General features: G+C 39.2%; 2 pseudogenes; both read left to right on the top strand.

The window, feature by feature from the left end:
* The first annotated feature begins 28,153 nt into the window (after window positions 1–28,153).
* On the top strand, window positions 28,154–31,780 carry LOC122097705 (annotated as a pseudogene).
* Window positions 31,781–34,902: 3,122 nt separating this feature from the next.
* Window positions 34,903–69,668, top strand: LOC122097704 (annotated as a pseudogene).
* Window positions 69,669–72,089: the final 2,421 nt, after the last annotated feature.

Genomic DNA, 72,089 nt, shown 5'->3' with positions numbered 1-72,089 from the left:
AGTTCTAAAAGCATCTTGTACCTGAATAGGCCTATTTTTTGCATTTTTGGGAAGTTCTCTGCTAAGATCCTGTTAAAAAGTTTCCTAGACCATTAACTTCCGTCTCTAAGTGCTCCTCTACACACATTATTCTCAGATTAGTCTTTCTGATGGTGTCTTCCAAGTGTTGGATAGATCTATCATATTTTATGGATTTGTCTTGTACGGTTGTATGTTCTTTCTCTGTAATATCTAGGCTGTCTTCAATCCCCGAGATTCGATCTTCTGCATGGTCTAGCCTAATATCAAGACTTTCAACTTTGTTTTTATATTTCTTTTCCTTCTTGTTGGTCGGCTTTGATGGCTTCAAATTCTTTGTTGGGGCTTTGTTTTACATCTTGTATGAACTTTACTTCCTTAATTTGGTGTTCAGTGTTTATTCTCAAATCACTTAGATGATTGGATATGGTTTCTTTGACTCCCATTCCTTCTGTTGTTTTCCATTCAGCATTCCCTTTGTGGGCTCCCTGACTTCTTTCAGCTATCCATTCGTGGATTCCATGAATGCCTTTAGTGATCTTTGTGTATTCTCATCCTGCTTTCTCTATTCCTTTATTACTCTTTGATTAGCTTCCTCAGTTCATGCAATTCCTGTAGTTCTCTTTCAGTGTTCTGAGCATGCTCACAGCATTCCTGACTTTCTCTTTGTCTGTCCTCAGCCAGCTGATGCAATTCCTGTCTCTTTGACTGATCTCAGCCTGCTCACACCATTCCTTTATTTCTCTTTGAGTGTTCTCAAGCTGCTCATTCAATTCCTGTATCAATCTTTGAGTAGCTTCCTCAAGCTCATGATATTCCAGTATTTACCTTTGGTTTGCCTCCTCTCTCCTTATCATGCTCACACTTAGTCTTTTGCAGGTTTTAATCTTTTCATTTACCATGTTTACCAGTAGTGTATGTAGAGCTTTATGGGAGCTCTCCTCTGGATTATTCATTGTCTGTTCTGTCCCCTGATTTTCATGAGTGGGAATTGAGATACCCAGACTTGCCATTTTTCTTTTGTTTTTTTCCGGCTTGTTCTGCCCATTTGGGATGAAAGTAACACCAGTTTTGTGCTAGAATACTATCTTAATGCAAGCATCAACCAAAGTCTGTAGTTGAACAGTCAAAAGTCTGCAGATACAATCTAGTTCAACAGATATATTTATTCAACATCAAACAACTGTGTATTAATGGACTACGAACAGCAAAGAAGAATTTGGCAAACCAGAAATTATTAGGTTTAGGGTAAGATGTGGGTAAAAATAGGAATAGTGGGCTGTGGAAAGATAAAGGGAGTGTTGAATTAACTAAGTCCTACTCTGAAAGAGGGAAATAGATTGGGTAGAATGATAGTAGAGAGAGAGAAAAAAAGAAGAAAAAGAAAAAAGAGAGAAGAAAAAATAGAAAAACAAGAATTATAATTAAAAAGTGAAACACTTTAAAATTATGCAAAATTAGAAATGTAATATACTGAGAAGAACGGGGATAGGATGAGAAAGGGGGAGGGATAGGAAGAAGACCTGAAAACCTAAAAAATAAAAATACTTAAAATATTATATAGGTATAAAGAGGTAATACTGCTATTAAGGAATTTAAGTCTAATCGACCACGGGTATATTTGGGGGTGAGCAGAACAGCAATTAAGTCATGCAAAAAAGAACAAAAGAGAAGAGAATGTGAAAAGAATGAGAAAGAAAGAAAATAAAGGATCAAAACGTCAGTAAACCTTTATGAACAAAAACACACACCCACACATATACCCCTAAAATAAAAATTATGATGAAGAAAAAAAAAGTTTAATAGAAAACAATTTTTTTAAGTTAAAAATTAATAAAAGTTAAAAAAAGGTTTTTTAAAAAAAGGTACAAAAAAAGAGTTCTTTGATATTTTTGAGGGGCATGGGAAGATCCTGTATGTCCCTTTTGTCCATAAACAGTATCTTGTTGGAGTCTCTGGTCTGATTATGGTGTTTGATTTTCCTGTGGGTTGATTGGTTTCTTATGTCAGTTTTTTTGGGCAAGCAGAAAATTGCTCTGCTTTATCCAGGATTTTGTGATCCTCCTCCTAGGGTAGTTCTCTGGGAGGAGATCTGCTTTGAGTATCACAAAAGAGGGAGATGGCTGTTTCCTCTATTTTGGAGATGCTTTGATGAGGCTAGGTTCTGGGGAGAGTTGAGGCCTTTCAGCAAACAGTAGCTTTTCCCTGAGGGGCTAGCTTCTGAGACACTCACAGAGCCCAGCCTGGAGCCATTCTCATGCTTTATGTTTACTGAATTTCCATTGATTGTCAAGGCTGCTATAGGAAGGGGCTGCCTCTGGTTCTGTTTACCCAGTGAACAAAACCACTCCTGTATGGGTGGAGCTTTTTCTGCCTGGGCTGGGTGACTTTTCCCTGGGTGTTGCTGAGCCTGCCAAGTCAGGTTAGGTTCCTGTGACCTGCTAAATCAATCTTTTGTTTTCTTCCAAGTCCTGAGTTGGAGCTAGCTGCTCAGCCAGCCCTTTGTCTGTATCAAAGATGGAGATCTCTGGTAGTGGGGATGGGGAGGCATGGCCTTCCCTCCTCTGCTACCTGAGAAGGAGTGAGGACATCATGTTTCTACTCACGCAAGAGTCTTGGTTCCTGGGTTGTCTCTCTTCTGCGATCTGCAGGATGAAGATGTCTGCTCCTTGTCAGTTCTTGCTGGTGTTGAGTAAATCTGCATGCCCACTGCGTCTGGCACCTGTGTCCCACACTCGCTGTGTTGCAAGTATGGTGGCTATGGACGCTGCCACCTCTGCCGTCACTGCAGCTGCGGATTCTGGCATTTGCTCAGATCTGTTTCCTTCCTTGGATTTTCCCTCTCTGGCCAAAGTCTCTGTACTGTAGTGGCACACTTGGTGTGATTCCCTGGCTTAAGACTGTTCACTGGAACACTAAACCTGCTTTATATGTGAGAGCTTGTTTAGCCTCCAGCTTCTCCTCTGCCATCTGCCCGGAACCACTGAAGACAATGATCTCTTTCTGAACAGACATCTCTTGGTTGACATATTATTGGGAAAAATAAATGAAATCTTCGAATTCAATTTGTAGAATACCTGAAATGTCTAATGCACAGAACTTCAGACTGCAGTTATATAACAGAATTCTTTCAAAAAAAAAGTGACTAGCTATGTAAAAATAATTTTTAAATTAAAATTAATTAATTAAAATATGCACATTTAGTCCTGTAATCATTGTCTTTATTGTCTCAGGAGATACATTGCCCATTAGCATATCTCAGTGACGTCTGTCTTAAGTAGTGTCCTGATCAGATTTATTCACCAAGAGGTATGTATTGCAAATACAATTATTTCATTACGAAAATGATTATGTGAATGAAGAGTACACAAACACACAACCTCCTCTATTTTAAACAGCAAATAACCAAATCAACTTATATCAGTCATGACAAATGTGAAGTGTCATGATTCCTTTTCAATATGCAAATGAAAGATACTAGAATTCTAAAAAGTTCATAAAATCCTGAACAAAGAAAGCATCTTAAAATAAACATAGTGTGTTTCAATTTTCATAGGATGAATTTTTTTCTCCTTTAGTAAAAAAAATAACAAGAAGCTTTAAATTTCTGAATACTAATTTTGACAGGATTTTTAAATGCGAAGTATGTGCTAAATAATTCAAAAATTCACTAAGGTCCCTTTGTGCATCTAATGAAAATCTTATGAATCTTTTGAAAGTTTGGAAACAAATATTTTTCTGAGCATCTAACCATTGATTACAGATTTGAGTATTTCTTTCTTCCTTTCTTTAATTTTTTCATTTTTATTTTTGTCGGTCATGGGGCTTGAATTCTGGGCTTGGGATGCTGTCCCTCAGCTCTTCAGTTCAAGGAGAGTGCTCTACCACTTGAGCCACAGCGCCACTTCCAGTTTTCTAGTGGTTAATTGGAGATGAGTCTCATAGACTTTCCTGCCCGGGCTGGCTTTGAACCGTGATCCTCAGATCTCAGCCAGCTCATTTGCTAGGATTACAGGAGTGAGCCACTGGCGCCCAGCATATTTGAGTATTTCTATACAACATTGCAATTATAATTTAACATAACTGATTCTTTTAATACATCAAATCTTTGCACAGCAAAGGTCCCACAGATTCAATGACTTACAAAATGTGTTACTAAGTATACAATTAAATTTATTAAAAAATATCAGCACCATGTGCTAACATTTTATGATTTTACACCAGACTAAGACCAGAGCTACTACTATAAGACTTACTCTCTTCATCATGTTTGGACTTATTTTGTCATCTTCCAAAGCTTGTGATAGTCTCACCACATCAGTAAAGGATACCAGTTTGTGGCAGATTGTTTATTGTTTAAACCAAATGACTTAATTTCTTCCTTAAACTTGGATTCAACTCTAAACTTTAGCAATCTATATTTTAAAATGTTTTTCTTCTATGTAACGTGATGGAGCAACTTACCAAAAAGTGAAACTTTTAAGAATTATTATAACATTTTCCAGACAAAAGTGTAGCGAAGTATAACATTTCTAACACCCATTCACTACCTCAAACCTCCATCAACATTTTTCCAAAATTATTTTATTTCTTCCTACTCTCTTTCTCCTTGAATATTTTAAAGCAATAGCAAAATCATGTTATTCCATGTTTTAACATTTCAAGATGTCTCTGACAATTAAAGGAGTATTATCACAGCTACCCAAATTAGTGAGTCTTTGTTATATTTCAATTAGGAGCCCATTTCCAAATTATCATTACCATTGTTTCATTTCATTTTGTTTTGGGAAATAAGCATAAAAATCAATCTGCTGATATTTATTGGTCTTACTTTTTTGTTTGTTTGCTTATACTGGGATTTGAGTCCAGGGTTTTATAGTTGCTCGGCAGGTGATCTCCTACTTGAGACATGTCCCAAGCCCTTCTTTTGCCTTCGTTATTTTTTGGAGAGAGTCACCCATTTCCATTTTCTCTCAGGGCCTGCCTTGGACCATCATTTTCCTATCTATGCTTCTTGTATATCTGAGTTTATCTTGTATTGCTCCTATTTGTTGGTCTATTAAGTTGTTTAAAATCTCATGCTCTTTCACTCTCTCCCTTTATGTTTTTAGCTTATTATAGAAATTAGTCAATTATTTTCTTGAATATCTGCAAATGTACGTGGTTATTTCTTCCTATGGCAATTGACTGGTACTAAAGTATTTCCCATTGATTGGAAATGAGCACTAAATACTGAAGTGAAACAGATTCATTATTTGAAGGAGAAAGTGCTCTTAAGGATAAATAATAGGAGGTGCTATTGCTTTAGTAATATATTATGCCAGAAGTTACTGGTGCTGAGACCATCAGTGAATTCAAGGATTTGCCAACTTGATTCCTTTCATTGTAAAGCTCTACATCAAGATTTTAGCTAAAAGTTCTGGCATATATTGATCATCATTACTTAGTGTTTAAACATGACTTTTTTTCCCCTTCACAATTAACTAACTGGAATCTTTCTGTATTCCTTTATAATTTATTTCTTTATAGTTATCTGAAATAACATTTGTAAGTAAATATAGGATAATTGCTTAACTTTTTTTAAAGTTACTAATAGTTAAAAGAATGAGTTGATGTTTTAACAATGACATACATATTTCAATGAGTTTGGTATGTGATTTTCATTTTTGTTCCTCTGCCTCCTTTTAAGTACCAACAGAAGCAACTTATGTTACATTGCAATTTTATTCTTGTTAGTTTTACTTTATTTTCCTTTTGTGCACTTTTATTATTATTATAAAGTGATATATGGAGATGTTACAGTTACATAAGTCAGCTAAACATGTTTTGAACAATATCATTACCTTCTGGTTTTCTGGTGGTTGGCCAGAGATCAGAGTCCTGCCCTGGCAGACTTCAAACCTGAGATCTCAACCTCCTGAATAGCTAGGATTATAGGCATGAGCCACTGGCACCTAGATTTTTGCATCCTATTTTTGACATAACCCCATTAGTTTTTGTTTCTTGCTTTCTGATACAAAAATACATCAGATGTTCATACTGAAAGAATACTTCCTGTCCTACACAAAGAACCAACCATTTTCCCAAGGAGCTCTGGGTCCATTTAGGAGCACATTTTTATATGACAATTTGGAATTCTTCATGTTCATTGCATCTGATTTGTCATACTCCCATGCCTTAAAAACACCTGCATTTTTCCTTAGAGGGGAAAATAGCAATCATGAATTCTGCCTAATATTTCTAACTTAAGTTTAAAGACACAAGGTTTTTACTTCAACATCTTTGAATTTCTCTCCTCAGCTTTCTCCTCTTCTTTCATCTCTTTCTCTGAAAATATTTATTACTAATAATATTAAACCATTCATTTGCCTTTTATGTATCCAGAATAACATCACAAATATTACAAACATGACTACAAAAGTGACCACAATTCAAAATATCTTCGTGGTTCAGGGTCTACAACTAAAATGATGCATTCTACAGTCAGTTACACTAATCATTTTATCTGCATAGTTATGTTGTAAGTTTTACTTTTAAATTATGACAAGGTTAACCATAATCCATTGTGGATCTTAAGTTATCGACCTGTATTGTTAATATTGTTACACTTCTATATGTTTATTATTATTTTTTAATATTATTAAGATCTTCTAGAGTTGTCTCCAAGGTGGTAGAGAAAAACTGAGTTATCATCATTAATCCCTTCTTGGGTCATTTGACTCTTTTTTCATCCTGAACACAACCTGTCATCCTTCGTTGTGATGTGCAATTGCTGATGCTCAATTCTCCTGAACTGTTGTGACCACCTGGTGTAAACACTAGGCTTTGGTGTAATTTTGGTTTAAGTGCTATTTTTACTGAGACCATCTTAGTATTTTCATATGTTTGGATAAAAATAAGTACCCATATATACTTCCTAAATGGGCAGCATTATACTGAAATCTATTAATATTTTACAATAATTTTTTCCTTCTTTCTACTCTATCTTATTCTTCTATCCCCCTCCTTGGACATGAACTCCTTCTCAGTCCTAGTTCTGAAAGAGCAGAGATAAAGGATAGAAGATAAAGGATAGAAGATAAAGGATAGAGGTCAAAACAAGCAGAAATCCAGTTGCTACTATAGTGACAGAGATGAAAATATAATGTTTTTCACTGATTAATACTGATTTCATTTCCCAGGTTAAAATTTTTCATGGCAAGCCTTGCCTTTGTTATAAAACATCGTTACTTTGACAAGATTTTCTCCTACATTGACAAGAGTTGTTAATGAATACCTTATGGTGACAAGGTAACAATACTGACAGAGGCTATATCTTTGATCAAAAGGACTGAATTTTTCTAAGAATACCTTTCCTCTCATCTAACAATTATTAGACACTTACATGTCAAGCACTGGGCTTAGAGCTAAGAGTACGAAAGTAAGAAAGCTGACGGTAAATAATTTAGATATTTTCCTGTCAGAAATTTGGACAATTAAAAAGGGCATGTTCTGATATTTATAATTCTATAAAGGTCATATTTTCATAAAAGAAGGGATCTTGGGTATTGAAAATTGATTCTTATTCAGGACAGGGAAATGAATGTATCTTTGCAATGGTTAGGAACATTCTTACTTTTCCTCATCTTTTTATAAACCTTATTAACTCTAGAAGAAATATAATGCTACCTGACAAACTAAATTCCCAATCAAAAAAGCAATATATGACTCCAATTAGCATTTTAAATATAAAATTCTTTCAAAAGTTTTCTCTCTACTTGAGAATTTTGTGAGTGGTCTTCAGAAATTGATGAGAAATATGTTTGAGAGTGTGTGATTTGCAGGACCACTGTACGCTCAACAGTTGGACGTTTTAGAATATATTTGTGTGGATTAATTTCACCTATTTCTCCTCACTTGTTTGTAATCAGTATGGAAATTTCCAGGAACTTAGAACTTCAAAAGCCATAAACATTCACTTTCCCACTCTAGATTTCTACTCGACATTGCTGATTTAATGTCTAGTAGAAATGATTACCACTGTCACCTGCTAAATGCAGACAAAGCTTTTGGGCTTTTTAGGTCATGTTGGCTTACCAATAGCATGATCCTTTGGAGATAATATAAACAGATTACAGAATAATTTGCTCCTTTTTCCCTCCTGGTAATAGACATATCCAACCCAAAATTTCTTCATATTCCCTTGTTTTTCTTTTGTAGCAAAATCTCTTGCTATGAAATATAGACATCTTAAATTTTGGCATATGCAATATTGAATTGTTAACTACAAGCACCATATTGTAAACCAATCTCCAGAACATACTTATCCAACATAAAGTTTTTTTCTTACTGGGCACCAGTGTCTTATGCCTGTAATATTTGCTACTCAGGAGGCTGAGATCTACAGATCCTGGTACGAAGTGAGCCCTGGTAAGAAAGCCCATAAAACTCATCTCTAATTAAGTACTAAGAAATTTGTAATTGGAGATGTGGCTCAAATGGTAGAGCATTAGACTTGAGCAAAATAGCATCCAGGCCTTGAGTTAAAGTCCCAGGATAGTCACAAGAAAAAATAATCCCAATCATTATTCTCATCAAGCAACTTTCCACTTTCCCCTTCCCCTCAGTTGTTGGAAACCACCACTATGTTCCCTGTCTCTGTAGGTTTGATCATTATAGCTACCTCATAGAAGCCAACTCTGGTAGGCATTCTTCTGTGACTGGCCTATTTCACTTAACATAAAGTCCTCCAGTTCACACCTTTTGGGGAATGTAGCAGAACTTATTTTTTTTATTGTAAAGATACTCTACAGAGGGGCTATGGTTACATGAATAAGGTAATGAATACATTTCCTATCGAGCATTGTTACTTATTCCTTTGTTTTTCCCCTACTATTCCTTCCTTCCCCATCTCCCGAACTCCTCCCTCTCCCCGACACCGAAGTTGTACAGAGTTGTAAAGTTCATTTTCAACAAAGTGTCTTGTACATCTTATTGTTACAATGGGTGAAACTGTATCTTTGTTTCAGCACTTTGTTATTTCCCTTCCGCTCCTCACATTAGAAGATGCAGAGCACTGAAATCAAATAGAGTGACAACAGGGGTTATACCATGATGGAAAGAACATACAAAAAATTCACCTAGTAAATTAAAAACAACAGCGAGAAAGAAAAAACCTCTTTTGTCTCCATCTTGGGGTTAATTTCGCTTAGGGTCATCTTCTATGGCCACATGTGCACAGCTTTTGACCTTTTCTGTAGCAGAATTTTTTAAGGCTCACTTATATCCCTTTGTATGTACATGCTGTATTTTCTGCATTCATCTATTGGGGAATGCTTGGTTTGGCCCATTATATTGGCTATTGTGAATAATTTTTCAAAGAACATGAAATATTGATGTGTATTTGGGATCTAGATTTTGTTTTATTTATTTATTTATTTTTTATTTTTTATTGTGAAAATACTGTACAGAGGGTTACAATTACATGGGAAAGATAATGAGTACATTTCTTTTCTTTTCTTTTTTTGGGGGGGAGTCCGGTTATGGAGCCTGAACTCTGGGCCTGGACACTGTCCCTCAGCTCTTCAGCTCAAGGCTAGCACCCTACCACTTGAACCACAGCACCACTTCCGGTTTTATCTTTTTGCTTTTGTGGTGTTGAGGAATCGAACCCAGGGCCTCATGCTTGGAAGGTAAGCGCTCTACCACTGAGCCACCTTCCCAGCCCATGAGTACATTTCTTATCAAGCATTGTAGCCTCTTCTAGCCTACTCCTTTGTTTCCCCTTCCCATCCCTTCCCATCCTATCCCCTCCCTCCCACCCAATCCTCCCCCTCACTCCCCCCCCCCCGCACCAAGTTGTAAAGTTTGTTTTAGACATAACGATTTGTACATCTCATTGTTGTAATGGGTCCACCTGTATCCCTATTTAAACAATTTGTTTTCCCCTTCCCCTACACAAATTATACAGACGTCAAGTACAGTGAAAGCAGGGGTTATACTGTAGCAGAGGGACATACATAGCAACAAAGAAATAATCTTATAAATGTGTTAGAAACAATCTCATGAAAGAAAAAGAAACATTTGAATACATATCTTAGGGTTCATTTCCCTAACATCACCTTATCTGAAGTTTTCTGCTTGACTCAGACATATACTAGATATTGCAAATAAGGGAAACCATGGGACCTATGTTTCTTTGGGCCTGCCTTAATTCTCTTAATATAATTTGTTCCAATCTTTCCATTTCCTAACAAATGGGGCAATGTCATTCTTTCTGATGGAGGCAGAGAATTCCATTGTGTATATATACCACATTTTCTTGAACCATTCATCCACTGAGGGGCATCTGGGTTGGTTCCATATCTTAGCTATAGTAAATAATGCTGCAGTAAACATTGTCGTACTGGTAGCTTTAGTGTGGTGTTGTTCATAAACATTTGGGTAAATGCCCAAAAGTGGGATTGCTGGGTCATAGGGGAGTTCTATGTGGAGTCTTTTGAGGAATCTCCATACTGCTTTCCAAAGTGGTTGAACAAATTTACACTCCCACCAACAATGAATTAAGGTTCCCTTCTGTCTACATCCCCTCCAGCATCTGTTATTATTAGACTTCTTGATTTTAGCCATTCTAACTCTAGTGTGGTGGTATCTCAATGTTGTTTTGATTTGCATTTCTTTTTGGGGGGGGTGGTCTGGTCGTGGGGCCTGAACTCTGGGCCTGGGCACTGTCCCTCAGCTCTTCAGCTCAAGGCTTGCGTTCTACCACTTGAGCCACAGCACCACCTCCGGCTTTTTTTTTCTTTTTGCTTATGTGGTGATGAGGAATCGAACTCAGGGCCTCATACATGCAAGGCAAGCGCTCTACCACTGAGCAACCTTCCCAGCTCCTGCATTTCTTTATGGCTAGGGAGGTTAAGCATTTCTTCATATGTCTATTGGCCATCCTTCTTTCCTCTTCAGAGAAGTTTCTCTTTAAGTCTTTAGCCCACTTGTTTCTTTGAAGATTTGTTGTTGGGGGATTTAATTTTTTTGAGTTCAAGGTATGTTTTAAATATGAGACCCTTGTCCGATGTATGGCTAGTGAAGATTTCTCCCAATCCGTCGGTATTCTATTGATCTTGCTAGCTATGTCCTTTGCCATGGAGAAGCTCTGCAATTTCATGCAATCCCATTTGTCCAACCTTTCTTTGATTTGTTGTGTTTCTGGGTCTCTATTAAAAAAATTTCGGCCTGTGTCACTGAGACCTAGGGTTTATTTCTACTCCATCCTGTAATGTTTTCAGAGTGTCTGCTTTGACTCCAATGTCTTTGATGGGATCTTGATTTTAATCTATTAGATATATATCCAAATGTAGAATTACTAATCATATAGAAGTTTTATGAGGCATCTTCATACTGGTTTCCATAGTTATTGCACCATTTTGAATTACCATCCAGAGAGCACAAAGGTTCTGAGATCTAGGTTCTGAATTCTCTATCTGATTGACAATAGTTGTTTTTACTCCTCTTATCTGTTTTCTTATCTTTTTTATAATAGCCATCTTAACAGCAATAATATCTTAAGATAATTTTAGTTGCCTTTCCCTGATAATGATGGCGAACATACTCTCAAAGACTAATGATGATGATTTGTATGACTTCTTTGGATAAACATCTGTTTAAACTGACATTAAAAACAGTTCACACATATAGATTGCTTCTTTTTATTTTTCATACAGGGAATATTTAAAGCAGAATAATTTGAGACTCAGGAGAGTCATAAAAGTTTACATTGCCATCCTGGACTCTGAAATTGGGGAAATACTACCATTTTGCGTAAAAATCCCTTGAGTTTTTCTTTGTCCCCAAAATAGTAAGTGAAAAGAATTTCAGCAGCATGTTGGTAAGAGCTATGAGTCAATTATGAATGGTATACATAATGGATAATAGCTTTTCCTGAAAACCCATGTAATGGTCATGGACAATATTAGAACAAAGCAAGTGAAAACCTTTGGATACTGTAAATCATTCGGAGCAAAGCCTCAGTGATGTTCTCATTTATTTATTTTATTTTTCTTAGGTTTCTATGGGAAACTTTACCAAAAGAGAATATTTTGTTTCATTTTAAAATAGAATGTTAACCATTCGTTTATCTATGCAAACCAAAAATGTTTGATAGATTTCTGAACCCTGAATAAAATATAATTTTATCATTATTCATCTCCTTAAAAAGTCAAAATCACTAGAGACAACATTCCAAAAGCTTTTGCAAATGTGCATTTGAGAAGAAAATTATTTCTCATTTCTCAAATAAAAAGGCTTAAATTATTTATTTTAGAAGGGAAATCCTAGGCAATACCCATCTTAAGGCATTTAATATTTCAGAAAGTCTGGCTAAAATTTTAATTCAACTAAGTTTTATTTTCATATGTTTCATGGTTTTTCTTAAAACAGAATATTTAAAAACATACAAAACACAAAAACATGCATAGACTTATCAGGTAGCCACTGACTCATGTCTCATGCCTGTGATTGTAACTATTCAAGAGGCTGAGATCTGAGCATCACAATTTGAAGACAGCCAGGACAGAGAAGACTTTATCTCCAGCTAACTAGGAGAAGTTATATTTGGAACTTCTAGAGCACCAGCCTTGAGCAATAAGCTTATGGGGTAGAACCCTGGGCTTGAGTTCAAGTCCCAGTGCCCAGTGACAACAGCGCGTGCACACACACACACACACACACACACACACACACACACACAGATCATCTATGAATCAGCCACCTATAAAAAAATTAATTTTCCAGAAAACAGCTTTTATTTCTATTTCATTTATGCAAATCTTTGTTGCCCATTCCAATTCCTATGATAATTTGTTTTCCATATATCCCATATTCCTCTTCAGAGAACTACAATGAACTACAGTTACTCTTTATGGCTATATACACTTGTTTATTTCAACTTATTAAATATATATGCAACAATAGTGGCTGCCTTTAGTTAAATATTTTATCCTCACTGTTAACCCTACCATCTTGCTCCATGAGGCCCATCTGTCTTTCTTTCATCATTTTCTTTGATAAGAATTGGCTTTATGGAAACAGCCACTTTTTCACTCATTTGTTTTTATCATATCATGTCATTTTAGTTTGCTTTCTTGGCAGGCGCGTCTTGTCTGGACCAATTCTGTAGTCAGACTTCCAGCTACCATGGCAGTGCTTCATGAGCTGTACCTCTGAATAATGTAAATTGTCACCATCCTTTGTAACCTCACAGCATATAATAATAAAGAATCAAAATACAATATAACCTCCTCCTCTGTTCTGCAATATATAGCCTCGAAATTGTTTCTAATTCTTTCTTTTCATAAAATTTAAAGAGAACATGTCATCAGGCAGAGCTAACTATTGTTCCCATAGCTAAAAATATGTTCTTCAAATTAGATTGAAAATTGAGAAAATGGATTTCCTTTTTCACTTGGATAGTTGACTTTTCTAAGACATAACTAGTTCTAAAAGTTGTAGGCTTAAAACCTAAAATGGGAGATTGAAATTCTTTATACAATCATTTTATTATGAGTACCCAACAGCCCAATAGCTTACCTTGGAGTATATGAAAAAGCTGAACCTTCAAAATAAATTATTGTTTTGTAATACCACACTTTCATCATTTGAAATTCTTTACTTCAAAAAGGTTCTAGAAAACCAGTTGCCTGTAAATTTAAGATATTCCTGTATACACATCCACCACTCTAACAAGGATGATAAAGGATAACAAATTTTAAGCTTATTTTATTTGGAAGCATTGTTAATTGAAGGCACTGAGAAACAATGACAATTACCAAGCAACAAATTAGCATAACTCTTTTAGATCTAGACGTTATTTTATAAAGCAAAGGTCAGACATTTGTTCAAGAGCTGAAAAGAACCAATCATTTTTTCTCTTTTCTTCCTTTTCCTTTGCTTGAGACATTTAAAACTACAGGGCTATCAAATGAAAATCTAGCTTCTGGCTTCTCCTCAGGAAAACAAAACCAAACGAAACAAAAGAACAAAACGCAGAAGATCTAGCAAGTCATATTTCCATGGGCAACAAGCAGCTTGGGATTGAGTAGCTGAGTCTTTCGGGTAAATTATGATTTGTGCCGTACTGCACAACAACCCAAACAAATCCAATCCCTGAAATTACTTTATCATTTGGTTTAGGGTCTGCTCTAAATTCACATGTTGTCTCACTAAGATCCTTTATTGACTACATTTCCAAAGAGCCTATGTTTAAATGAGATCATACTCCCAGGTACGCAAAGATAATAGAAGGGTCAGACTTTGTACCTATTTTTGAAGGTCACAATTTAAACCATTAAATATTTATTTATCTTTTTTACAGATGTAAGTAAATCTGTGTCCTATTTTTGTTTTAACTATTTAAGCTTATTTTCTAATTTAAAAGCAAGTACTGAATAAACTCGGGCTGTAACTGTGAAGTTTTACTTTGATTCTGAATCTAGGATCAGTGCTTGATTATCAACAGTTGAAGCCAATAAGCCACCTGTTAACCATAGAGTAAACTGCACTGAAGGAACTCTTACCATCTAAGATACATATTTTAGTTCTGAAATGACAGAGTAACTGTTATTTTTCTATCTTGGCCAATGTTTTTGAAGAGGAGTTTCATAGTATAATAGTCGGCTGGAAGGCTAATGCATCTTTGACTTTACAAAAATCCGTGACAAAGTACTTAGAAATTTAAAATGGCTTAACTTTTGAATAGCTTAAAATAGCCCATTATGGGAGTACTTACAGCACAAAATTTGGCAAATGCTGCAAATCAAGGTCCTTCCTCCCCAGAGTCACTACTAACTTCAGGTTATCAAATAATCTGTTGGTAGTTTGGAAATTTCAGAGAAAAGGTAATTAAAAACTTAATTTTTCTCAGGTACATTTCATTAATGTAAAATGCAAGAGCAGTTATTTTAGTCCCCAAACTAGTACTTCCTATTATTATTCCTTAAGTGATGCTTAAGATCACTGAAGATAGGTATAAACTTAAAAAGATGAATTGATCTCAGAGAATAAATTTTTAAATCATTTGCTGGAGACTGGACTTGTTACCACACTGTTATTGACTACAGAAATAATGACCCAATTTCAGAAATTATTCATACTTTTCTGATGAACATGGCAATAGAAATATCACTATTCATCAGACATATAAACAATATTCCAGTGTAAAGTTTGAAATTCAATGTGCATAGGTTTATTTGCAAGCAAAAATAAAACAAACAGAATTAGATTTCCAATGCCTGTAATTCTAGCTACTCAGGAGGATGAGATCTGAGGATCATGGTTTGAAGCCAGCCTGAACAAGAAAGTTGTGTGATTGTTATTTCCAATTAGTCACCAAAACCTTGGAGTGGAGCTATCAAGTGATATGGCAGTAGCCTTGAGCACAAAAGTTCAGGGATAGTTCAGTCCCTGAGTTCAAGCCCAGAACCAATACACACACACACACACACACACAAACACACACACACACACACAACCCATAGGCTGGGAATGTGGCTTAGTGGTAGAATGCTTGCATGAAGTTCTGGGTTCAATTCCTCATTGAAGGCCAGAAGTGTTGCTGTAGCTCAAGTGGTAGAGTGCTATCCTTGAGCAATAGAAGCTCAGGGACATTGCACAGGACTTGAGTTCAAGAGTTAGGACATGCAAAAAATAATCCACAATTAGAAATATTTACAAAATAGATTGTTGAGCAAGAAATATAGAAAAATCTATCCCTGAGAGTTCTGGGAAGATGGCGGAGGAGAAGCTGGAATTTGAACAAGCTCTCGCATAGAAAGCAATTTTAGAGTTCCAGTGAACAGTCCTAAGCCAGAGAATCACACCAAGTGTGCCATCACAGGACAGAGAGTTAGGCAAGAAAGGGAAAGCCAAGGCAAGGAGACACATCTGAGCGCTTGCCAGCAGCAGGGTCACAGCGGCGACCACAGGGCACCCATACCTGAGCCACAGAGAGTCCGGGACAGAGGAGCCAGACCCAGTGGGTGAGCGGATTCTACTCAACACTAGCAAGAACCGACAAAGAGTGGACATCTTCATCCTGCAGTATGCAGACCAGAGACGACCCAGGAACCAAGACTTGGCGTGAGTAGAAGCCTGACGTCCTCACTCCTTCTCAGGGAGCAGAGGAGGGAAGGCCACACCTCCCCCCCAGCACCGGTGATCTCCATCTTGGATACCGACAAAGCTCGGAAGAGCTGCTAGCTCCAGCTCAGGCCTTGGAATAAAACGAGTCATTTAGCAGGTCACAAGAACTTAACAGTGAAGTGACCTGCCAGACTCAGCTCCATCCAGGGAAGTCACCAGCTCAGGCGCCAGCCATAGGAGAGGCTTTCTTCACTGGGTAACCAGAGCCAGAGGCTGCCCCTCCCTCTAGCAGCCTCCACAATCAATTGAAAAACAGAAACACTGAGAATGGCTCCAGGCTAGGCTCTGTGAGTTTTTCACAAAATAGCCCCAGGGAAAAGCTACTGTTTGTTGAAAGGCCTCAACTCTACCCAGAAACTAGCCTCATCACTGCATCCCCCTCTTTTGTGATTCTCAAAGCAGATCACCGTCCCGGTAAACTAACCTGGGAGGAGGAATCTCAAAATCTTAGGTAAAGCAGAGCATTTTTCTGCCTGTTCGAACAAACTGACTTAAGAAACCAATCAAGCCACAGGACCTCAAGCAGACCAGAGACTCCAACAAGAGGTTGGTTACAGACACAAGGGAGATACAGGATTCTTCCCACCCCTCCCGAAAAAATTAAAAAAAAATCAAAGAACTTTTTTTTTCTTCTTCCTCTATTTTTTTTGATATCTTATATATATATATATATATATATATATATATATTTCTTTTCTAAAACATTTCAATTTTTAATTTTCGCCTTTTTTGAAAAAAAAAATTGTTTTCCAGTAACTTGTTTTTCCTCTTATAATTTCCACTTCATTCCCACCTAATATTAGAATGCCTAGCTACAGCAATAAGACAAGATGCAGACATAAAGGGGATCCAAATAGGGAAATGAGAAATAAAACTCTCCCTCTTTGCAGAGGACATGATATTTTATTTAAAGAATCCCATAGACTCCACTCCCAAATTACTCAAGCTGATTCAAAACTTTGGCAAAGTATCAGGTTATAAAATTAACACCAAAAATCAATGGCTTTTCTGTATGCCAACAATGAGAAAAGTGTGGCTGACATTAGCAAAGCAATTCCTTTTTTAATAGCCCCACAAAAAATAAAATACGTAGGAATTAACTTAAGCAAAGAAGTGAAGGACCTCTATGATGAAAACTTTAAAATCTTGAAAAAGGAAATCAACACAGAACTTAAAAAATGACAAAACCTCCCATGCTCCTGGATTGGAAAGATTAACATCGTGAAAATGGCAATACTTCCCAAGGCTATCTACAAATTCAACGCAATTCCTATCAAAATTCCACCCTCATTCTTCAAGGAAATAGAAGAGGCAATCCAAAAATTCATATGGAACAATAAAAGACCCCGAATAGCAAAAACCCTCCTCAACGGAAAGAACACTGCTGGAGGAATATCAATACCAAATTTCAAACTCTACTATAAAACCATAGTAATCAAAAGAGCTTGGTTTTGGCATATGAACAGACCTCAGGACCAATGGAATAGAATTGAAAACCCAGAAATGAACCAACAGACCTATAGCCATCTAATCTTCGATAAGGGAGCTAAAACAGTAGAATGGAAGAAAGACAGCCTCTACAGTAAATGGTGCTGGCAAAATTGGTTAACTACATGTCAAAAACTAAAGCTAGATCCTTATATATCACCCTGCACCAGAATCAACTCCAAATTGATCAAAGACCTTGAAGTCAAAGTAGAAACTCTGAAAACATTACAGGATGGAATAGGAGAAACCTTAGGTCTCCTTGGCTCAGGCAGAAATTTTCTGAATAGAGACCTGGAAACACAACAAATCAAAGAAAGGTTGGACAAATGGGATTGCATGAAGTTGCAGAGCTTCTGCATGGAAAATGACATAGCTAGAAAGATCAATAGAAAGCCCACGGATTGGGATAAGATCTTTATTAGCCATACAATGGACAAGGGTCTCATATCTAAAATATACTTGCAACTCAAACAATTAAACCCCCCAGCAACAAATCCTCAAAGAAACTACTGCTCAATAAATAAGTGGGTGAAAGACTTAAAGAGAAACTTCTCTGAAGAAGAAAGAAGGATGGCCAATAGGCACATGAAAAAATGTTCAACATCCCTAGCCATAAAAGAAATGCAAATCAAAACAACATTGAGATATCACCTCACTCCAGTTAGAACGGCAAAAATCGAGAACTCTAACAACAACAGATGCTGGAGGGGATGTGTACAGAAAGGAACCTTACTTCATTGTTGGTGGGAATGAAAACTTGTTCAACCACTTTGGAAAGCAGTATGGAGGTTCCTCAAAAGACTTCACATAGAACTCCCCTATGACCCAGCAATCCCACTTTTGGGCATTTACCCTAATGTTTACAAACAAGACCACACTAAAGCTACCAGCACAACTATGTTTATTGCAGCATTATTTACCATAGCTAAGATATGGAACCAACCCAGATGCCCCTCAGTAGAGGAATGGATCAAGAAAATGTGGTATATATACACAATGGAATTCTCTGCCTCCATCAAAAAGAATGACATTGCCCCATTTTTTAGGAATTGGAAAAAATTATATTAAGTGATGTAATCCAGGCCCAAAGAAACATAGGTCCCATGGTTTCCCTTATTTGCAATATCTAGTATATATATGAGTCAAGCGGAAAAGGCCAGATAATGTGATGTCAGGAAAATGAACCCTTAGATATGTATTTTAATGCTTTTTTCTTTCATGCACGTGTTTCTAACGCATTTATAAGATTATCTCTTTGTTGCTTTGTATGTCCCTCCCCCACAGTATAAACCCTGCTTTCACTATATTGGATGTCAGTATAACTTGTGGAGGAGATGGGGAAAAACCAGTTGTTTAAGGATAAAGGTGGACCTGTTGCAACAATGAGAAGTACAAGTTGTCATGTCCAAAACGAGCTTTACAACGTCGGTGCGGGGGGAGAGGGGAAGGGGTGGGGAAAGGAGAAGAATTGGGATTGTGGGGGGGGGGAGGAGGGAGGCTGGGAAGGGATGTGAAGGGTAAACAAAGGAGGAGGCTGCAATGCTTGGTAAGAAATGTACGCATTATTCTGCCCATGTAATTGTAAGCCCTCTGTACAGCATGTTCACAAATAAAATTAAATTAAATTATAAGAAAGAAAAAGAAAAATCTATCCCTTTGTGTGGGTTTGCTCCTGAGAGGACCTAGCACCACAAAGCTCTTCCATTTTCAAAAAAAACATAGCCACATTTCTGGCAAACCAACTACAGTTTAGCAGAATAAGTTCAAAATAATGATTCCATCATAAAATTGATTAAGTCAATCAATATAAGGATACAGGCCTGCCTGGTATCATTCCCCATTGCACCTTTCACAGGAAAAAAAATGTAGAGGTTTGGTTGTCACTGAGATGCTTGTTAAATTTGCTACAAAGTTAACAAGTACCATGCTCACAGGGAAACACAAAAATATCAATTATGTAATGATACTATTAAATGGACTTTATATTACAATCCCATGACAGAGCAATGGCTGTGGCATGCTCACAATGTGTGCTGGCATCAGGGTTGATGTGTGTGTGTATAGAAAGGTGTATCATTAGACATGTAGAGAAATCACACCCAAAGGCCTTCTCTGTGGAAGTGCTGTAAATTATCATCCTGATTTTTTTATCTTAACTCAGTATTGAAGGAAATGATTGAGATAGAAAAGATGATTTATATTTTATTATATCTGCCAGGTACTGGATTTAGTGAAGTAGGGATAGGTGACTGATGAAGCAGATAAAATGTCTTGTTCTAATGTTGGACCATGTGGAAGTAAACATAGAAACCAAACAAGAGCTTCTATCCTAAGGGAATCACAATTTCCTATAGTTAAGCTTGTTATTTTAGAAGACAGTAAGTAGTGTGGAAAAAATGAAGACTGTGAGCAGAGAGACAGAAATAGGGGTTATAGAAGGGTCTAGGGACAAGGTAGTAAGAGGTAAGGGAAGATTTCTCTGGGACGATTGCTTAGGTGCTGTGGAGGAAAATTGGTATATAACAGAGTACTGCTACCTGTTCCAAGGGCAGGTGATCACAGAGGTTTTGAAAAGTTAAAAATATTTGTTATAGGAGGGTGCCAGCGGCTCAGTCCTGTATTCTAAGCGGCTCAGGAAGCTGCGATCTGAGGATCACAGTTCAAAGTGAGCCTAGGTAGGCAAATCCAAGAGACTCTTATCTCCAATTAACCCACAAGAAGTCAGAAGTGGAGCTGTGGTTCAAGTGGGAGATCACCAGCCTTGAGAGAAGAATCCAAGCAAGAGTGCAAGGCTCTGAGTTCAAGTCTCAAAGCTAGCAAAAAAAGTTGTCATAAATTCAAAATGCCAAAATACATGGCTTATGAATATAAGCATCAAAGATACGTCCATTAACTTTGATAGATGAAACCCATTGTTACAGGGTCCAGGAATATACTCCTGGTTCCATAGGTCCAGTCGGAGCATATATTTTCTTCTTTTTTATGTTTTTTATTGTAAAAATAGAATACAGCGGGACAGTTACATGAGTAAGGTAATGAATACATTTCCTTTCGAACATTGTTTCCTCCTCCTTTGTTTTTCCTCTACCATACCTTCCCTCCTCACCTCCCCAGCTCCTTCCTTCCCCCTCCCAAGTTGAGTACACATTTTCTTTAGCTTTATAGAGGAGGAAAAAGCAGTGGCAGGAGAGAAATGCATATTTTTTGTTTTTGTTGTTTTGTTTTTTGTTCTACTCTTAGGGCTTGAACTCAGGGCCTGGATGCTCTCCTTTAGCTTTTTTAGTCAAGCTAGCACTCTACCACTTGTGCCACAGCTCCACTTTGGGCTTTTCAGGGGTACCTAATTGGAGATAAATATCACTGACTTTCCTGCCTTGGCTGGCTTTGAATCAGGATCTTCAGATCTCAGCCTGCTGAGTAGCTAGGATTACAGGTGTGAGACACCAGCATCCAATAACAAATGTATAATTTTAAAGTCCCAGTCACACACGTGTTCATGTGGTGAGAGGTGGAAGGCAGTACTCATAGAGAGCCAGGCAGTTCATCATCTCAGGTTTTCTCAGCTGGAACCTGGATACAGTAAGTCATTGGTCTGGTAGGTGGATATAAAGTGGAATCTGAGATGCCAAGCTTTTATACTGCTTTTGGTTAATCTCTGAGCCCAAATGATAGTGCCCCTCAGACAAAGGGCCTTCAGACCTGTTACATTATTATGCTCAAAATGGCACAAAATATTAAGATTGGGGAACTCCAGGTTTCTTTTTGGTAGACGAAGAAGTGAGACAAGTATTTGACTTGCTAAGGTTTTGGATAATCGACAATGGTTATTAGAGAATCTCAGAAATTGGACTTTATTTTAAGCAAAATGCAAATCCTACAAACAGAATATGGGTTATGCTTTCAAAATTGATTATTACATAAAAATAGATTGGAAAGTAATTGGACATATCTCCCAATTGAAGCTTTCAGAGTTTGCAGTGTGTGCTAAATTATCTAGACCAGTGGAAAATTGCTTCATAATGCTGGGTCCATATATAGTCTAAAAGTCTGAAACAATAGGACAGAGTAAAAAAATAATCACTGCCCTTTCTAAGACCTAAAATTACAGCAGAGGAAATAAAAACAAAGCTATGGAACCCATAGTAAATGCTATAGAATTCAAAGTGAAATAGAAATCCAGGTAGGGAATTATAAATGCATCCTATCTCACAGTAGTGGCACAGAGAGGAGTACACTGCACTAAGGCACAAGCACCAAATTCTGGTTTGAACCCCCGGTCTGCCATTTAACCCGCCTCATAGAATTGAACAATTTACTTTGCATCCATTTCTTTCTGGAAAATTTGTAGTTATACCGACCTCAAAGCATAATGTAACTATCACACAGGTTAATAATACATGGAAAAATAACTAGAATAGCACCTAGTATAAAAAGGGATAAATAAGTAATAAGATTTCACAGTCTTTGTGATAACTTGATAGACTTGAAGTCATTAAAAATACATTAAGATGGACAGGTTCTTGTTCTCACACCTGTAATCCTAGCTATTCACTTTTTTTCAATTGATTCAGACTTATCCTGCTTGATTTTCTTCTTGTGTAAGTTTTGACAGATATTTTGGAAGAAATTGGTCTATTACATTTAGATTATCAAATTTGTGGCATAGGATTGTTCACAATATTCCTATATTCCTTTGTTATCTTTATTATCCTTTAACATCATTGAAATCATCAGAGATCTCTTTTATTTCTCATATTGTTAATTTATCTTATCCTCATCTTAAGTAGTATCTTACTGATTTTCTTGATCTTTTCAAAGAATTACTTTTGAATTTATCGTTGCAGGTTTCGGTGTATGGATTTTCTACAAGTTTCATTTATTTTTTCTGGGTGGTGGTAGTGGTATTAGAGATTGAACTCAGGAATTTTTCTAGTTAACTAAAATAGAAACTTGGTTTAATAACTTGAGATCTACCTCCTACTGTATGCATTCAGTGCTAGAAGTTTCTTTCAAAGCACTGCTTCTGATGCATTTCACAGTTTGAGATATATTTGTTCGTTTCTTTGTTTAGGTGACACTGGAGTTTGACTCAGGCCCTCACATTTGCTAGTCAGGTGTCATACTGCTGATCCATATCTCCAGTCTTTTCAGCATTGGTTATATACTTCTTAGATGTGTCTCACCTCCTTCCCATATGGATTTTCATCATAGATGAGATGACTGGTGCATACCATCTTCATTCCATTAAATGAAGTTTTGAAGACTTTTGTTTTCCACCCCGGCTAGCCTGGAACATCAATCTGCCTAGTCTCAGCCTTTCACATAGCTAAGACAACAGATATGTACCCTGGACACCTAGCTGTGTTTAATCTTTAAGTATCTTTCTATTGTTAATTTATAGTATGGATTTCAAATTTAATTCTATTTGGTCCAAGAACAGGTATTATATTATTTCTATTGTTTTCATTTATCTTCTGACCTGGAATTTTCTCTGTCTCAATGAAAGCTCATGTGTGACCTTTTTTTTTTCATGTGTGAACTTGAATACAATCCCTTCTAATGTAGATGTCAATTATATTTATCTGACTAATGAAGAATAATTTCATGGGCTCAGAATTCCAGGTTAGTGATTTTTGTTTTTAGTAGAGTTTAAGTATTTCACTTCATATTCTTACTTGTTTGGCTTCTAAAAAAGAAATTCTTGTCTTTGTTCGTCCATAGAAAAATATATTATAATCCTTCTGTACAGTATTTTCACAATAAAAAAAGTAAAAAAAAGGAAAAGCATATTAGATAATCTATATCATGATTGGACTCTCTTACATGTATAAATTGATTATATATTTTAAATTATAGCTGCACATATTATATATGTATATAATATAAAATTATAAATCTTGAGCCCCTTCTAATAGTCAAAAACTTTCCTTTAGCAGTATTCTTTTTTATTTTTTATATTTTTATGCTCCCCTCCCCCCCCCATAGCAGTATTCTTTTAGTTTGTTTTTCTGTGTGCCGGAATTGAGACTTGAACTCGGGGCCTTGGATTCTCTCTCTATTTATTTGAGATTTGAGGCTAGTATGCTACCACTTGAGACATACCTCTGGCTATTTGCTGGTTAATTGGAGATAAGATTTTCTGGTATTTTTCTGCCCAGTCTGACTTCTTTGACCTGCCATCCTAGGATCTCAGCCTCTTGAGTAGCTATAATTACAGGTATGAACCACTCGCAGTGTTACAATGTAGAAAATAGAAGCAGGTCCAGGGCATGTATATGGTCAGTAGTCAGCTGACTAACTTTGATCTATGAAGGATGAGTATGTAGATGATTGTGATCCGAGGCTGACCCCTGGCAACAACAGAAATGGATACCTAAACCTAACATGCTCAACGTTATCTTTTGCAAAATGTGGAAGAGAAGCCCTTTAAGGCATGTGTGTGTGTGTGTGTGTGTGTGTGGTCTATCTGAATGCCAAGGGTTGAAGTGTTGAAGTAGCATGGAAAACAAAAACATGGACCTCTTCTTGTAGAACTGAGCAGCATAACGTAACTTCTTCTATGAACTCAGGAATGCAGCTCAGCTGAATCCCAGCTTTGAGATATTGTAATAACAGACTTTCATCAATTTGTCCTGCTACTGGAAAAAAGATACTAAAGAAATATTAGTGCTTAAGTCCCAAACACCTCTCTTTCTCATCCACTTCAGACTTTACATGATGGAGAATGATCAAGTTTTCCTAGGGGGACAATGCTCACCAATATGGGGCAGGATTTATCAGGCAAGTGCTGACTAATATCTGAGAAAGCAAGATTGGAATAAAGGGGATATTTGGGGGTTTTCTCTTGGCTGGTATTTTTTGTTTGGTTTCGTTGTGTTTTTGCTAATCCTGGGGCATGAACTCAGGGCTAGGGTCCTGTACTTGAACATTTCTGCTCAAGGCTAGTACTTTACCACGTAAGCCACAGCCCTATTTCTGGCTTTCTTTGGTGGTTAATTGGAGATAAATTTCTCAGGAAGTTTTCTTCCTGGCCTTTCAACTGCAATCCTCAGATCTCATCCTCAGCTGAGATAACATGTGTGAGCCACCAGCAACCAGCTGGAATACTTGGATTTTCTTGCTCTTTTTTATCCTGTGGGGCAAGCCAGACAAAATGTAACATTTTCTTTTACCAAATAAGAAAGAGAAACTTTTAAATCCAACTGTATGTGATCTGTTAGAATGAAGAGTTTTAAATTTTATAAAAACTTCATATATTCATTGTGCTAATGCACAGAATCTTCAAAATCCAGAAAATATTGGTTCTGATTATTATTATTATTTTATGGTCTCAAAAAGAAATTGAAGCATTCCTAAATGGTCATGTTATTCTTTCCCATACTCTCTTTTAAAAGGTCTTTGATGTGCCTCTAAATGTTACTGGTTTCTGCAAGATAAAAGAAATTCCCTAGTACCACTTGAAATGTAATGCTCTCCGTTAGAGTTTATGAGAAATTTCTAACTTCCACATAAATTATCACTTCAGTTAACTCTATTAGTGTAAATTGTGTCTCTCTTAGGAGCCACAGATTTGCTAAACATTAGTCAAAGAAATAATAGAAGCCATTCTTATAGGAAATGATCAGTTAAAACAATACTTTTGTTTCTGAGTATGTGTGTTGTGATTTGGAGTTTTTTCATAGAAGTAGTGGGGATGGAGCACAGGGTCTTGTGCACACTTCACAAGATCACTACCACTGAGCTGCATCCCTATCCCCTCGTGTGCTGTTTTGAAATCATGATGTCACAAGCCTGTAATAGGAATCAGTATAGCAATTCTGGGATTTGCCATGCATTTATGGAAACGCTGAGGAAAGATGAATTTATAAATGTTCCTGGATGTGGTTTTCATATCCTAACATTAGGGAAACATTGATAAAGAACAAAAAATTAGTAGGTTTCTTGAGTGCTGAGAACAACCATTATCATTTGGGTTTTTTTTTTTTGTTGTTCTTTTGTGCTAGTAATGGGGCTTGAGCTCAAGTCCCTTAGCCCTTTTCACACAAGGCTGGCTCTCTACCATGTGAGTCACAGCTACAATTCTAGTTTTTTTTTGTATATAATTGGAGATAAAAGTCCTGACTGGATTAGCTGCAAATTGTAATCCTCAGGTCACAGCCTCCTGAGTAGCAAGGATTACAAGCATGAGCCACTCATGTTGAGCTGTCATTTTGGTTTTTATCAGCCCATGAAACACATCTTTAATACTAATTTTCATGTTTTGACATTTTAAATTGTGGTGAATTATAAATAACCAAATTTCCAATATATAAGTGTTTAAGTTACATTGCTCATATTCATAGTGTTGTGCAACCACAACCAGTATTTAATTTTTTTATTGCTTCAAACAGAAACTGTAGAGCACATGGGCAGCAAAGATGGTGCTGGGAGAGAGTAGAGTGGGCAGAGCCCAATTGACCTTCTGATCAGTGCCTAACCAGTCCGTGAAGGCCTATTTGCATGATAGGGTATGATCTTGACAGTGATTGGTTCTTCTTCCTCCCTTGCCATGCTACCCGCCCTTTTTGTCTTTAAAAAGTGCTGCTCTCTGTTAATAAATGAGTTTTCTACCTGCTGGATTTGGCTCCCCCCTGTGTCTGATTGTTTCCAGGGCTGAGGGAGGCTGGGGAACGGGTGAGCGCCGCACTTACCTTTCCTCAGACCCCGTCCGTCTTTCGTGGGACGGACGAAGACCCAACAGAAACTGTATTATCATTAATCAATAAATTGTCACTCATCTCTTCCTCCCTCTAACTATGGACAATCTCTAATCTGCTATCAGTTTCTGTTGTATATTCTAGATATTTCTTATAAGTACAATCCTACATGAGCTATGCTTTTGTGTCTGGTTTGAAATACTTAGTTTTATAATGTTTTTCAAGGTTGGTGCAGTCCATGTTACAGCATGTACAGAGTGTCATTTATTTCTTGTGGCACATTAATTTCCACACTATGAGATGCCATATTTTGTTTATTCATTCACCTATAAATGAACATTAGGAAGGTTTCTATCCAGTATTTATAAATAAGGCTATAATGAAAACTGGCATCCATGTAAGTTCTATTGTCCATTGTTTGTTTGTATCTTTACAAATAGAATTGTTGAGTCATATTGTAATTCTATGTTAGACTCTTTGAAGATTCACCAACCTGTTTTCTATGTGGTTGTAACATTCTACATTCTCATTAGCTTAGCTGTGCCAAAAGAGTTCAACTCCTCCTCTTTTCTCCTAGTCCTGGGGCTTGAACTCAGGGTCTGGACACTCTTCCTGAGCTTCTTTTGCTCTACCACTTGAGCAACAGCATCAGTTCCAGCTCTTTCATTTTATGTGGTACTGAGGAATTGAACCCAGGGCTTCATGCATGCTAGGCAGCACTCTACAACTAAGCCACATTCCCAGCCCATTTCTGTATTTTTTTAAAAGTCACAATCATTGTAGAAGGCATGAAGCAGTATCTTCCTGTGATTTTGATGGCATTTTCCTAGCAACATTGGGGTTGCTTAGTGGTGATTTATCTCTCTGCTTTGAAGAAATGTTTGTTCAAGTTCCACAACTATTTTAAAGTGAATTTCCTTTTGTGTTACTTGATTGAGTTCTTCATATTTTCTCTGAGGTTAAAATCTATAATATATAGTTATTTTCTCACATTATTTAGGTTTTCTTTTAGCTTTCTTGGTAATGAAACTTGGTCTGTTTAAGAATAGTATCTAATTTTTTTCTTTGGATAAAAAGGGATACAAAAGTTCTTAAAATAATAATAACAGCCATAATTAAAAATGCCATGATTTTTTCTCTCAGAGGATCATTGTTCTTAGTGTATAATAGATTAATTAACCTCTTTTCTCGTGTGTGTAAATGAAAGCTGCTTTTAGTTAGGATCTCTAGAGTTTTTCAGAGGTTAAAAAATGATAAAATTTGAGAAAACTAAGTATTTATTTCACTTATAGAACAACTTTCTCTCCTCAACCTGAGTAATTATTTATACTATACTATTGGAGTTAGCTAATATTAATTAGAGGAAGGACTTTTGTACCAAAGGAAGGGATTGCATAAGTTGTGGGAATACAAGTTGTATTGAGGAATACTTACAAGCTTCTGATATATTTTAGAAAAAAAATTAAATTTAAGAGTATCTTCATCAGGCTGGGAAGTTGGCTCAGGGGTAGAGTGCTTGCCTGGCATGCCTGAGGCCCTGGGTTCAATTCCTCAGCATCACATAAGCAAAAAGAAAAAAGCCAGAATTGGCGCTGTGGCTCAAGTGGTAGAATGCTAGCCTTGAGCTGAAGAGCTGAGGGACAGTGCCCAGGCCGAGTTCAGGCCCTACAACCAGATCCGCCCCCCCTCAAAAAAGGAGTATCTTCATCATAGGATCTACAGAAGTTAAATGAGTCGTGAACAAAGTTGAAATTTGTCCAAACGCACAGAGTACAGAGATGAGACCAAAGTGGGTAAGTACTATCTGGATCTCCTCTCTGTGAAATATCCTCCACATATTAATGGGATAAATGGAACTTTTCCCAAGCACACACAATTCATACACTCAGGATAGAAGCGATTCCATTCAAGTATAGGCTTTGGAGGAATTTAACATTCAAAAATAATTTCAAGAGATTCTTGATTATAGTTGACAAAAGGATTATATTGACCTTTCAGTCGCAAAGCTTTATCCCTATTAGAAAATCTTCAAAAAATGATTTTGTGACTTTGGAGAAATAATTAACTATAAAGCTTCATAAATTATATTAGGAAAATAAGTTCATAAAATGAAGAGTTGATGCAGAGTTATGAAAGACTTCATACTATTATTCAAAGTCTCTTGGAATCAAAATCTCTTCTCAGTAAGTTTTGAGAAAGTAGAAATGTATCTAGTGTTAGAATCATGGATACCTAAAACATTGAGTCATCCCAAAATTCATTGTATCCCTGAAAAGTACATAGAGTTCTAGTATCTTAATGGCACTCTCATGTGGAACCCAACTATTTGTCTTGGCATTTAAAACTGGGGAAGTGTTTTCTAGGGAATGAACCTTTAAAATATTCTTTTCTAAATAAAACAAAGGAAAAAATCCTTCTTAAATAATTCTTTAAAAGGATTCATCAGCTGCAGAGATCTGACCTTATGGGTATCCGGGATGTGCAGGTACAGCAGTGCTCTTGTGGAAGGGCTCTGGGAAAGTGGGGCCACACTGAGCTCCTGGCTAGAATATGCTGCCAACTACAGGCAGAGCCCTGTGCAGTCAGGTGACCTATTGAAGTCCTCATTTATTTATTTGTTATTGAAGGCAACTTTGAGATAGTGGTGCAGGCCCTGAAATCAGCAGGTATGGCTGCTCTGCAGATGCACTGCCCCTCATTCAGGGACGACAGCTTGAGCCCTGGGTAGCTCCTGCAGGTGTTAAGCCTAGCCAGGACAGGTTAGCTGTGCAAGCTGGAAGTGGCCCACAATGTGCGGCTACATGCTGGCATGTGCAGCAGTTGTTAGCCCAGGTGGGATTCCCTCATCTGACTTCACTCATCCTCCCCATCAAGGCCTTTGACACACCCTTCACTTCTGTCCCAACTTCTAAGGGTGAAGACTGCCTCCTTGGCTCCATCTCCTGAGAGCTCAGTCACATGACTTACCTGATAGAGCTGAGTGTGGCCCTCTCCATGCTGACAGTGAAGATCCAGATTCTCCTAGGGTGAGTCTCAGAGACTGAAAGGAAGAGGGATGGGTCAAGCACTCTGGTCCTTGGCTTCACAGGCTGTAGGGGCACTGAGTGATATGTAGAAGAACAGCTTATTCACAAAGCCCCAAGCTCAGTGCTCTCTGGAGCTGCACATAAGAGAGCACAAAAGAGAAATAAAGAAGTTAGAGGACCAGGAGTGATCCAGAATAGTGAGGGACCTCAGGGGACTGCTTCTAGTTAGAAAGAGACAATGTGTAAGGTAGACATCAAAACCAGGCTTGCAATCCCAACACTCAGAAGCCTGAGGAAGAAGGAAAGTGAGTTCAAGTCCAGCCTGGATAACATAGGGAGACTGCCTCAAAAAACAAGGTCTGGGGTTGAAGGTGTAGCTCAAATATTAGAGTACCAGCCAGTGAGCAAAAGCATCAGATACTGAGTTTGAATGGGGTCTTGGTCTTCAAAATAAGTAAAGAAAGAGAGAAAGAGACAGACAAAGAGAGAGAGAGAGAGAGAGAGAGAGAGAGAGAGAGAGAGAGAGAGAGGAAGAAAGAAAGAAAGAAAGAAAGAAAGAAAGAAAGAAAGAAAGAAAGAAAGAAAGAAAGAAAGAAAGAAAGAAAGAAAGAAAGAAAGAAAGAAAAATAAGGGCTAAAATGTGCCTTGATGCTACAGTGTTTGACTAGCACATGAAAAACCCTGGCTGTAATTCCTAGCATAGATAGGAGGAAGAGTGGGGGAAAGCAAGAAGAGCAGGACAGAGAGGGAAAGCGGGAGGGGGAAGGGAGAGGGAGAGGTCTCTGTGAAAAGAACATGCTAACTAATGGGTCTAGAATGTTGCTTTATAAGGCAGAGCTAACTATAGTGACTCCTGTAGTTGTCTATTGTGGTGCAAAAAAAGTTCCCAACACTGTGTGACTGGCATTATCTCAGGTCAGGTATAGAAATCTGGCTCAGCTGGTTGACATGAGGTTGTTGTCAGCTGACTGTGGGACTGCAGTATCACCCTGGCCTTTCTGAGCAGATATTAACCCAAGATCATTAATGGGAATTGGGGGAATGCCTGGCCTCCTCCACAAGCAGGATTCTCATAAGGACTTAGCTAATAGTTTCACCCATTTGCAGCTATGATATCAAGAGGGGTATGCACAAACAGACAGTGAGGGACTCAGTCAGAGACAGGGTCCAGCTGCCCCTTTGCTGATGCTTGCTGCCAACACTGTCTAAATCAGAATTATTGGATTGTGGATATGGTGCCTCAGTTGGGGATATCTGGCTTTCCCTTCGGGGCTCTACAGTAATGGATTCTTCTATTGTTAGAATAATGGCTCTTTTTTCTTACTAATGCCTCATTTCCCCTGTAGCAAGCTCTCAGAGTGGATGTTCTCTCCAAGATCATGTACATAATTCCTTTCATATGAAAATGGTTGTTGATAAAATCTGCCATTTAGGTGAGATGAAGACAAAGGTTTCATTGGTTCAGGATAATTCTGAACCACACAGCAAGCCCAGCAGCTGTAGACTGTGTGAAAGCAAGGGAGCCAGGCTGCATCCCAGTGAATCATATTTATGGACACAGACATTTGCATTTCATGTAGCACCATGTGTCGAAACTATTTTCACAGACTCCATGCAGTCAGGTAAGAACAAGACTTGCCCTGCAAGTCTTTGTTCTCTGTGACAGACAAGCAGATGGATTGCTCACATCCATTGTTGCTCACATGGAACTCCTCTGATTTGTGCTGATTACTCCATGTTCTACAGCCCCTTCAGGACATGATTGAGAATGCTGGACCTGGCCAATTGTGCTCTGAACCATGTGGACATGAACTTCTTGGAAGACTGTATCCATGCTGCCCAGCTGGATGTGTTGCACCTCAGTAGACACAATCTGCTTCATTTATATCCCTCTACTTTCCTCAAGCTTCGGCAACAGGTTGCCCAGATAGTGAGGGTGTGGACCCCAGTGGAGTGTGCTATTACCCATAGCTATGTGGTCATGATGATCCTGAGCCTGTGTTCCTGCCACTATCTCTAGGAGCTCAAGTTCCTTGCTAACCTGCTGTCAGTCTGCACCCTCAAGTGCCTCTTCTCTGCACTGTGTAAACTCCCTGAACTTCATTACATGGAATTCCTGGTGCCTAAGGAATGCTACCTGGAGAGTACCAGGATGAGCTGGCATGTCCACATATGATCAGTAGAAATATGCTTGATTGCAGAAGAGCTGCATGCCGTGCTACTATGGGCCAAGCAGGAAGACATCCCCACCTCCCACCACTCTTCAGGAGTTTTCACCCAATAGTTAATGAGACCAGCAATGACCTTTGTGCTTTCTTTCTTCAAGCTTTGAAAACTGCTTTAGAAAACTTTCCCAGAACACTAAAACAAGTAGAGTAGGCCCTTGAATTGTGCTAAGGAAATGTCTTGCATTTCAACCAGCCCTGTTGCCAGAGATCAATCCCTATATCAGATCCTAAGCCTGAGATGTAAGCAACTGTAGTTTGAATGTAAAACCCTTGTTAGAGAAAGCAGTAGATACACATGACAGACAATGTAGGAAGAAAACATGCCTTCTAAATGTGACATCGGAGGCCCTGGGGTTCAAGTCTTTTTCCTTTTTTGTGCCAGTCCTGGGGCTTGAACTCAGGGCCTTTGCACCGCCCCTGAACTTATTTTACTCAAGGCTAGCACTGTACCACTTGAGCCACAGCACCACTTCTGGTGTTTTCTGCTTATGTGTTGCTGAGGAATCGAACCCATGAATTCATGCATGCTAGGGAAGCATTCTATCACTGAGACATATTCCCAGCCTCCTGGGATTCAATTATAGGACTAGGTGAAGCTGTTACAGCAGAGGTCCAGGCATTGTGGTAGAGTGTTCAATTGGACCTAGGGCAGCATGTGTTGGAAGCAGTAACATGGAAAAATCAGATCACTTGTCACAGAATACAAATAAAAGGTAATGGGTACATTTCTTATCAAGCATTGTTGCCTCCCACTTTGTTTCCTCTTACCATCCCTAATAAGAAATGTACTCATTATCTTGCTCATGTACTCATGTAATTGTAACTTCTCTGTAAGGTATTTTCACAAATGTGTGTGTGTGTGTGTGTGTGTGTGTGTGTGTGTGTGTGAATACAAATAAAAGAGATCTCATAGAAAAACAAACAAGAGAAAAAGACTGAAAATGAAAAGTAAAATGGAAAGGGAACCCGACTTTTGGGCCTAGCAGAAACTCAGCAGATCTGGTAGGAATTGTTCTGCATGGTGTGGCAATATTTCCTGGAGAATGTTTGCAGGGAATAGAAGCAGGGCTGGTTTTTGGTTGTTACCAGTGGCTTTGTGCTTGTTTTGCTCTGCATCCAGCTTAGTGTAAGCCTGAATTGAGGGTGAGTGAAAGATTGACTCCTGCCTAATTCCTCCAGCTCAAGCAAGACACCAGGTATAAGTAAACAGGCGTGGCCACATGCCTGTCAGCAGGCAGGTTCCAATCAGTGCCTGGCCAAGGATATAACACTTGGTCCCCAGGGGACAATAGCCCTTCATCCAGAGTAGAACATTCAGCTTGTGGGCCTGGTCAAGGACGTCTCCTTGTGGCCTAAGAGAGCATAAGCCACTTTTTATTTTCTGCTTCCTTGTGAAAACAAGCCCTATATAAGTCCAGCCAAAATATAGTCCCTCGAACAACCTCCAAACCTGAAAGGTCTGTGCACCTTGCTGGCAATAAACAGTCCTCACCTGTTGATCATCGAGTCTGGCCTATTCCTTTTCTGTTTTCCTCCATTTTCCTAACAGTGAGAATGCTGAAATAGGTATGTGGGTTCAGGAGACAATCATTCCCAGGTTGCCAATGGATGTTCATGGCTACTTCTAGATTTTAGGTCTGCTCCTACTCTATTCTTACTTTGAGGTTACCTGAGATATCCTTAAAACAAATTCCCCTCATTAGTGTCTAAGACAACTTAATCACTGTTATTTCAATTCTTACAGGTTCTGAGAATGAGTCCATCAAAGCGGGCTTAGAGATTAAAGAAGTTTGTTAGGTGCTACAGAAGTTGTCCTGCCAGGGACACAGTGTAGACTTGGGAGCTAGCACTATGACCCTAAACATGGACACAGCCTAGGATAATGAAGGCAAAAAACACAAGCTGGTACAAGCTGCAAAGTTCTATTAATATGATAACATCAACTTTTTTTTTTTCAAACAAGGGACTTTAACAATAGCAGTTTCCTGTTATTTCATTCCTCAGTTTCAAGCAAGAGATTATTGCATTCCTCAGTTCCCCATAAGAGGTTAATATCCTGACTCAGTGTCCTTGCTTGGTCTTGGAGTCTTTTATCCTAAGGGATCCTTACATTCCCCCTTCTTTTTGTAACTGAGTCAAATTCTTGACTCTTCTTCCTGACTCAGGAGGCTGTACTGGGCCCGAAGGGCCATCAGCTTGACAGTCCCAATTATTTTTTCTATAAGTGATATCAAAGAGTTAACCACACAGGATCCAGTAATAACAAGTAGAAGAAATAGTATAATTGCTGGTGGCTAGGGATACTAGCCACCAGGCCAAAAGGCTTTGAACTTATACTAGAGCTAGTTTAGCGGATGGGTGCTGGTGGAGTCCTTCACACAGTTTATCTAGAACCTTTATGTTTTCTTCTCCAGCCGTGATTCATTTACACAGTATCAGCACTCTTCCCTTAGAAAAACGTAGGTTCCCTCTTTGGAAGCTGTGAGAAGGTCTAGTGCCCTATAATTCTGCAAGGCCACCCCCACTAGAGAGTTCAGTTTTCTTTGTATGCATGCCAGAGACACTGAAGAGGCATGAGTATCCTCATCGACCCTCTCCTCAAATTCCTGAGCTAGTTTTAAACTATGTCTTACAGCACCTCCAGTAAAAGCTGCTCCTCCAACAGAGGTAACCAGACTCACCCCTAACAGTATAGGAATAAAATCTGTCCTGTTGGTTAAGAGGTGGGATAACAATCTCTAAAAATTTTCACTTTTGGTATAAAGATTTAATTGGGGAACTGCTGTTATCAAAATCCAAGAGGCCAAGGTTGGATTAATGTATGACCATAGGCTTCCATTGCACCAGAACATAGTAGGAGAAGGGGTGTGACATCAAGATGCCTGAAGCATTTTGTCATATTCCACAAGTTGAGTTGGTTGGTAAAATTAAATTGCTACAATCAGGGACATTACAATAGCAGAAGTAAGAAAACTGTCCCCTTGTCTCTTTGATTCTAAACTGCCAGTGGTAGTTAACACCGTTTAGAGCACAGAAGCATAAATCAAAAATTATGATGAGATAAGTCTTAGCTTGAGAGGCTTTTCAGGGTCCTTATACACCATCCATTTGCCTTTTCTGGTAGCCGGGCCACCTTAAGTGGTGAAGCGTGGATCCAGGACCAGATCCCATTCACCTTGACAGTGGTTGGAGCTGTTAGGATAGCAGTATAAGGTCCTTTCCACTGAGGAGAGATAGTTTGTTTTTGATGTCATATGACCCACTCAGTGTCTCATGGTCAGTAATTATGGCCAACTACAGGAGCTGCCTGCAGGAGTGCCTGAAATTTGGAATGGAGTTCCTTTTGAACAGTCTGCAGTGCCTGTAAAGACTGGAGCAGTCATCTATGTCAACATTGCAGTTTTTAATCGAGGACACAAGAAGGATGGTCTGCCAAACATCATTTCACAGGGCATAAACCCTTTGGAATAGAGAATGCAATGGGAGCGCAAAAGGGCAAAGGGAAGGAGTCATTCAGTCCTGGTAAATTTAAGAGAATCCCCTCTCACAATGAGTCTACCTGGATGCTCTAATTAGCTAAACCAGCATCTAGATTGAAGTGAGCATATCCTTCCTCCCTACCATATAGATAAACATAAAAAATAGTTCCACATCAGTTCACCCATCCTGACTCTATGTATATGAAAGCTAGCTTAATTTCATACCAACTTACTCATAAGCTTCATTTTTAAGACATACTCCTAACATTTATTACATACTTAAACTTTCTGGGGTTTGTCTTCTTCCCCTTTTCACTGTGACAAACATTTTAAGACAATCCTTATTTTTATATCCTTTTTTTTTTAAATCCAGAGGAGATTTTTTTTTTTCAATTCCTTTCTAAGGCTTTCTTTACTACACTCTTTCTTTCCCTGAGTTTCTTTGTGGCTTTTGGGCCCATTTTGTTTCTTTGGCTTGAGGAACCAGATTACCAGAACTGCCTCAAGGCATCCCTTGGGTGGAGAATTTTGTTAGATTTTTATTTCCAATAGCTGGGGTGAGTTTCATTCCTCTTACTACCTCCATTGATAAAGATCTCTCCTTTATAGCCATTGTTGGAAGCGGCCTTTTACCACACCCGAACCAAGCAAGGCTTTGATTGTAGAGTGGATTTCTAGTTTCCTAATCCTTGAAGTGCCTGAGGCAAGCCAGTGATATCATCCTTGCCCTCAATATCTACTGTGGGAATAGAGGGAGTTACTGGATATCACTGAAATAATATGCCACAGACTCAGTTTCAGCAGATCCAAAGCAGCTTTCCACTGAGAAGCAGTCAGAGGTGATGGAGTCAGGCAGGAGTCCAGTCCACTGTCACTATGGTCAACATGGTCAGGATGACAACATAGATTTCCTTCCATATGACTATCAGGCCGTCCTTGAACTTTATCCAGAAGGGTGGGTAGAAGCAGCAGCAGGGTCCCTCACCGGCTCAAAAGGATTATCACACATTTTTCTGGGCTGCAAATTTCTACTAAGACTGGTTAAAGATATGTGGCATAGGCTTGATAGGCGGGTGTCCAGCTGGTTTTTAAGGCAACATTTGAGGCAGTGGCCCAGGACAATTGACCAGGGTGACAACTTTTATTAATTAGATAGTTCTTTTAATAAGGCTTGTAACCATTTCCAAAATGTGCAGTCTCCACGCTTACACACTGTTAGCACTATGTCCCATGCCTCTTCCTTTTCAGGTAAGGAAAAAATTATTTCCAACCCCTTTTTGTGGTTATCAGTACTTTAATACAAGAACACATACACAAAGACATTAGAGAGGGATATGATACAATTCAAATAACATCTGGAGCTAGATAATATTGTGCAAATGTGAATGTCTTAGAATCAGTAAATGAGAGTGGTTATATAAGATGTTAATAGTATGTTCATAGTAAAAAAGCAGTGAAGTATGTGGGAACTCTCACTACTCTTTGCAACTCTTCTTTGAGTTTAAAATAATTTCAAAACAAGAAGGCTTTCAAGACAAGATATGGCTTAAGTATATCCATCCCATTTTTTTGGTTTTGTTTTTGAGAAAAGTGTTAAATCTTTGAAGAGGAAGCATTCACCCAAAGGGAGACAAAACATTCAAATCCAACTATGACTCCCTAACCTGTGGCATATATCTCTGAATTTTTTATTTCCCTATAACTCCTCAAAGTTCAAGATAGTTCTCAATTTGACACTTCGAGATTTGACTCATGGAGGTAGTTGGCACCAAAGGTGAGCATGTAAGAAGCAACATTAGCCAGGCACCAGTGGTTCACACCTGTAAACCTAGCTACTGAGGAGGCTGATCTGAGGATCACAATTCAAAACCAGCATGGGCAGGAAACTCCCTGCGATTCTTTTTTATTTTGGGGTGGGGGTCGGGTCATGGGGCCTGAATTCTGGGCCTGGGTGCTGTCCCTCAGCTCTTCAGCTCAAGGCTAGCACTCTACTACTTGAGCCACAGCTCCACTTCTGGATTTTTTTCTGCTTATGTGGTGCTGAAGAATCAAACCCAGGGCCTCAAGCATGCAAGGAGAGCTCTCTACCACTGAGCCACCTTCCCAGCCCTCCCTTCGATTCTTATCTCCAAATAATCACCAGAAAACCAAATAGAGTTCTCGCCCTCAGCTGAAGAGCACAGGGACAGCGCCAATCCCAAAGTTCAAGCCTTACTACCACCAAAAAAAGAGAGAAACAACATTAAACCTGTTTGTTTTTTGGGCTTTGTGTATAAGCTACACATCCCTCAATTGTGAAATCAAACAGTTTGGCATAATCTCCACTTATTTATGATGCATTAGGCTTTGCAGCAATAAATAAGCCCCATGATGAAAGTACCTCATTCTGTTCACAGCTTTGTACCCAATATTCAGGACAACACTTGATATTCACTGAAAAGAAAAGAGGCCATTATAATAAGAGATAATGCCTTGATAAAAGACATAAGGTCTGGGGATATCAACTTCCCACCCACCCCCTACCTCGAGAGCCCTCAAACAAGCCCAGATGAGCTGGTTTCTAAGATGATGTCCAGGTCCAATAGGCACTTTGGGCAGGTGACCTCTCTCCTGGGGACAAAGCAGCCAAAGTTTTGCAAAACTATTGCTGGAAACTTATTTTGGAACTCTTGGGGCAAAAGAACACTGAGAATTGCTTTGATGTGCTGATGTTTTCATCATTTTCTTGGTACTTCAAAGACATAATAGTCGAGAAGCCAGCAGCAACAGCTAGCTCTGCTCAAAGCTTCAGGGTAGTCCGTTTGTATGACACTTCTAGCTCCCCTAGGATTAAGGTGCACTCCCATCCATAGATGTTGAATTTGTCAACACAATGCTACAAATGACCAGACTTCGTTTCTTTAGACAGCCTAAGAAGTTTGTGTGTAAGTAATAGGTAGCTACCTCTTACTGTCCCCTCCAATGTCCAGGGAAACATCAGCTTTTGATGTCACATTGGCAATATAGGAATTGTCTACATGACCAAGGGTGGAGCCACAAAGAGGGCACTCCAGCCCAGGAATGCTAGCTAGTGAATGGAGAGGCCTCATGGAGGGAAGACCATATTCCAAGCAATTTCCAATCTATGACTCTTTCTCTAAGCTCTTTAGGGAGGTCTTCCATTTCACTGTTGTCATTTTCATTCATTCCATATTAGCTGCAGCTCTGAGTGCCCAGTCAAAATCCTGGCAGATGGGATTGGGCAGAAACCTGAGTTACTGCCCAAAGAGGTATTATGTCTCATTCTCCCTGGAGACAGAATGCATCTTCCAAGAAAGCTTGCTCAGCCTCTTGGAGAGGAGTACACATGAGCTGAATCCTGACAACAGGAGGAAGAAAACAGAGGAGGTTTCAGGAGCCAGGGGGCAGAAAAGTCTTTTTTGTTTGTTTGTTTTATTATTAATAAGTTTTATTGTTAAAATATTGTACAGAGGGGTTACAATTACATGAGCAAGTTAATGAGTACATTTCTTATTAAGCATTGTTGCCTCCTTTTCTCCTTTTTTTCCCTTACCATCCCTACCAGCCCAACGCGCCCCTCCCCCCCCCCCCCCCGCTGAAAAGTCTTTACGTTACAAGGGACAGTCACTTCCATAGGAAGTGTCTAAAGACTAGAAGTACCCGTGGACAGTGCCAGCTGGCAAAGGCAGACTCAACCATCAGTTGATTTCATTCAGGCATAACATCCCAGTACTTGTAATATTCAGTTGTTGAAACTCAGGGGTTTGAGGACAACACAGGACTTACATCCAAGTTCACTGTAGAAAAAGCAACTGAAATGTGCTCTTTCCTAAGGTTGTAAACAAGTAGCCTTATTCAAACACCAAACAATAAAACCAGATTACATTAAGTCAGGAAGCAGGTGCAGGTAGTTCTCTTTTTTTATTTCTTTTCTTTTAAAATTTATGTGTTGTCATGCGTATTTGTGTACATGCACAACAGACCTGGGCCTGTACATGGTCCCTGAACTTTATTACTTAATGCTAGCGTGTTCTGTCACTTGAACCACAGCTCAACTTCTAGTAGTTAATTGAAGGTAAGGTTCTCGTGGGCTTCACTCTTACTAAGCTGACTTTGACCCACAATCCTCAGATCTCAGACTCCTTAGTTGCTAGGAATACAGGCTTGAGCTATTGGAATCCAGAGGTTCTTTAACTGCCAGGAATGGGATTGATAGATGACTAGTTCCAAGGTAATGATGAGATTATGCATGTCTGGGTAGAAGGTGAGAAAAGGGAGAAAGGATGTAAAAAGATTGGAGCTAGAACATGGCAGGGAGATGCCTCATGTGGTGAAGGCTTCGGTAGGGTCTAGTGGGAAGAAATCACAGGCTTTGAGACTGTAACTTTTGGCTGCCTCCATCTTGAAACCATGGACAGAATGGGTAAGCTTTCTATGGCTAGAAAACTTTTGGGTGATGACACAAACCATAGGAGATGTATGAAGATAAGAAGTCACCCAGGGGTGGCTCACACTTGTAATCCTAGCTACTTGGAAGGATGAGATCTGAGGATTGTGTTTCAAAGCCACCCTGGGCAGGAAAGTTCATAGCCTCTTATATTTAATTATCCAGCAAAAAATTGGAAGCAGAAGTGTGGCTAAAATGGGAGGCTGACAACCTTGAACAAAAACAGCTAAGGAAGAGCATGAGGCTTTCAGTTCAAACTCCAGTACTAGTACACAAAATAGAGCATAGATAGACAGACAGAGAGATTACATAGATAGATAGATAGATAGATAGATAGATAGATAGATAGATAGATAGATAGATAGATAGATAGATAGATAGATAGATAGATATTGGACTAATGGACTTCAGGTACTGTAAGGAATATCCTACCTCAAGTTGGGAGACATGGACTGTAGATTGGGGTGGTTAGTCTTCAGTGTGCAACCATAAAGCTTCCCTGTCTGATAGAAACCTGGTGGGAAGACAAAGCCATGCCAGTGTGTCAGGGTAATGTCAGGGCCAGCTCTAAAGCAAGAAGGCTATCAGAATCTGTGTTCTGCCTATGAAGAAGAGAACTCATTGTTCTAGAAAGTGAGGGAATTGATACCTAAATTACCCATCTTGAATAGAAATGGAAGTGCAGTTGTTTTTACAATAACTTAATATTCTGTCTAAGAGCTATTTCTGTACATACTACCTCCTAAATAAAAGCAGGTTTATTCACAAAAATACCAGTTATGTAGGATTATACATTTCCATAAAACAATTGTAGTACTTAATACTTTAGGGAATATATGTTCTGAATATAATGTTCTGAAAATGTTATTCCCTATTTTTACCTGATACATAGTGTACTATATGCTACCACATGATGTTCAGATGCATGTATAACATGGCATATTTTTTAAATCAGAGCAATTCTAGTGTGAGTTAGTGCAAAGTAGTCAATCAGAACATGTAGTCTATAGAACTGGCAGATGGCATGATCAGCTGCTAAACCAAAGTTAGCTGACATGGATATGGGGGAAGAGGGCTACAGAAGAATAAAGAGTATGCTCAAAATGTTGAGTACATAAGGATGGGGCAATAAATCTTTGAAGTCATAACATTACAAGAACAAGAAAGGATAGCCACCAATCGGAAAGCCATCTTCAAGGACTACAATTCTCCCTATTTAACCCAAGACCAATCTCTGTAATGAGGAAGATGGCCAAGATGGGTGACCTGGGCCGAATTGCCTTTTTCTCTGTGGTGTGTCTATAATATGTTCTCTTTGTCATTTTTCTCGTCTACTAAACCCTTCGATCATCTTTACATATGTTTTCTTCTTACCTAATTCTCCTTATGCTGGATGCAAGGACCCAGGTTGGATAGCTGTCTTATAATTTGTGGTAACATGTAATGGATTCGATTAAGTATGTTTTATTCTGATTTAGGCTCAATGAATGGACACAATTCTATCTGTCTGTCTGATCTGTTCAAATACATCATTTATAGTGAACACAATAAAAATTCTGTCTTCAAGCCTTAAATATTTGTCATTACCTATCTGTCACCCTTGTATGTGAAGGTACACCTGAAACTCTTCTTCCTAAGTGTACTTTATACAAACATTTGGGACTACATAATTTCTTGAGCATGGTTCTGGTTGGATGAAGACAGCTATTTGTCTTTAGAAAGTTTTTCAATATGTTGCTTAGGTGAGTCCTGAACTAGAGTTCAAGTGAGCTTCTGGCTTTAGGTTCCAGAGTAGCTAGAACTATAGACATATGAGACAAGCAGAAATGGTCAGATAAGTTGATGCTAGGCGAAATGAACCCCAAGATAACTCTATTATTTTTAACACTTTGTTTTTGTTTTGCTTTCTGTGTCAAGAATACCTTTTCCTTTCAATATGCATGCAGTATTTTAAGAATTGCTTTCCAGTTAGTTGAATACATTCAGTAATAATTTTATCACCTAGGTTATTTTTCCAGACCTTGCCTAGGAAGGACATATGGTGCTGAGGCATGCTTGCCCAGAATATATTCCTCTCTCTGTGACTTTCTTTGAGGAATATTCAGATGGGTCAAAGATGAGGCATATTTCATTACTTAATGTATTTTGTCAAGCTGTCCACAAAACATTTAATTAATTTGCTCTCCCAACAATAGATTCTAATTTCTTGCTTTCTCTGCAAATCTCACAGTATTAAAAAAAAAAAAAAAGAAAAAATTTCTGCCAGGTGCTGGTGGCCCACGACTGTAATACTTGTTACTCAGGAGGCTGAAATCTGAGAATTGTGGTTCAAATCCAGCCCAGGCAGGAAAGTCTGTGAGACTCTTATCTCCAATTAACCACCAGAAAACTGGAAGTGGAAATTTGGCTCAATGTGGTAGAGCTCTAGTCTTGAGCAAAAAAGCCCAGGGACAGTGCCTGGACCCTAAGTTCAAACTCTATGATGAACAGCAACAACAATTCTAATAGACACAGAGAACTCTGATATTTGCTAAAAGCATATTTCTTTGTCCCCTTGCTTATATGTTACACCTCAGAAAGTGAGACAACTGAGAATTAAGGAATTTAAAATTAAAAGAGAACTCAACCTCATAGGATTTCTATCTTGCCACATTAGAAACACTGCTCCACCAGAGCCTTGCGTTACAAGAGAGATAGTATATACAAAGAAACTTGTGTGAAATAAGGAAGGCAGAAGGAGGCTGTCCTCTGCTGCCCTACCAGCATCCCAGAACTTGACTCCTGGTAAGCAGAGACACATCAGTGTGGAAGACAGATGACTTCGAGTATTTTTATTCTCTAGATAGAACTGGAGTATAGGGAAGTGGGCACTGAGCATGGAGCTAGTTAGCTGGCAGGCAGGAAAAGAGAATTTTCTTATTTCAAGGTCAGAAAAGACAAATGAAGTGTAGGTTCACAGCTGGAGTCATAGATTCAAGTGCCAGCAATGCTGCTTACCAAGGAACTCAGGCTCATATCTCTGAGCCTCAGTTTATTTATAGAGTGTTGAGTACAGTGTACTGTATCATCCTTGGCATTTGGGTGAACTGTAAAGGGAAACATGCAGGTAGGCAGAATCCAGGAGGCACATCAACTCAGTGAATGATTTTATTTCACAAATCAAGTGAGGCTTAAATTGAGGGCTTCCACATGTGTGCACCTCCTCTTCTAAGATCCCTAACAAGGGGCTAGGACATCTCTGTGTCTCTGTGGCCCTTTCGATCCCCTCTGTTTTTCCTTTCAGAGTCTTTTCCAAGACAAGCTCTAGTGCATTAAGCAGCCTTTAATGTAGGCAAAAGAAACACTGAGAAGAAGTTCTGAAATCCCACAAACCAGCTATTCCCAATGCTTAGACAAGAATCTCCCACTGGCATTACTGATGATCTTGTCTAATGTAAAATCTCACCTATCCCCTATGGTCATTAAGGCCAGCGATGGACACAGCTAACACCATCACTTTGTTGCATGTATTTTCCATGTCACATATTAGTGAGATACCCCTTCAATTGTTCAGCTATCTTGGGGAGGACAGAGATACCTATGCCAGCAACAAAGAAAGGTACTTTCTGCTTTATTAAGCTGGCACAGGGAGGAGCTTCTCTGCGGAACAAGTGGCCAAGGATGCCACTTGCTTCTAATGCAACCCAACCTGCAGCCAGCATTCAGAGTTAGCTCTGTCTACCACATTTCACAGAACTGAAAAATGTGGCAGAATTTCTGTTATTTCTGAAAGACCAGATTACGCTTTAATCACTGGTTGTAATAGCTAATCTGAGAGGGTGATCTATCCCACTGCCCAGGGGCCTTGAAAAATTAGCTCAACTTCAAGGGTTACCCACAATGATTTCCATGGTGTCAAGTAAGTACAAAATCAGCAGAGTGGGAAACAAATAAAAATAGATGCATTTGGGGCTATTCCAGTTTCCCATCCAGGAAACACGAATTCAATCAATCTTGAAAATACATTCTTAAAATATGGCTGCAGAATCTTAGCTCAAAAACATGAAGGAGAGATGGGAATTCCATTGCTTATTTGCCAAGACTTTTGATTGGGGCTGATGAGCTGAGGGACAGGCCCCAGCCCAGAGTTCAGGCCTCATGACCACCCGCCCCCTGCCAAAAAAAAATAAAAACAAGTAAATTTTTTGTATTTTCTTCCCACTATGATATATCCCCTGTTGCCACTGTATTTGATTTTGGTACTCTGGTATTTTATATACATTTATCTGAATAAGGAAAAGGAAGGGGAACAACAGAAAGGAGAGAAAAGATGACAGAGCAGCAATATACACAGAATAATATGTCAGAAATGATTGTACAACTTGGGGGGAAAGTGTAAGTGGGGAGGGAAAGTATGAGAAAAATGAGGGAAGTGGTAACATGTTTGACAAGAAATGCACTTTCTACCTTACTTAGGTAAATGTAACACCTCTGTACATCACCTTGAAAATAAAAAAAAAAATTAGTAAACATATGAATGATTAAGTGTTTGCAGCTGCACTAGTTCAAAAGACAGTTACCTTGATGGAATGCCGTATGCATTAAATAATTGATGGTGATGTAATTAGCAATGCAGATCTGTAGAAGGTGCATTTCTCCAATGTTTCAATTAGAGAAGATGGAAAAGGTTTCAAAGTAGATCACTGCACAACATCATTACTGTACTAAATTGCATGGAAATGCACATTTTAAAATATCTAAGTTGGTAATAGTAGATCTAATATGTGATCTTGTCCATATTTATTGCAATCATTAAGAAAGCTGTAGGTCCACCAATGATGAATGGGTAAAAGAATAACACAATCCCTATATATGTGTGTGTGTGTGTGTGTGTGTGTACACATTTTTGGTTATGGGGCTTGAACACTGGGCCTAGGCACTGTCCCTTAGCTTTTCAGCTCAAGGCTAGCACTGTACTTGAATCACAGTGCCAGTTCGGGTTTATCTTGTGGTTTATTGGAGATAAGAGTCTCATGGACATGGAGTTCCGGGAAGATGGCAGAGGAGAAGCTGGAGTCTAAACAAGCTCTTGCATAGAAAGCAGTTTTAGAGTTCCAGTGAACAGTCCTAAGCCAGAGAATCACACCAAGTGTGCCATCACAGAAAAGAGAGTCAGGTCAGAGAGAGAAAATCCAGGCTAGGAGACAGATCTGAGCTCTTACTAGCAGCTGCGGTGGCGGCGGCAGCAGTGGCGGCGACGACTGCAGGGGCCATACCTGAACCACAGAGAGTCTGGGATGAAGGAGCCAGATGCAGCGGGCAAATGGATTCTATTCAACACCAGCAAGAACCGACAAGGAGCGGACATCTTCATCCTGCAGTTCGGAGAACCAGATGTCTCTGACTCGGCGGGAGTAGAAGCCTGACATCCTCACTCCTTCCCAGGGAGCAGAGGAGGGAAGGTCACCCCTCCCACCCCCCCAGTACTGGAGATCTCCATCTTGGATACCAACAAAGCTTGGCGGAGCTCCTAGCTCCAACTCAAGCCTTGGAATAAAACAAGTCATTTAGCAGGGCAAAAGAACTTAACAGCAGCGTCACCTGCCAGACTCAGCTCCATCCAGGGAAAAGTCACGCAGCTCAAGTGCCAGCCCTAGGAGTGGCTTTCTTCACTGAGTAATCAGAGCCAGAGGCTGCCCCTCCCTTTAGCAGTCTCGACATCAGTAAACAGAAACCCTGAGAGTGGCTCCAGGCTGGGCTCTTTGAGTTCCTCACAAAGTAGCCAGCGGGAAAAGCTACTGTTTGTTGAAAGGCCTCAACTCTACCCAGAAACTAGCCTCATCATTGCAACTCCCTCTTTTGTGATACTCAAAGCAGATCTGCCTCCCATTGAACTAGCCTGGGAGAAGGATCGCCAAATCCTGGGTAAAGCAGAGCATGTTTCTGCCTGTTTGAACAAACTGACTTAAGAAACCAACCAAGCCACAGGATCACAAGCAGACCAGAGACTCCAACAAGAGGCTGGTTACAGACACAAGGGAGATACAGGATTTTTCCCACCCCTCCCAAAAAAATCAAAGAACTTTTTGTTTTTTCTTCTTCTTCATCTTCTTCTTTTTTTTTTTTTTGTTAACTTATATTAAAAAATTTTCTTTTCTAAAACTTTTTTTAATCTTTAATTTTTGCCTTTTTTGAAAAAAAATTGTTTTCCACTAACTTTTTTCTCCTCTTATAATTTTTATTTTAGGGATATGTGAGTGTGCGTTTTTCTTTCTTTTTTGGTTTTCTTTCTCTTTTTTTCTTTTTTAATTAACTTTTTGGTTTTTGTTTAGCTCTACTGGACTTCTGATCTTTTTTCTTCCTTTCTTATCCTTTTCACTTTTTTCTCTCTTTCGTTCTTCTTTATGTGACTTAATTCTTGTCCTGCACATCCTCTGATAAACCCATAGTTGAATATTAGACCCTATCCCCCATTGTGTACACACTTAATCCACAAATTTATTACTCAATTCAAAACCTCTAAGACTAAAATTCCTTAATAGCAGTACTACATCTTTATACCTAAATAATATTTTAAGCATTTTTATTTTTAAGTTTTTCACATCTCCTTTACATCCCTCCCCTTCTCTCAATATATTCACGTTCTTTTCTAAATAGATTGTCTTCGTTCAGCATAATATTACTAATTTTTACTTTTATATTTTTTCTGGTCTCTTTTCTATTCCCTTTCCATTTCTCTCTCTCTGGTTTCATCCTACACAACCTATTTCCTGCTTTGAGATTAGGACTTAGTTAACTCTCCCTGTGCCTTCCACATCAATCTATTATTTTTTTAATCACATCTCTCCCTAACCCTAATAATTTCTGGTTGTCCAAATTCTTCTTCACGGTTCGTAGCCCATTAACATATAGTTGTTTGATGTTGAATAGATGTATCTGTTGAACTAGATTGTATCTGTAGACTATTGTCTGTGCAAATTCAGACTTTGGTTGATGCTTGCCTTAAGATAGTGTACTAGCACAACACTGGTGCTCTTTTCATCTCAAATGGGCAGAATAAGCCGGAAAAACACAAGAAAAATGGCAAGTCTGGGTATCTCAATTCCCACTCTTGATAATGAGGGGACAGAACAGATAATGAATAATCCAGAGAAGAGTTTCCAAATAGCTCTATAAACACTGCTGGCAAACATGATAAATGAAAAGATTGAAAACTTAAAAGGAATCTGTATGAGCGTGATAGGGAGAGAGAGGAGGCAATCCAAAAGTTTAAACAGGAATATCATAAGCATGAGGAAGCTACCCAAAAATTGATACAGGATTTGTGTGAGCAGCTTGAGAATACTCCAAGAGAAAGGCAGGAATGGCATGAGCAGGCTCAGATTACTCAAAGAGAACTGCAGGAATCCCACGAAAGGGAGGAAGCTAACAAAGAGTAATACAGGAATTGAGAGAGCAGGAAGAGAATAAACAAAGATCACTAAAGGAATTCATGGAATCCATTAACAAAGAGCTGAAGGAAGTCAGGGAGACCGCAAAGGCAATGCTGAATGGAACCCAACAGAAGGAATGGGAGTCCAAGGAAAACATAACAAATCAACTAAGTGATTTGAGAATAAACACTGAACACCAAATTAAGGAAGTAAAGAAGTTCATACAAGAACTAAAAGAAAGCTTCAACAAAGAATTTGAAGCCATCAAAGCTGACCAATTAGAAGGAAAAGAGATAAAAAACAAAGTAGAAAGTCTTGACAGCAGGTTAGACCATCTCAGGGATTGAAGACAGCCTAGATATTATAGAGAAAGAACATACAACCATCAAAGACAAGTCCAAGAAATATGATAGATCTATCCAACACTTGGAAGACACCATCAGAAGGCCTAATCTAAGGATAATGAGTGTAGAGTAGCACCTAGAAACAGAAGTTAATGGTCTAGGAAATTTGTTTAACAGGATCCTAGCAGACAACTTTCCAAACATGCAAAAAGATAGGCCTATTCAGATACAAGAAGCCTTTAGAACACCATATAGACCAGACCAGAATAGGACATCCCACCGTCACATTATAATCCACACAGGATCAACTCAGATCAAGGAAAAGATCCTTATAGCTGTCAAGGAGAAAAGATTAATCACTTATAAAGGGAAACCAATTGGAATAACCTCAGATTTCTCAGCAGAGACAATCAAAGCAAGAAGAGCCTGGAATGATGTATGCCATGCCCTAAAAATAAACAACTATCAACCAAGAATACTGTACCCAGCTAAACTCTCATTCATAACTGAAGGCCAAATAAAAAACTTCCATAGCAAAGAAAAATTGAAACAATATATCTCCACCAAACCAGCCCTACAAAAGATTCTTAAAGATGTCCTACACATAGAAAACCAACAAGACCACAATAAAGGCCAAGAAAATGCAACCAAACTGAGAATCCAAGAACCATAGGAAGAACTCAGTTTTCGCAGCCCCCAAGAAGGTGGATAACATGGCAGACACTCCCAAATACCTCTCAGTGCTATCTCTTAATATTAACGGACTTAACTCTCCAATTAAGCGACATAGACTGTCTAGTTGGATTAAAAAACAAGATCCTTCGATCTGCTGCCTTCAGGAGACACATCTTGCCCATAAAAACGAACACATTTTCAATGTTAAAGACTGGTACAAAATCTACCAAGAAAACAGACCCCATAAAGAGGCAGGAGTTGCACTCCTAATATGAGATAAAACAGACTTCAAATTAAAATTCATAAGAAAAGATAAAGAAGGTCGCTGCACACTAATTAAGGGATCTCTCCTTCAGGAGGATATTACAATTCTAAATATCTATTCACCAAACAATTGAGCACCCAAATGTTTCCAAGAAACACTACTCTCCCTCAAAACCCACATATATCCAAAGACATTAATTGTTGGGGATTTTAACACACCACTCTCCCCACTAGATAGATCAACTCGGCAAAAAATCAACAGATAAACCGCCGATCTAAACAGCTGCATAGAACAACTAGATTTAACAAACATCTACCTAACATTTCACCCAGCAGAATCAGAATACACGTTTTTCTCAACAGCCCATGGAACATTTTCTAAAATAGACCACATTTTAGGCCACAAACAAACTCAGAAACATTGAAGTTATACCATGCATTGTCTCTGACCACAAGGGAATAAAATTAAAACTCAACACCAAAAGCCACCAAAGAAAGTCTGGTAGCACATGAGGCTGAACAACACACTGAAGAATCACGAGTGGGTCATGGAAGACATTAGAAAGGAAATTCAAATGTTCATGCTATTCAACAAAAATGAACACAAAAATTAACAGCTCCTCTGGGACACAGCAAAGGCAGTACTCAGAGGCAAGTTTATAGCTCTGAGCTCCTACATTAACAAATTGGAGAGATCTGAAACTAACAATTTAATGACACATCTAAACCTCCTTGAAAAAGAGCAGCAAGATAAACCCCAATCCAGTAGAGGGAAACAAATAATTAAAATTAAATCAGAATTAAATGAATTAGAGTCAAAAAGAACTATAGAAAGAATCAACAAAAGAAAGAGTTTGTTCTTCAAAAAAATTAACAAAATTAACAGACCCTTAGTAAATCTTATCAGAAAAAGAAGAGAACACACCCAAATTAAGAAACTCAACGATGAGAATGGAAGCATCACCACGGAAACAACCAAGATATAGAACATTATAAGGGAATACTTCTCAAAACTTTATGCTAATAAGTTTGAGAACTTGACAGAAATGGACCTTTTCCTAGCAAATATTGACATGCCAAAACTAAACCAAGATGGGTTAAACGATCTTAACAGGCCCATATCAAGCACTCCAATAGAAACAGCAATAAGAGACCTCCCAGCTAAGAAAAGTCCAGGACCAGATGGTTTTACAGTGGAATTTTACAAGGCCTTCAAAACACACCTCACACCAATACTCCTCCAGCTCTTCAATGAAATTGAAAGGGAAAGTTCACTACCGAACACATTCTATGAAGCCATCATAACCCACATCCTAAAACCAGGCAGGGACTCATCAAAGAAAGAGAACTATAAACCTATTACTTTGATGTACATTGATGCCAAATTGTTCAACAGCCGGGCGTTGGTGGCTAACGCCGGTAATCCTAGCTATTCAGGAGGCTGAGATCTGAGGATCACAGTTCAAAGCCAGCCCGGGCAAGAGAGACTGTGAGAATCCTATCTCCAATAAACCACCAGAAAACCGGCAGTGGCACTGTAGCTCAAGTGGTAGAGCGCTCGCCTTGAGCTGAAAAGCTGAGGGAAAGCACCCAGGCCCAGATTTCAAGCCCCACAACCGACAAAAAAAAAAAAAAAACAAAACTATTCAACAAAATTTTGGACAATCGACCTCAACAATTCATCCAAAAATCATACACCACGATCAAACAGGATTCATTTCAGGGATGCAAAGCTGGTTCAATATATGCAAATCAATTAATATTATTCATCTCATCAACAGGAGCAAGAATAAGAACCACATGGTTATCTCAATAGATGTAGAAAAAGCATTCGACAAGATCCATCACCCCCTTATGATGAAGGTTTTGGAAAAATTAGGAATCCATGGAACATTCCTCAATACAATAAAGGCTGAATATGACAAACTTACAGCCAGCATTATATTTAATGGTGAAAAACTAAAGCCATTTCCTCTTAACTCAGGAACAAGACAAGGATGTCCACTCTCTCCACTTCTCTTCAATCTAGTATTAGAATGCCTAGCTACAGCAATAAGACAAGATGCAAACAAAAAGAGGATCCAAATAGTGAAAGAAGATATAAAATTCTCCCTCTTTGCAGATGACAGGATCTTGTATTTAAAGATCCCATAGACTCCACTCCCAATTACTCAAACTGATTCAAAACTTTGGCAAGGTAGCAGGGTATAAAATTAACACCCCAAAATAAATGGTAACAATGAGAAAAGTGTGGCTGAAATTAGGAAAGCAACTCCATTTGTAATAGCCCTACAAAAAACAAAATACCTAGGAATTAACTTAACCAAAGAAGTGAAGGACCTCTATGATGAAAACTTTAAAATCTTGAAAAAGGAAATCAAAACAGAACTTCGAAAATGGAAAAACCTCCCATGCTCCTGGATTGGAAAGATTAACATCGTGAAAATGGCAATACTTCCCAAGGCTATCTACAAATTCAACGCGATACCTATCAAAATTTCAACCTCATTCTTCAAGGAAATAGAAGACGCAATCTAAAAATTCACATGGAACAATAAAAGACCCAAAATAGCAAAAACGCTCCTCGACGGAAAGAACACTGCTGGAGGAATATCAATACCAAGTTTCAAACTCTACTATAAAGCCATAGTAATCAAAACAGGTTGGTATTGGCATAAGAACAGACCTCAGGACCAATGGAATAGAATTGAAAACCCAGAAATGAACCTACAGACCTATAGCCATCTAATCTTTGATAAGGGAGCTAAAACAATAGAATGGAACAAAGACAGCCTCTTCAGTAAATGGTGCTGGAAAAATTGGTTAACTACATGTAGAAAATTATAGCTAGATCGTTATCTATCACCCTGCACCAGAATCCACTCCAAATTGATCAAAGACCTCGAAGTCAAAGTAGACACTCTGAAAACATTACAGGATCAAATAGGAGAAACCCTAGGTCTTCTTGGCTCAGGCCGAGATTCTCTTAATAGAGACCCGGAAACACAACAAATCAAAGAAAGGTTGGACAAATGGGATTGCATGAAGTTGCAGAGCTTCCGCATGGAAAAGGACATAGCTAGCAAGATCAATAGAAAGCCCACGGGTTGGGTGAAGATCTTTACTAGCCATACAACAGACAAGGGACTCATATCTAAAATATACTTGGAACTCAAAAAAATAAATCCCCCAACAACAAATCCTCAAAGAAACAATTGCCCAATAAATAACTGGGCTAAATACTTGAAGAGAAACTTCTCTGAAGAAGAAAGAAGGATGGCCAATAGACACATGAGGAAATGCTCAACATCCCTAGCCATAAAAGAAATGCAAATCAATACAACATTGTGATACCACTTCACTCCAGTTAGAATGGTAAAAATCAAGAACTCTAACAACAACAGATGCTGGAGGGGATGTGGACAGAAGGGAACCTTACTTCATTGTTGGTGGGAATGTAAACTTGTTCAACCACTTTGGAAAGTAGTATGGAGGTTCCTCAAAAGACTTCACATTGAGCTCCCTGATGACCTAGCAATCCCACTTTTGAGTATTTACACAAATATTTACAAACAAGACCACACTAAAGCGACCAGCACAACCATGTTTATTGCAGCATTATTTACCATAGCTAAGATATGGCACCCACCCAGATGCCCCTCAGTAGATGAATGGATCAAGAAAATATGGTATATGTACACAATGGAATTCTATGCCTCCATCAGAGAGAATGACATTGCCCCTTTAGTTATGAAATGGAAAGACTTGGAAAAAATTTTATTAAGTGAAGTAAGCCAGGCCCAAAGAAACATAGGTCCCATGGTTTCCCTTATTTGCAATATCTAGTATATGTATGAGTCAACCGGAAAAGTTCAGATAATGTGATGTTAGGAAAATGAACCCTTAGATATATATTTTAATGATTTTTTCTTTCATGCATTTGTTTCTAATGCATTTATAAGATTATTTGTTTGTTGCTTTGTATGTCCTTCCCCCACAGTATAACCCCTGCTTCCACTATATTTGATGTCGGTATAATTTGTGGAGGAGATGGGGAAAAACAAGTCGTTTAAGCAAACAGGTGGACCTGTTGCAACCATGAGAAGTACAAGTTGTCATGTAGAGAACGAGCTTTACATCGTTGGTGCAGAGGGGGGGGAGAGGGGGGGGATTGGGTAGGGAGGTGGGGGGAGGGCTGGGAAGAGATGTGAAGGGTAAACAAAGGAGGAGGCTGCAATGCTTGATAAGAAATGTAGGCATTATCCTGCCAATGTAATTGTTACCCCTCTGTACAGTATGTTCACAAAAAAAAATGAAAAAAAATAAAATGAAAAAAAAAAGATTAAAAAAAAAAGAGTCTCATGGACTTTCCTGCCTGGACTGGCTTTGATCCTCAGATATCAGCCTCCTTAGTAGCTAGAATTACAGGCATGAGCCACCAATGCCTAGCATACAAAAATATGTTTGTTAATATCTAAAAATTATAGTTCAAATATTTTATCATAAGTATGAACTTAACCATGGTTATTTTTTGATAATGAGGTTCCATTTAGTATTGTCACTACGTGTGCAACATGGACTGATCAGGCAGAGGAGTCTGTGATATTCTTACCTCCAATTAAGCACAGACAAGTTGAAGTGGAACAGTGGTTCAAGGAGCAGAGTACTAGCCTTGTGCAATAAAAAGCTCAGGGACAGCACCCAGGCCCTGTCTAAGTCACAGAATTGGCACACACAGCAAAATCTCTCCCAATTTTTGTTTCAGCTGAGTTGAATAACTCATGTTGTAATAGCCAGAATTCATCTTTGCCGTTTACATTTTGTCAGATGAACTTTTCCATTGACACTCTAATAAACTGAGTCATCTAAGGAGACCCACAAACACTCACTTGTTGCCTGCTAATTCATTTAAGTACTACTATTGTGAGTAATCAAATCTCTACAACTTTATACAACTTTGTATTAAAACTTAAAAACACAAACCTTCAGTGTTTCTCAGGCCTTTTGCCTCTGTGCATCTCCATTGTCTCCTTTTATGTCTGCTAATCCTGAGGCTTGAATTCTGAGTCCCTAAACTGCTTTGATAAAAGCCTAATGCCCTATAACTTGAGCCACAGCCCCCTTCTGCCATTTTTGGGCTGTTAATTGCAGATAAAAGTCTCATAGACTGTCCTGATAGGGCTGGTTTTATCTATGATCCTCAGATTTCACTTTTCTGAGTATCAAGGATTACAGGTGCGAACCACCAGTACCAAGCTTATATGTCACTTTGATATACAGAATTTAAGTCAATTAAATCCCCGAAGTTGTAGGGGTTTTTAATGACAGCAACAAAATTAATGCACATACTATAATTAGAATATGCAACCAAAACTTTTAAGGAGAATAATGATTTGTTCTATTTCTGCATATAAATGAACGTGTTAAGATCTCTATAATAAAAGCTTTCAGGATACTGATGATATATTCATAAATCCCAGCTACTCAGGAGACTAAGATCTGAGGATCATATGTATAGCCAGTCTGGGTAGGAAAGTCTGTAATACTCTTAACTCAAATGAACCATCAACAAACCAGAAGTGGAGCCATGTCTGAAGCAGTAGGGCACAAATCTTGAGCAAAAATGTATGAGGATATTGTCTAGGCCCTGAATTCAAGCCCAGGAAAGGCACAAAAATTAAAGTTAATTAATTAAAACTTGAACCCAGATATTTTGTAGACTTTTTTATTGTGAAAATACTATACAGAGGGGTTACAATTAGATGGGCAAGATAATGAGTACATTTCTTATCAAGCATTGTAGCCTCCCCCTTTGTTTCCCCTTCCCATCCTCTCCACACCCCGCCACCTAATCCTCCTCCCCCATCACAGTTGTAAAGTTCGTTTTCGACATAACGACTTGTACATCTCATTGTTGCAATGAGTCCAATTGTATCCTTATTTAAATGATTTAAGACACACAAATGCTTGAAATATATGGGCCTACATTGCTGACTGTCTTTCTAATAAAGACTGAAATAATAGTTTATTATTCTACTATTATTCAATTATGCATGTTAACTTAATAATGGATATCTGCTGCCTGCTGGCTGTGTGTGGACAGGATGTTAGCTATGTTTGGCAATATGGACATAGTTTTGCCAGCTTTGGATGTCACATGTTTGTGAAGGGACAGATAACAAATTAAAGAGTGATAAACATGTTTTTCCATCACTCATATCTCTTCAAAAATCAGCCTTTATCATCCTTAGAATATTTTTTTTAATTTCTACTAAAGCAGTCCTCTACACAGTTCCTGCAAATCCAATCTACATTTAATCTACATTTCCCCAAAATCAATTGATGAGACTCACCCTTACCCTTCTTCTCTAATTAGCTTATCTGGGGGAATGGAAAAGGACAGCCAACAATTTGGGTTTGCATTAGCCAATAATCTCAGCTACTTAGGAAGCAAGGCAAACTCAGAAAAAATATTATCAAGATCCTATCTCAGGATCAAACCCACCTGTAAATCCAGCAACTCAGAAAGATAGATAATAGGATAATGATTTGAGGCTTGCCTTGGGGTTGTAAACATGGAACCTTATAGGAAAAATAACTAAAGTTTAAAAGGCATGGATCAAATTGCTAGAGTGACTAACAACAAGGTGTAAAACCCTTCATTCAAACCTCAGAACTACCAAAAAATAATAAAAGACAAAAAACCGGACAGTTCTGACAATTCTTCAGTGCTGATGATGTAGGTTTGATACATACTCTGAGAATCACTGTTCTAATTAAAAGCAATTAACTTCCAAAAATGACAGATTTACCAATTTTTATCATTGTGGTAAACACAGTCAAGGGCAGCTTTGTCCTTTGATTAATCTGGGAAGATTCCAGAGAGTCTGCCACATTGTGGTGGAAGCATGTGTTAAGAAAAAGCTACTCAGCTCATGGACCAAATAGGAAGCAAACAGAGCACGAGGATAAATGAGAGGAACAGGCCAGGAAAGGATATCACTTTTAAAACCCCAAGTCTTTCAACTAGGTCTTTTAACCTTCAAAGATTCCATCGCTTTAAAAGTCTACCAAATTAGGGACTTAACAATGGGTTGACTTACTGATGAGGACAGAGCACTCAAATGCAATTACTTCACTGAAGCTGCATCTCTGAACATTAATCGCTACTATGGATGACTATCCTTTTTCGAGACATTCCAGGTCCGAACCATAATGAATATGATTTTAATGAGTAGCATTAAAAATTGGAAAAATTATGTAAGTATATCCTAATTTCTATTTAAACAATATTAACTAATACACCTTAGAATCCTAACGACCACCTCTCTACTCCTATCCTCACCAAGTTTTTAATCTCCTGTTACCTGGGGAAAAAATTTCAAGCCCCAACTTTTTCCATGTATGTCTATCAAACGATGAGATTTGTCCCACCATCAGAGATCTGGTTACTGATATCACTGAATGCCAAATGAAATCAATCAGAAGACCACAGAGACTGCCATTGAAAAGAAGAGGGGGGACCGTGAATGCACAAAAAATAGAAATTTAAGGCTTAAAAATAGTTTAGAGGTCATGCACTCATTCTCACACCTGTAACCCTAGGTACTAAGTCTGAGATCTAAAGATAAGAGATTGAAAACCAGTCTTAGGAAGAAAGTTTATGAGACTCTTATTTCCAAGTAAGCACTGAAAAGGTGAATAAGCTACATCACAGTAAAAGGTCCTGAGTCCAAGACCACATAACAGCAAACACAAAATAAAGTGATTTAATTGGAGGACAGAGGGCTGTGCATATGTGGGACTTGCCAGGGGAAGAGAGGATCTTCTCAGCGAGCCTGTCCTTTGCTCAGGATTGGGAGAGATCTCCCGGGAAGTAGTTCCTACCATACCTACAAGTTAGTCTCTGGCATACAGTGCTAGCATCCTGCTTACCTGTGTGTGTGTGTGTGTGTGTGTGTGTGTGTGTGTGTGTGTGTGTGTGTGTGTCCCACTACTAGGTCTTGAAAAATGGATCTCTCATTCTTACTGGGGTTCTTTGTTTTATTTTGTTTTGGCTTGTGGCTGGTGCTATGCCATATAGTTATGCCTCTAGTATCATTATTTTTGCTAGTTAATTGGAGATAACAGTCTTGAAAACTTGTCAGCCTAGGCTGACTTTGAACGTTGGTCCTCAGATGTCAGCTTCCTGAGTAGCTAGAATTGTATCCATGAGACAATAGTGCCTCGCATAAAATGTATGTTTAATTATGTGCTCATTGTCTTCTGAGGCTGAGTAATATAAAAATGAATATGACATCATCTTTTCCTTCACTAACCTAAGAAACTATTCTTGTTTGACAGTGCTTTCGTAAACGTGATTTTTCACTCCCAGTCTGCTATGCAGAAATTTTCCTTTTATTTATACATTTTTATTTATTTATTTTTATTGTCAAGATGATGTACAGACAGTTTAATGTTACATAAGATAATAAGTACATTTTTTGACAAACTTGTTACCCCATCCCTCAATTTTCTCCTGCTTTCTCTACCCCCATCACCCAGCCCCAAGTTGTACAGATCATTTCCAACATATTGTTTTGTTTATATTGTTGTTGTATTGGTTCCCCCTTTGACCTTTGTCTCTTCATTGTGTTACCAAACGTTTCTTCTAAAAATGGTTTTTAAAGAAAAAGGTCACTAAGCATGGAATTTTCTGCACTTCATCTGGTCATGTGATTGTTCATTACTCATTCCTGTTGGCAGTGAGGGCTGGTGGTGAGGGTGCCTGGGTACACAGGGTCGGAGAAGCTTCAGAAATTCCTGCCTGGATTTGACCAGAGCTAGCACCACAGGTAGCCACTGTAAAAAGGCAGAAGCCACATTCTCAAGCAGAACTCATGAGGGAAGGAGATCATTAAAAACACTGGCATAGCTGGGTGCCAGTGGCTCATGGCTGCAATTTTAGCTGCTCAAGAGGCTGAATCTGAGGATCAGGGTTCAAAACCAGCCTAGGCAGAAAAGTCCATGAGACTCTTTTTTGTTGTTGTTGTTCCATCGTGGGGCTTGAACTCTGGGCCTGGGTGCTATCCCTCAGCTCTTCAGCTCAAGGTGAGCACTCTACCGCTTAAGCCACAGCACCACTTCTGGTTTTCTAGTGGTTTATTGGAGATAAGAGTCTCACTGACTTTCCTGCCTGGGCTGGCTTTGAACCACGTTCCACAGATCTGAGCATCCTGAGTAGCTAGGATTACAGGTATGAGCCACCAGTGCCCGGTCCGTGAGACTCTTTTTTTTTTTTAATTTATTTTTTTATTTTATTTTATTTGTGAACATACTATACAGAGGGGTTACAATTACATGGGCAGGATAACGCATACATTTCTTACCAAGCATTGCAGCCTCCTCCTTTGTTTACCTTTCACATCCCTTCCCAGCCTTCCCCCTCCCCCCCCACTCAATCCTTCCCCCGCACCAACGTTGTAAAGCTCATTTTTGACATGACAACTTGCACTTCTCATTGTTGCAACAGGTCCACCTGAATCCTTAAATGACTTGTTTTTCCCAATCTCCTCCACAAGATATACTGACATCAAATATAGTGAAATCGGGGTTATACTGTGGGGGAGGGACATACAAAGCAACAAAAAATAATCTTATAAATGCGTTAGAAACACATGCATGAAAGAAAAAAAAACATTAAAATACATATCTAAGGGTTCATTTTCCTAACATCACATTATCTGACCTTTTCCGCTTGACTCATACATATACTAGATATTGCAAATAAGGGAAACCATGGGATTACAGGCATGAGCCACCGGTGCCCGATCTGTGAGACTCTTATCTCCAATAAACCACCAGAAAACCAGAAGTGGCGCTATGACTCAAGTGGTAGAGCATTTGCCTTGAGCTGAAGACCTGAGGGACAGTGCCTAGGGTCAGACTTCAAGTCCCATGACCAACAAAAGCAAACAAACAAAACAAAACACCACTGGCAGAGTCCCAATTGTTCATTTAGTCCACGGAGCTTCTCCCATTCTGTGAGTGTGTGAGTGTGTGTGTGTGCGTGTACGTGTGTGTGATGGCACTAGGGCTTGAATTTTTGGCCTTATACTCTCTCTTCACATTTGTGCTCAAGGCTAGGGCTCTGTCACTTGAGATACACTTGAGGGTTTTTGTTGGTTAACTGGAGACAAAAGTGTCAAAAAGAGTTTTTGGCTACGGCTGGCTTCAAACCTCAAACCTCAGATCTTGTCCTCCTGAGTAGCTCAGATTTCAGACGAGCCACCCTTGCCAATATCTTTTTATTTTATTTTATTTTTTTACTTTTTTTTTATTATGAGAATTCCATACAGAGGAGTTACAATTACATGGGCAAGATAACGAGTACATTTCTTATCAAGCATTGTTGACTCCTCGTTGTTTCCCCTTCCCATCCCTTCCCATACTACTCCCCTCCCCCCAACCGATCCTCCCCCAAGTTGTTAAGTTCGTTTATCGACATAACAACTTGTACATCTTATTGGTGCAATGGGTCCACCTGTATCCCTAGTTAAACGATTTGTTTTTTCCCTTCTCCTCCACAAATTATCCCAACATCAAAAACAGTGAAAGTATGGGTTATACTGTGGGGGAGGGACATACAAAGCAACATAGAAATAATCTTATAAATATGATAGAAACAATTGCATGAAAGGAAAAAAAACAAAACAAAACCTCTGAATATGTACCTTTGGGTTCATTCCCCTAACATCAACTTATCTCACCTTTTCTGGTTGACTCAGACATATACTAGTTATTGCAAATAAGGGAAACCATGGGACCTATGATTCTTTGGGCCTGGATTACTTCACTTAATATAATTTTTTCCAAGTCTTTCCAATTCCTAACAAATGGGGCAATGCCATTCTTTCTGATGGAGGCATAGTATTCTATTGCGTATATATACCAAATTTTCTTGAACCATTCATCTACCAAGGGGCATCTGGGTTGGTTCCATATCTTAGCAATGGTAAATAATGCTGCAGTAAACATAGTTGTGCTGGGAGCTTTAGTGTGTTGTTGATTGTGAACATTTGGGTAAATGCCCAAAAGTGGGATTGCCGGGTCATAGGGGAGCTCTATGTGGAGTATTTTGAGCAACTTCCATACTGCTTTCCAAAGTGGTTGAACAAGTTTACACTCCCACCAACAATGCAGTAAGGTTCCCTTCTGTCCACATCCCCTCCAGCATCTGTTGTAATTAGACTTCTTGATTATAGACATTCTAACTGGTGTGAGGTAGTATATCAATATTGTTTTGATTTGCATTACTTTTATGGCTAGAGAGGTTGAGCATGTGTCTATTGGCCATTCTTCTTTCCTATTCAGAGAAGTTTCTCTTTACTTCTTTAGCCCACTTATTTATTGGGCAGTTGTTTCTTTGAAGATTTGTTGTTGGGGGATTTAATTTTTTGAGTTCCAGGTATATTTTAGATATAAGACCCTTGTCTGTTGTAAGGATAGTGAATATCTTCTCCCAATCCGTGGGCTTTCTATTAATCTTGTGAGCTATGTCCTTTGCCATACAGAAGCTATGCACTTTCATGCAATCCCATTTGTCCAACTTTTCTTTGATTTCTTGTGTTTCTGGGTCTCTATTAAGAAAATTTTGGCCTGTGCCAAGGAGACCTAGGGTTTCTCCTATTCCATCCTGTAAAGTTTTCACAGTGTCTGCTTTGACTCTGAGATGTTTGATCCATTTGGAGTTGATTCTGGTGCAAGGTGATATATAAGGATCTAGCTTTAGTTTCCTACACGTAGTTAACCAATTTTGCCAACACCATTTACTGAAGAGGCTGTCTTTCTTCCATTCTATTTTTTTTAGCTCCCTTATCAAAGATTAGATGGCTATAGGTCTGTAGGTTCATTTCTGGATTTTCAATTCTATTCCATTGGTCCTGAGGTCTGTTCTTGTGCCAATACCAAGCTGTTTTGATTACTGTGGCTTTATAGTAGAGTTTGAAAATTGGTATTGCTATTCCTCCAGCAGTGTTCTTTCCGTTGAGGAGCGTTTTTGCTATTCGGGGTCTTTTATTGTTCCATATGAATTTTTAGATTGTGTCTTCTATTTCCTTGAAGAATGAGTTTGGAATTTTGATAGGTATCGCATTGAATTTGTAGATAGCCTTGGGAAGTATTGCCATTTTCACGATGTTGATCTTTCCAATCCAGGAGTTATTTGTCACTTTCTAAGTTCTGTTTTGATTTCCATTTTCAGGTTTTTAAAGTTTTCATCATAGAGGTCCTTCACTTCTTTGGTTAAGTTAATTCCTAGGTATTTTATTTTTTGTGGGGCTATTCTGAATGGAGTTTTTTTCCCTGATTTTAGCCACACTTTTCTCATTGTTGGCATATAGAAAAGCCATTGATTTTGGAGGGTTAATTTTATACCCTCCTACTTTGCCAAAGTTTTGAATCACAATGAGTAATTTGGGAGTGGAGTCCATGGGATTCTTAAAATATAAGATCACCTCATCTGCAAAGAGGCAGAGTTTTACTTCATTTTTCCCTATTTGGATCCATTTTATGTTTGCGTCTTGTCTTATTGCTGCAACTAAGCATTCTAATACTAGATTGAAGAGTAGAGGAGAGAGTGAGTATACTTGTCTCTTTCCTGAGTTTAGAGTAAATGGCTTCAGTTTTTCACAATTGAGTATAATACTGGCTGTAGGTTTGTCTTATACAGCCTTTATTGTATTGAGGAAAGTTCCATGGATTCCTAATTTTTCCAGAACCTTCATCATAAAGGGGTGGTGGATCTTGTCAAATGTTTTTTCTGCATCTATTGAGATAAACATGTGGTTCTTATCCTTACCTTTGTTGATGTGATGAATTATGTTTATTTATTTGTGTATATTGAACCAGCACTGCATCCCTGAAATGAATCCTGTTTGATTGTGCTGTATGATGTTTTTGGATGAATTGTTGAAGCTGATTTGCCAAAATTTTGTTGAGAAGTTTGACATCAATGTTCATCAAAGATATGGGTCTATAGTTCTTTGTTTGATTAGTTCCTGCCGGGATTTGGAATGAGGGTTATTATAGCTTCATAGAATGAATTCGGTAGTGAACTTTCTCTTTAATTTCATTGAAGTGTTGAATGAGTATTCGTGTGAGTTCTGCTTTGAAGGCCTTGTAGAATTCCACTGTAAAACATCAGAACAGAGTTCTCTGATTGCTGTTACTATTTCAATTCTTGATATGGGCCTGTTAAGATGGTTTAACTCATCTTGGTTTAGTCTCTGCATGTCGATATTTGCTAGGAAAATGTCCATTTTTGGCAAGTTCTCAAACTTATAAGCATAAAGTTTTGAGAAATATTCCCTTACAATATTCTGAATCTTGGTTGTTTCGGTGGTGATGTTACCATTCTCATCTCTGAGTTTATTTATTTAGGTGTGTTCTCTTCTTTTTCTGATAAGATTTGCTAAGGGTCTGTCAATTTTGTTAATGTTTTTGAAGAACCAACTCTTTGTTTTGTTGATTCTTTCTATGATTTTTTTTGGATTCTAATTCATTTATTTCTGATTTAACTTTCTTTATTTCTTTCCATCTACTGGATTGGGTTTATCTTGCTGCTCTTTTTCAAGGAGGCTCAGCTGTCTCATTAAATTATTGGTTTCAGCTCTCTCCAATTTGTTGATGTAGGAACTCAGAGCTATAAACTTGCCTCTGAGTACTGTCTTTGCTGTGTCCCAGAGAAGCTGGTAGTTTGTGTGCTCATTTTTGTTGAATATCATGAACAATTGAATTTTGTTTCTAATCCCTTCCATGACCCACTGGTGGTTCACCAGTGTGTTGTTCAGCCTCCATATGTTACAGGACTTTCTTTGGTGGATTTTGGTGTTGAGTTCTAATTATATTCCCTTGTGGTCTCAGAGAATGTCAGGTATAATTTCAATGTTTCTGAATTTGGGCAAATTTGCTTTGTGACCTAAAATGTGGCCTATTTTGGAAAATGTTCCATGTGCTGCTGAGAAAAACGTGTATTCTGATGCTGCTAGGTGAAATATTCTGTAGATGTCTGTTAAATCTAGTTGATCTATGCAGCTGTTTAGGTCTGCGGTTTCTATGTTGAGTTTTTGCTGAGTTGATCTATCTAGTGGCGATAGTGGAGTGTTACAGTCCCCAACAATTAATGTCTTTAGATCTATATGAGATTTGAGAGAAAGGAGTGTTTCTCGGATAAATTTGGGTGTTCCGTTGTTTGGCGAATAACTATTTACAATTGTACTATCCTCCTGAAGGAGAGATCCCTTCATTAGTATGTAGCGACCTTCTTTATCTCTGCTAACTAATTTTAATTTGAAGTCTATTTTATCTGATATTAGTATCGCAACTCCTGCCTGTTTATGGGGACCGTTTGCTTTGTAGATTTTGTTCCAGCCTTTCAAAGTCAAAATGTGTTTGTTTTTATGGTCCTTGTCCAATTTCTATACAAGACTGCCCAACACCTTGCTACCTTGTTATCATCTCCACTGGGTGAGAAGCACATGTGAAGGCTACTCTGATCTAATTCCCTTAGTAAAGAAAGGCATATGCAACGTGAGTAATTTTCTACATTCTGGAGTTGGAAAGTTAAGTTATAAATGATTCTTGATTTTTAGATCCGTTGCTGTTGGTGAGAAGACAAACATACTCATGAAATATTTTTATTTATTATTAGTATGATCAATGAATTAATTCAGATCAGGCATGAAGAAGCACCAAGCTCTTCTCCATGAGTGGTACAGGGCTGACGCTGGATGTGATGGAAAAAGATGGGGTCAGCTGAAACAAAGAGGCTACCCCTCTTGATCTTTGCACTGTGTAGTCAGTATGTCTGAAAGAAGACCCCAGTCTCTGCCAGGTGCTTGTGGCTCATGCTTATAATCCACGTTATTCATAAGGCAAACATCTGAGGAATGAGGTTCAAAGCCAGCCTGTGTAGGGAAGTTCATGAGACTCATCACTAATTAGGAGCCCAAATATCTGGAAGTGAAACTGTGGCCTAAGTTCTGCTCTTGACTAAAAATCAAACAAACAAGAAAAAATAAACAAACAGAAAAACTGACTGAGCCAGTCCCTGAGATCAAGCCCAAGACCAGCACAAAAGATGGAGGAGGAAGAGTAGCTCTCTTCCATACTAGAATCCGCACTCCGCACCCCCATAGAGAGTTCTCAGAGGGCTGGAGCTGACTCCTCTAGCTAAGTGTCAAAGAGTAGAAATGGAGAAAATGAGCATTTCTGGTGAAAGGAGCACTGGTGCAACAGCAAGCTGGGGCAAAAGAGAAAGGCTCCAGCTTGGCATTGCCAATTACACAGCAGTTATCCCAGGCGTTTTTATGTCTGAGGCCTCTGGACATCTCCAAGGCAGAATATCTCTATTTTAGATTATAAAAAATACTGTGATACTTCATCAGCTGAAACCTTTAAAATGGAGATATTTGATAACTATTTTCCTATACACAAAGATGATATCTACTGCTCATTTAAAAACAAATCCAAGGAAAGAAATATAATTGCAATGGGAGAGTGCTTGCCTTACATGCATGATGTCCTGGGTTCCATCTAAAGCACTGGAGAAAAAAATGAGAAAACATGGAAAAACCGCCCAGAGTTATCAGAGCATAAAAAGAGCATGTCTGTGCAATGGAGGCAAAGTCTCTCTCCCAGAGAAGTTGTCTTTTACTTTGGCCTTGAGCCGTCCTGTGTGCAGGCTCCTTGACATCATATCATGGCCCATCGCCCCTGGAACAATAAACACTGTGATGAGGTGACTATACCCCAGAGGTAGGTACCAAAATTATAACCTACTCAGAAGGACTAAAGAATGCATAAAGATCTTGGGTTGGCTTTGTGGAGCTTCGGACTAGGCCTGGGGCGTGATATGACCTGCAGACTGTCCAATGGTCTTGAGAGACATTTAGTTCATTCCTAAAGACACCTCATTAATACTTACATAACCCACATCAACTAGTGCCTTCCCTCACATGGGCCTGTCCTGTCTAGCAAGGGTTCTGATGGTCTTTTCCTTCAATAAAGTTATTCTGTCTTACCTCTTCCTTTTTGCTGTAGACTCTTTCCTCAAACAAAGGAGACAAAGGACCTGATCCAGGTGTTACATTTTATTTTTCTTGTCAGTCGAAAGGCTTGAACTCAGGACCTAGACACTGTCCCTCGTGGCTAGTGCTTTTCCACTTTGAGCCACAGGACCACTTCTGGTTTTCTGGTGGTTAATTGGAGATAAGTCTCAAACTTTTGTACCTGGGCTGGATTGAAACTCTGAAGTTCAGACCTCAGCGTCCTAAATAGCTAAGATTACAGGTGTGTGAGCCACCAGTGCTGGACAAATGGTTGTGTGTGTGTCACTGTGTGTGTGTGTGTGTGTGTGTGTGTGTGTGTGTGTGTGTGTGTGTTGGTCCTAAAGGTTAAATTAATGCCTAAACCTTGACTTGGATTTTTTTTTTTTTGCTGAAGATTAGTGCTCTACCACTTCAGTCATAGCTCTACTTCGGGATTTTTGGTGGTTAATTAAGGATAAGAATCTCACTGAATTTTCTTGCCTGGACTGGCCTTGAACTTAGATCCTCAGATCTTAGTCTGCTGAGTATCAAGAAATACTAGCTAGAGCCACCACCACCACAGCTGAGTATTGTATTTTATTCCATTCTCTGCTAACTCATGATAAAGAGGCTCTTTCCTAAATTCCCATAGATTTTAGAGTGCTGTGTGGAACACCAGCTACGCACAAGTAATGAAAGCTGAAAATCTCAATGGGAAAATGGTGCCCTTCTATGGATATTCTGCATCATTCACTATAGTACTGAGCAGTCCCATATGCAGACACTATACATCCCATCACCATGGTACTGAGCAGTCTTGTGAACAGAGCCATAGACATTGGATCAATATGGCCCTGAGCAGTCCTGTGTGTAGACCCCAAAGATATCAAATAACCATGACCTTGATAGTTAAGCATGTGACCCCTACATTAGGATAAAAACCCAACAGTGAAGACTTTCATAGGGGAGGCTGGACGTGAGGGAAGTGTTTATTAGAGGAAAGTGACTGCTAACAGATCTGAAGTGGGTGGGTGACATGGTGGAGTAGGGTCTTGGAAAGCCTCTACTGGGAGGTATGTGTCCATGGTGTCTTCAAGGAGCAGATGTGTCAGTGTTAGGGAAGAAATGACTAAAAGAAGGATTGTTTCCCCTGTGGTCTATGGAATTCATTTCCTAGGAAAAATCAGGATATAATCTGTGTATGAGAAACAAAGGTTTCACCTATCATCTACTCAATGCATGGTCCAGGGAAACCTTGTGCTGAGTGGCTGACATCACTAAGTCACACATCTGTGAGTACCCATCATGTTTGCAGACTCAACACCTAGGTATACCATGTGTGATTGAAACAAACGCATTCCAGGTGTGTCCCTTGGGCACTGATGATACTCTAGCACAGGTTTGGTGGCAAAACAAAAAAGGCTCAAGATAAAAGCATTCAGGATCTACCAGCTTTGGTGCCCAGGAAGTAGAAAAAAATGTCTGTTTTGAAGCAGGCCATCATGTTGATACTGAAAACCTAATAACTGAATCATATCTTTTGTCTCTATGATCTCAAAGAATGAGTTCATGGATACAGAGGGAAGAATAAAACAGCAATGATTTATTGAAGAAGAGAATATCAAATGTCTTGCTAGACAGGAGGGGTCCTAAGGGAAGGTACTTACTGGGATGCTTTGTACAGGGTTTTATTGTCTGTAGGAGAGAGCTATGTGACTCTCAAGGTCATAGGACAGTCTGTGGCCATATCCATCCCAGACCCAATCAGAGATGTCACACAGCCTGTATGAGATATCTGCATCCTTTAGCCCTTTTAATAGATGTCTGGTCCAGCAGACACCTATGAGGCTCAATCAGGTCACTGTTCACATGGAAGTCTACTAGTGGCTCAATTGATAGAGCTTCTCTTTGAGCTTTGTGTTGTGTGGTGTGTGTGTGTGTGTGTGTGTGTGTGTGTGTGTGTGTGTGTGTGTGTGTGGTTAATTGGAAATAAGAGTTCCAAGAACTTTCTTTCCCTTCTGGGCTAACACTGAACCATGATCCTCAGATCTCAGCCTCATGATTAGCTAGGATTACAGATGTGATCCATAAACAAAGGGCTGAAAAAGTAGTCTTTTAATAAATTCATTTAAAGGAAGTATGAAACAGCACCATTACTTAAAATTCAATCACCCCTCAGTATCCTCATGGAATGGGCTCGAGGACCCCCACCAATAACAACATCTTCACACACTCAAGTTCTTTATATAAAATAGTATTTGTATAGAACCTACAAATAATCTGCCACACACATTCAAGTGTCTCTACATGACATCATGCTTATTAACAGGTACATCTTATGTAGCCAGTGGTTTTACTATAGAGTACAGTACAAGTATATGAGAAGAAAATAGTGTATAATTATTTCCCTTGACAAGCCACATTTGGCGGAATGTACAGTGTTGGCATGTGCAGAGACAATAGTAGGTGAATTAAAGGTGAACCTGAAGATGAAAACTGGCAGGAATGGAGACGAGAAACATGCGAGGAGGTGGAGAAGGAATGGGTTAAGGCCTGAGGCATTTGGAACTTGCGGACTGGAGAAGAGGAGCCAGTGGCCCAATTAACAGTACTGGGGAAGGAAAAGGGATGAAGAGGAAGGATTAGTTCACATATATTTGTTCTTATCCTGTCAAGATTTATTTAGCTTCCTTCAGAATTGAAGTTCTAAGAGAATTATCAGAATTCTCAAGTCCATTCCTTACTAAGTCAGAAATGGATTTCATCTCACAACAAGATGGTAATCACAAAAATATTCAACATCTCCATGGAAGTTTTAAAGGGTAATATCAATCAATGACTTGAATTACCTTGACAAGGAAGACACCTGTAAGGGTTTATGGGAGAGTAACTTTAAAAACTCCAACAATGACAACTGGCTCTTAACAGCCCAACACTCATCATGAAGCAAGGAGCTCTTCCTTCAATGTTGTCTTTTCCATTTTTTGTGAAGCAAGATTACCATATTGTTCCTCTGTAATTTAAGAGACAGTGTCGAGAAAGAGAATGGATAAGTTTGAATCACCTCTTGATGACAAGAAAGCTGAAGCAATTTGATTGTCTCATGACTGTCTCATTGACCAAGGGGCAAAAAGGGTAGTCACAGTTGAGTGGCATTTTCCATCCACACTCCAAATGCATTTCTACTTTCTTCTGCCTGTTCTGAATCCACATAAGCTAGCTTATATTGACAGCATCAGTAAAGACTGACTAGCCCTGGAGGATTGGCAGGGATGGGATGGTGTGCAAAAGGCGGAAGTGACCAGGAGGCCTGAAAAGAAGGGAGGGCTGAAGTGAGAGAACCACTGCAAATCCCTCTTCAAAAAATCCCTCAATGGCTGAACCAATCTTTTCTGTTTCTATGTCTCAAATGCTGTAATTTCTGTAATGAATGCTGAGAGTCACTTAAAATCATAAGCTCTGCCCCTAAGTTTCTTGTCAATTATAAGCCTATGTCAACTCTTGTCCCCACAGGCAAAAAATATGTTCCTCGGGCCATCATGGTGGACCTAGAGCCTGGAACCTTAGACTCAGTGAGATCAGGACCATTTGGCCAGAGCTTCAGGCCAGACAACTTCATATTTGGTATGTCATCATGGTCTATGGGTCCTAACATCCAGGCACTCCAGTGCTGGGCTGAGCCTTTATACACCTAGATATTGTCCTCAGCTAACCCACCTATTCCAGTCTACTGGAGTCATGCCCCTGGCCACTCAGACAGCTCAGATCAGTGCCACTCTGCAAGCACTCTATGACAAAGTAGCCTCTAAAGGGAAAGATCAGCAATCAGGGAAAGCCTCCAACAAGGTTTCAGCACTGCTGGTCATTTCAAAGGCCCGACAATAACAGAGAACTACTTCAGGACACCAGAAATCAAAGCACAGCTATGTGTGAGCAAGGTGCAGACAAGTGCTTGCAGCTTAGCTTTCCTATGATCACACTGTGCTCCTGTCCCTCCTGTGAAAATAACTACATTTCCAGTATTGAGGCAGGCTCTCTGTTCTTCATTTCTACAAGTAGTTGATTTGGGTTAAAATGTATCTTCCTCCACATTGTCTTTATTTCTTTAGAACCTGGGTGATTTGTAGGGTCCCAGATACATTGAAAACATTTCCTTTATTTCACCAAAGTTATCTAAAGTAAAAGCAAAGGTTGGCTCAGAAGAGTCCTATTGTCTTCACAATACAAATGTCACAGTAAATATTCTTGGAGTGTGTGTCTCATCATGTCTGATAGGCCAGAGCGGGGCAGCCAATAACTGGGCCAAGGGCTACTACACAGAGGAATTCGAGCTGGTGGAGCCGGTACTGGATGTGGTGAAGCGGAAGTCAGAAAGGTGTGACTGTTTACAGGGTTTCTAGCTGGCCCACTCCTTGGGAGGTGGCACCAGGTCAAGTATGGGCACCCTGATTCTCAACAATATTCAAGAAGGGTACCCAAACCGCATCATGAACACCTTCAGTGTCATGCCCTCCCTGAAGGTGTCAAACACAGTGCTGGAGCCCTACAACACGATCTTCTCTGTCCACCAGCTGGTGGAAAATGCAGATGAAATTTTCTGCATCGACAACGAGGTCCTGTACAACATCTGCTTCTGTAACTTGAAGCTGCCCATGCCCAACTATGGCGACCTGAACCACCTGGTGTCAGCCACCAACAGCGGGGTTACCACCTGCCTGTGCTTCCCTGGCCAGCTGAATGCAGACCTGCACAAGCTGGCCTTGAATCTGATACTCTTTCCCGCCTGCACTTCTTCATGCCTGGCTTTGTGCCCCTGACCAGCCATGCCAGCCAGCAGTACCATGCTCTCTCAGTGGCCGAGCTTCACCCAGCAGATATTTGACGCTAAGAACTTGATGGTCACCTGTGATCTCCGCCATGGCTGCTACCTGACAGCGGCTGCCATCTTCCGAGGCTGCATGTCCATGAAGAGGTGGATGAGCAGATGCTCAACGTGCAGAACAAGAACAGCAGCTACGTTGGAGACTGGATCCCCAACAATGTAAAGACGGCGGTGCATGACATCGCCCCTTCCCTCCCCCCCTCCACATGGACTCACGATGTCGGCCACCTTCATCGGCAACAACATGGCCATCTAGGATCCCTTCAAGTGCATCTCAGAGCAGTTCAGTGCCATGTTCCAGTGCAATGCATTCTTGCACTGGTACATAGGTAAGGGCATAGATGAAATGGAGTTCACTGAAGCTGAGAGCAATATCAATGACCTGGTGTCCGAGTACCAGCAGTGCCAAGATGCTACTGCTGATAAACAGGGGGAATTTGAAGAAGACTTGGTGGAGGAACTAGTTTAAGACTTCCCATTGCTAGCAGTGCAACAGGAGTGTCAGAGCCTGCCTACTTCTCAAATTAATGGTGCTTTCCTGAGCTCCTGTTGTCCTGCAGTGGGATTCTTGCTGTGTATCATTATGCACAGCCTTTCCTGTCAGGAACTCACTGGTGGTGAATGTAAAAATACAGATTACTTTTAAATATGATTGTATGAAAGCCTTATTTATATAAATAAAGAAGTATACATTTTATACTCTTAGTCCTTATTCTTCTTAAGAATCCCTTTTATTCTTTCAATGTATTTGAAATATAAAGTTGGCCAGCAGGATTTAATCTTAGCAATATAGGACTGGTGCTCAAGAGGAGTTTCAAATTCATGGTGTTCCTGCTATTTTGAAGAGGAGGATGACAAACGCCAATATTTTTTATTTTCCCTGGCCCAGTTTTAAAGTTAGCAATCTCTCAATAGCATGCCAGTAGCAAAAAAGCAGGTTGAAGAGAAAGAAAACCAAATCTAGGTGTTACAATTTTCCTAGTACCAATTTGATGTTTGGAGTACTGAAAGGATTGATGTTCAAGGCTTGTCTGGGCACTGAGGTAGCAGGGCCTCTTCCTCCTTTATTCTGACACAGGACGGGCTATACCTGCCACCCATTACACATTCCACTTTGGGAATGGAACCACAAAAGGCAGTTATGAATACTGGCCATTACAGATCTACTTCTCCTTCACACAATGGTAGGTTCTTGTCTCATGCCCCATCAGAGGGATTGCAGTCACATTCCCCAGAAACAGTAGCAGGAACCCCGATCCCTGTGCTTACAGTTCAGTTTACAGTGAAGCAGAACTCACAGGATGAGTGCAAGATCTTGGTTGCCAGGGTAGTTTCTCAAGGCATCTGGCAACATTAAGGACAGAAGTGAGTCTAGCTGTTTGAGGGAGTGAAAAGCTGACCAGCCCCATAGTGTATCAAGAACTGCTTGATTCTCTCCTTCCAAGTGAAGGAGAGAAGGGGAGACATGGCCCAATGACCCATTCTCATACTCACTTTTCCAGCATTCAAAGCTATCTGAGGCCCACGGGGAGTTGTAAGGACAAAAGGGATGCATGGAGCTAGCCTGTTGGGTATGGTTACTTTACATGAGTAAGATAGAAATCTCAATTGCTTAGAACCTACAATGGCCAGAAAGAGGTCGAACACTTCTGTTTTCACTGGAGGCCAAATCAGTCAAGGGTTCTTTTTGCCAGAATCTTTCACTCCTCTTGCAGTGAGGCTTCAGGTAGGTTGTCTGTGCCAGGCATTCCTCCATGGCCACCAATAACCTGTAATCCCCATTTTATTCAGAAACAGGACCTATGGGAATCCAGCAACTTTTAGAAAGCTCTAAGAAAAAGATACTACTGGGTGAGGTGGAAGTTCCTTGCTGCTAGTAAAGTTGGGAAATAGTAAGTTCCCTAAGCTTTCCTCTACCAGGCCTGAGGTTGGAGTAGGGTGGAGATGAGTGGGGTATAGATCTTTAAGCCAAGCTGATCTCACTTATTAGAAATTAAACTTCCCCAGGGGGTGATCTGTGACTAGAAGCAGGATGTTTTCTGTCCTTGCCCCAAGGCATATCAAAGTGCAAATAGCTTCCAATGTGGGAGTCCTAGGGAGTAGGTGTTGGCCAGCAAATTGACATTCCTGGGTCTCTAGTCCTGGAACTGATCAGGTTGGATGATCCCCAAATCCAATAAGGCTGCTGGGTCAGAACTGAAGGCAGGTCTGGCCAAGGCACTCTCACTCCTCAGTGGGTTAAGGACTGAGGCCAAGCTGTGATGGAGGCCCCACCTAGCATATCTACCAGTATTTGACTAAGAATATTTTTGTTTTCTCTTAAGTACTTATTTATGAGCCTTTTCTGGTGGCTTTGGATTATTACTTTACATTCTTGACGAAGTAGTTCTTGTTTCACAATTAATGACTCTTGCCTCACCCCTCAGAAAACTGTTGTTGATAATTTTATCAGTAGATCACCATATATTTCTCAGGCATGGTTTTGTTTCCTCCTAGCCAGAGCTATGCACTAATTGCCACACAAGCCAACATTGAGGTGACTCCTATAGACAGGGTGATTATTTTGTCCAAATGCTAAGTGCAGCATCTCACTTATTCTCATGTACCTTGGTAACTGTATCAAATACTTAATAGAGTCCTTGACTAGTATGATAACCAAAGCTCTGGGTGAAGATGCAACTCAATGGTAGAGTACATCCCTGGCATGCACAAGACTCTCTGTTCAGTCCCCAGCACCAAAAGGAGGAAAGGTAACAAATGTTAGAAAAGTGGGGTTGAAATTAGGAAAGCAACTCCATTTGTAATAGCCCCACAAAAAATAAAATACCTAGGAATTAACTTAACCAAAGAAGTGAAGGACCTTTATGATGAAAACTTTAAAAACGAAAAA

Source organism: Dipodomys spectabilis, unplaced genomic scaffold, assembly GCF_019054845.1.
Source record: "Dipodomys spectabilis isolate Male_0828 unplaced genomic scaffold, ASM1905484v1 ptg000426l, whole genome shotgun sequence".
Classification (NCBI taxonomy): Eukaryota; Metazoa; Chordata; class Mammalia; order Rodentia; family Heteromyidae; genus Dipodomys; species Dipodomys spectabilis.
Note: the sequence above shows the minus strand (reverse complement) of the source record. Positions and strands in the feature narration are given on the sequence as shown.